General features: G+C 45.1%; 1 protein-coding gene and 3 long non-coding RNA genes across 5 annotated transcripts; 3 read left to right on the top strand and 1 right to left on the bottom strand.

Moving 5' to 3' along the window:
- The first annotated feature begins 6898 nt into the window (after window positions 1-6898).
- Window positions 6899-11675, top strand: LOC100487321. Its single transcript, XR_004223511.1, has 7 exons — window positions 6899-7280; window positions 7477-7619; window positions 7709-7996; window positions 8486-9248; window positions 9349-9772; window positions 9949-10003; window positions 11508-11675. It is a non-coding gene; the product is annotated as an uncharacterized LOC100487321 (long non-coding RNA).
- A 9378-nt stretch (window positions 11676-21053) lies between these two features.
- On the bottom strand, window positions 21054-37742 carry LOC101732535 (alpha-2-macroglobulin). Its single transcript, XM_031905755.1, has 14 exons — window positions 37303-37742; window positions 29785-29908; window positions 29451-29569; window positions 28139-28190; window positions 27712-27795; window positions 27047-27223; window positions 26067-26148; window positions 25625-25784; window positions 23664-23738; window positions 23104-23266; window positions 22463-22683; window positions 22106-22321; window positions 21720-21757; window positions 21054-21150 (listed from the first exon to the last, which is right to left on the bottom strand). Exons 1-14 carry the CDS (start codon window positions 37468-37470, stop codon window positions 21054-21056), a joined length of 1776 nt encoding a protein of 591 aa, XP_031761615.1. The 5' UTR covers window positions 37471-37742.
- A 7779-nt stretch (window positions 37743-45521) lies between these two features.
- LOC116412064 lies at window positions 45522-47236 on the top strand. Its single transcript, XR_004223519.1, has 2 exons — window positions 45522-45840; window positions 46220-47236. It is a non-coding gene; the product is annotated as an uncharacterized LOC116412064 (long non-coding RNA).
- A 3773-nt stretch (window positions 47237-51009) lies between these two features.
- Window positions 51010-62329, top strand: LOC101733476. 2 transcript variants are annotated; one of them, XR_004223508.1, is made up of 4 exons: window positions 51010-51097; window positions 53455-53589; window positions 60565-60650; window positions 62105-62329. It is a non-coding gene; the product is annotated as an uncharacterized LOC101733476 (long non-coding RNA). The 2 variants fall into 2 exon arrangements; XR_004223507.1 differs by lacking the exon at window positions 51010-51097 and adding an exon at window positions 51219-51440.
- Window positions 62330-66205: the final 3876 nt, after the last annotated feature.

The following is a 66205-nucleotide window of genomic DNA, read 5'->3' as shown; positions in this document are numbered from 1 at the left end:
AATGAGAGAGATATAGGGCCAAAATTAGACAGCCTGCCCAACTGATATCCAACAGGGGAATGGGCAGTCAGAGTTGCCAGTAGGTCATCGGCTCATAGGACCTGTTGATGCTAGTCCCATCTCTCAGAGGAATCTACACAAACCCTATATGAGCACCAAAACGCATTTTATAAGTTGCCCAGCATGGCTGTGATTGGCCCACTGCCACGGTATCCGAGTGCCAAGTGCAGTGCAAGTACAGATCAAGATCCCACTGGAGCAGTATTTAGGTTATCTGGGGAAAGTTTTTGTAGGAAGAGGGTGGCAACCATTATTTGAAGGTGACCGCTCCAACTTTCGTTACAACACGAGTCCTCACCTTATTATGTCCCCATAACAAAACAGGCTGGCAGATCCGTGTACTCCAGAGTGATTTAATTAAAGGATAAATCTTTTAAAACCTGGGCCCGATCGATATCTGGCCAATTTCAGGCAGATATCGTTTGAGCAATGCCCAGCTTTCCCTGCCCACATGGGCGATAAGCGCCGATCTGCTAAGGTACCATATCGGCAGCACAGATCGGCCCGTGTATGGGGACCTTTAGTTATATAAATGATCACAAACACCTGTTATTGATGTTTCTAATTCAGTTATTGCTGGGCCAAAGGCCTTTATGTTTTGAGAAGCTTAATTCCATATCGTGTTTAATTCAATCCATGCAAGCATTCTGCCATTTTGCTAAATTAGACAAAGATTCACCCCCAACCCAATCCACTTGCCTTATGTTATTTGTGTTTCATGTGAGTTGCTAACCACTAGCAGGTTCTAGAGCAGTCTAGAACATAAGGGCAACAGGTAGATTTTCATGGGTGGATCTTGGTTATCCATTGAGTTGCGACTGGGTTAGCATTCTGACACTATGTACAATACTTAGAGAGAGTTTAAATACCCAGAACATCAAATCATACTGGGCTGATTAACTGGGGATTTCTAGGCACGCATACAGGAGCAGAGAGTTGCATAACTCGTGTAGTGTGCAGTTAGTGATGAGGATATACCAATGTGGTTTGTCTTGAAGTTGCTGGGCTTAGATACTCCTCGGTGTTTGTTCCAAAGCAATTAGGCTTGTTCCTCTGGGTGGGACACAGACGCAGTGGTGAGGAAAAGAAGCTCAGCCTAAAGGACTGATTTGGAAATTAAAGCTTATCCTTTCTCCCCTAGATACCTAACAGCCCATTAGGGTAAGTATTGGACCGAACACTTGGGGCCTGATCCTTCAGACTCAAGCAGTTGTAAAGGGAACCCTGTGTGAGTTTGCTGGCTCTGGGTTGTGGGCAGATAAAGCTTGTCGGTTTCCATACAAAAGCCTGTTCGGGAAAAATAATGGAAATTGCAGAAATGTTTCTACGCGAAACCCAGTGTCGTCGCTGGGTTTCCTTTATGATTGCTGAAGCCTGAAGGTGGTTGGTGCTTTAAGAAGGAGGTCTTGAAGCAAATACATTTGAATTTATTCGCTTCGCCAATAAATTTGAATTGCCGAAAAAATTAGCGAAATGGCGAAAATGTTGCGTAGAAAAAAGTGTCACCCGTGACTATTCTGTTGACACCTGCGACAATTTTTGGACGCGCTTCAAATTTTTCCGCGAATCCATGCCTGGTGAAACATTTTGCCCATCACTAGTTATTATATTTCACTTGGCAAAGTTATGTGTAATTGCCCCAGCTACAGTAAGTGCACTCTGTGGTTGGGACTTGGCAGTTGTGAGGATAGAAACTCACTGGGAACATCAATTCACCCTTGGGAGTTACTACAGTTGGGCTCCAATATTACTTACCCAGGGGTTCGCTCATCACTAATAATAACCTTCCACAAAGTGTATCTGCTGCTGTAAACAGGGAGGAACCAAGAAGAGAGAGCCGTGCCAGCTACATGGGCATCGGAAAAGTCTATTCTTCAGCCAAGAAATAGTTGGTGAGTTTTCATTCATATTCATACAGTTTGTACAACGGGGATTGGATCAATGAATGAAATGAGGGTCTCACAATCCTTGATGAATACATATGTTTAACCCAATGGAATCCTGCTGAACACCCACCCTCTGTTTATTATTAATATTTGCTTTATACAGTCACAGCCAGAACTCCACGTCATTCCCATTTTAAACTCTTATTCGTGTCGGCCCATAATGAATGAGATGCTACAGTGTGCCAACGTTAATAACATCTTCCGTGAGAGCGCTTCAGGGGGAATGTGTTCCGTGCCGAGAGGGAACATTATGGAACAGAAGGATTGCAAAATGGGCTTTGAAATTAATTTTAGATACTCGTTACAGCAAAGTGTGACTTCTTGGAGAAATGACATTTCATGGGTGGTTATTGGTGTTGGCACTCCCAGATGTATTTGGGAGTTACAGTCGCACTCACGAAGATTAGTTCATTTGGTAAGGTCATCAAGGAACGGCACTATGCCCCATATGACCTCACTGTTGGTTAACTTTATTGGGACAACCTGATTGGTCAAGGAGGCCATCATTTTAACCCCATAGATGGGCTAAAAAGTTACAGACTCATTGGGGTAGTTGAGTTGGTAGCCAATGTCCAACTGGGTTTGGCTTTTTCAGTGTTCGTGCCCCTGTGCATAATAGTTGCTTCAATATATTAGGGGATCTGCCACGCTAAGGAAAAGGAACCTTCAATCGATGCAGCTTGAGATGCACCAGGCATGGAAGAGAGGTTCCTACTGGTTTAGGATTCATATCTCCCATAGTTCCCTTACATTAGAGCTTTGGCCAATGGCACAGATGATTCTCATTGAATTAAAGGAACAGTAACACCAAAAAATTCAAGTGTATAAAAGAAATTCCAATATAATGTACTGTGGCCCTGCACTGGTACAACTGGTGTGTTTGCCTCAGAAACACTACTATGGTTTATATAAAGAATGCAGCTGTGTAGCAATGGGGGCAGCCATTCAAAGGAGAAAAGGCACAGGCACTTAGCAGATAACAGATAAAACACTATTGTATTCTACAGAGCTTATCTGTTATCTGCTAGGTAACCTGTGCCTTTTCTCCTTTTTTCCAGCTTGAATGGCTGCCCCCATGGCTACACAGCAGGGTATTTATATAAACTATAGTAGGGTTCCTGAAGCAAACACACAACTTTTACCAGTGCAGGGCAACAGTACATAATATTTCATTTACTTTAAAAAGCTTTAATTTTTTTGGTGTTACTGTTCCTTTAATTCAGTAATGAATCTGCTCCTAGCAATGAGCGCAATGGCTCTTGTCTTCTGAGCAATGTAGTGCATTAGAAATAGCAACTACTTCTCTGCACCGAAGCACAAAAATAGCATTTCTTACAAAATGAACACATTTTTTGGAACCCAAAAAGGTTTTAAGTTAGAGTGATAAAATAGAAATTGTAACCGACCGACACACACTGAAGATGGAACACGAGGCGTTTGCTTTCTTAATTTTGTGCCTGGCACGTCGAAAGGTAGAGAGACACCATGGGATAATGCCAGGGAGGCGTTACCAGGATATTAAGGTAACAAAACCCAAGAGCCAAGCTGAAGGTACTCATTAAGGAGAACATGGGGAAGGGAGAAGAGAGGACTGACAATGGCGTAACTATAGGTTAATAGAGAGAATACCAATACAAATTGGTAGAGACCCCAAACCAGGGGGTGGGCAGGGAAAGGAACGGATGCCAGCAGATTATTATGGAAGAAAAGCCACAGAAGTCTCAGGTATAATACAGGAGCAGAGATTGCCCTGCAGCTTCCAGACATCTGTTTCTGGACTTCTCAGAAGATGTTCCTTCTGCTGCTCTTCTGCTCTCTGATTTGGAAAGTATTCGCACAGGCTGCAGCCCCGTAAGTAATCTGGGTTTCTTCTGGTTTCATGAGGGGGAGAAATTTGGTGAGTGAAGAATAGTTTGGCAATACAAAGAGCTTTAAATAACCTGTAAATATATCTTTATAAAGGGAGCTTAGTGATGGCATCAGTTATAACTGCTGTTTGTAACAAATACGGTGCCCTCTACCTTAAAATATAAGGGATTTAGTCATTCACTCTGCCCTACCTTGTATGGCCATGAAACTTCTTACTTATTTCTGTAACTCTTAGCATTTACAGTAGGGGGTACATTATCATAGTTCTCTAAACCTTGTGCCTTTATATAGTCACAGAACCCCTCAGTGACTGCTAATATGATAAGGATATTAGCAGTCACTGTAGGGGGTACATTACAGTAGGGGGTACATTATCCCTTATAATACATGAGTGATACTCAGAGTTCCCTGTATAACTCAGCCTGCAGCCTTGTGCCTTTATATGGGCACAGAACCCCTCAGTGACTGCTAATATCCTTATCATTTACAGTAGGGGGTACATTATCCCTTATAATACATGAGTGATACTCAGAGTTCCCTGTATAACTCAGCCTGCAGCCTTGTGCCTTTATATGGGCACAGAACCCCTCAGTGACTGCTAATATCCTTATCATTTACAGTAGGGGGTACATTATCCCTTATAATACATGAGTGATACTCAGAGTTCCCTGTATAACTCAGCCTGCAGCCTTGTGCCTTTATATGGGCACAGAACCCCTCAGTGACTGCTAATATCCTTATCAATTAGGTTTTTACTTATCTCTGACCCCCACCTAATGAAAGGTGTTATTTTTGCCCAGGAGCAGTAACCTATAGCAACCAATAAGATGTTTGCTTCTAAACAGGAGACCGCTATATTCTACCTGCTGTTTGGTTGCCATGGGTTACTGCTCCTGGGCAAACTTAGTGCCTTTTATTACATAACCCCCACAACTCTTCCACTTTTGCATTGAAGCCATCATATAAAGCTGTATAATAAAAGTCCTTTAAAAGTGAAACATGAAACCCAAATTCTTTTGTTAATTAAATCATCCATACCTGTTATAAATGTATATAAAAAACTGAGCTGTCAATCATATGTTACCTGCCCCGCCTCTATGCCGCAGGCAGGAAATATATGATTGACAGCTCTGATTTGTAATTGCGACTACTTTCACTTTCCATTCAGCGCTTCCTATACATCCCCTAGATATCAAATGCATAGGATTTGGGGGGGATACAAAGCTTTGCCTTAATAACAGTGTTCCCAAAATGGCGCCGGCCTGCTGGCTCTGACTGTAAACTCCAAGACTGAAGGGACAAAAATACAGAGTTTATATAAGTTAAGTTTATTTTGCTCAACTAACCTGATAGAAAAGGATCTGGGATCATTTGTTATGGCGACAGGTCCCCTTTAATGAAGAATTCCCCATTTAAACAACCTCTCATTTTAGGCCGATCCTAATGGCTGCATCTCGGATGTGGTGAACACCAAAGTCTTCCAGATGAGACGGGCAGGTTATGAGATGAAAATCATAGCTTCGGCCAAAATAACAGAGGACGGGACAGGTGAGAGATGTAGGATAGAGGAGCTCCCAGATAATTAGGGGTAGGTGAAGCTCTAGGCCAGGGGTCCCCAACCTTTCTTACTCGGGAGCCACTGTCAAGGGGTAACATCAAGAGCGACATCCAAGGGGTTGGGGAGCGACATGTTGCCCCTGAGCCACTGGTTGGGGATCACTGATCTAGGACATGTGGTGGAGATAATACTGGGACGGTGGGTACTAAGGATTCGGCCATGGGAATGGATCTCAATGGTTTTATTCAGAATAAGCAATGGATATGTTTTTCAGTGGATGTCTTAAAACAAGTCCATGGCCACTGGGGCCGTAAATGGAGCGGCTGCAGACTTAGTTAAGAAACTAAGAAGATCTCTGTCCCTGGCAGGTGTGGAACTGACCGGTGAAGGTTCTTCTGAGATCAAGAGCACCTTGGCTAAAGTAATTTTACTAAATTACTTTAGTTTTTTTATTTTCCACCAGAAGAAAAACGTGTAAAAAAATTATGCAGTTTTTTTCTGCAGCAAAAGGGCACAAGTTTTGTTGTTTTTTTTATGCCACATAATATATAGGGATAAGCGACTCTGTCTCTTTTCAATTTGCAAAACAGCGAAAATGTTGTGCGTCAAAAAGAAATGTCACGCACGTCATTTTTCGATGTGGCGAATTTTGTCGCCCATTTCGCAAAAAAATCCGCCAATGGCGAAACGCGGGAGTTCACTGCAAATCCATGGGAAATTATTTCACCCATCACTAATGATATATCTAACCTTTATGTCCATTGGCGCTGCGTAATTATATTATGACATTATATTTCTGACATTGATTTATAATATTATTTATAATGACGAATAATTATTAGTAATATTATTATTCTTAATATTATCATTAATAGTAATATAATTTATGATATTATTGTATGTATATTTCTGACATTCCCGGTTGCTTTAGGTTCCCTATGGCAGCCAGGAATGTTGTGTTGTTGGTCAGAGCTCAGAGCCTACATTTTTATTAGTCAGATATTTGGTTTGTAACCGGCGTCTTTGTTTCCTGTCCGTTCTCCGTCGCGGAACATGAGACAGAGATGAGGGATTTTTTCCCAGAAGCCTAATTTTATTCTCTATTTGTTGCAGTTCTACAACAATCCATCATTTTTTGGATTATTTTATTTCTAAAAAATTTAAATCAAAACCTATTGAAACACTTGAAGAAGAAAAGAATGAAACGAAGACGAAAATACCCCGTATCCTGAATTGGGGTGTGATGCTAATTATAACTGCAGTCATGGTGTTTGATAGATATTTTACAGAAGGTAAGGGGCAAGGCCAGCTAAACGACTTTAGTATTCTGTGTCCTGAGCATACAATTAGCAAGCAAATTCCCTTAGAAAAAGCAGATTTCTTCTCTCTCATCTGTTTATTGCCCCGACATAGTCTTTGGCTCTTCCACTATTTCCTATTCCTTTGCTGCTTTTCCCAAAGCTCTAATTTCAGATGGGTCATTTGAATCTCTCTGCTGGCATTTACCCCCACTCATTCAACTTTTCCCTCTGTTGTTGAACTGGATCATATGTGCTATAATATAGTAAAGCTATTATTAATGTGGACCCCAAACAAAGTCCTTTGCATAAAAGTACCATTTGTATGAGATGGACTTGCTGGGGGTGAGGGTACAATCAGTATATAAGCTGGGGGGCTATTCTTCTTCACAGAGTCCTTTATAGTTTTACTATTATCTCTATGTGTAATACCGCCATGTTACTAACTTCACTTCATTGTTTGTCCTTTTATTGTATTTATAGCTGTGATGCCATTAATTGAAGAAGAATACGGCATTGATATAAAGAAGACTGCACTTGTAGATGGACGTAAGGGCACATTTCCTTGTGTTACTCAAATATCTGTGTCTTTTATTGTCTATAATGTCTTTCTCTCTGCATCAATGGAAATATAATAATATTCCATATATTTCCTTCTGCGGCACTCTCCTCTCTTTCTACTGTTTGTTCCATCTCTGGCTCTTACTAGCTATGTCTCACAATCTCATTCTTTCTTCCCCTACAGTATTTGCTCTTGGCTTCACCATTCTGGCTATAGGTCCTGTCTTTAGATATTTTGGAGATTGGTTAAGCCAGAAGACTATAATGTGTATAGGGATGACAGTTTGGACCCTGCTCACTTTTACCTTCTGTTTTGTACCCAAGCAGGTAATATTCAGCTTTCTTTCTGCTCATATTCTGTGATATTCAGATACAATATGAAACAATTAATAAGGATTATGTCCCTTTTCTTGTAGTGGTTCTGGCTCATCCTACTCCTGCGAGGATTACTGGACATAATAGCAGATATTTTCTTAAGCTGTGCTTTACCACTGATTGGACACATGTTCTCAGTGTCCAATCGAAGACTCGCCATATTTAGATTTCAGCTGTGTAGCTTTCTTTTCAGTGTATATTGTTTTCTTCTGCTTGTGCTCATTCTTTTATATTAACCCTGAATTCTTTCCATTCTCCCCTTCAGGCTAATAGCGATCTGCATAGCAGCATTAGTGGCCAACCAATTCTCCTGGCACGTGGCACGACTGGTAAGTGATATATTCAGCTGAGCGCCATAAAGCTTAGAGTAAGATATCTGTTAGCATTTAGTTCATTGGATAGATATAACTCGTCTGGCATCTATAAAATACTGTATCGTATATCACAGCACATAAATATAACTTTCAGAAAAAAAAGCAACTAACTGAAAACAATCTTCAACGTGGGCATTATAGTGACCAACTGGCTAGATTATTTTTTTTTGGTTTAGGCCTTTGAAATGCAGCAGGAACAATAGTCCCCTTTAGACTGTTTCTGGTAATATAAGTGGTCCAGATTTAGAGGGAGCAGAGTATCTGCTCAGCCATTGGCCAGTTCTTGTACTTTTACATTCAGCCAGTGTTAATCATGCAGTCGCTAACTGTCAATTGTCTTTACTATTTTTATATTGATATTGCAAAGTAATGTCTTTTCATTTTTTTGATGAATGAGAAATAAAACTTATTCATGTGCCACTAATGTCACCTTTCCTCTTTCAGGTTTATTATGATAGGTTCCCTTAGTGTGGACTTTATTCACAGAACCAGGAATGAGACGGGGAAACAATGGCCCCTTTTCTTGTCTCAGAATTACTACAGTGACTTGTAAGTTTTATTTTCATATTCTCTTTGGATTTATCAAAACTTCTGTATATTATTAATTATAATACTACTAAATATGTGTTAATAAATCTTCAACATATTTGTAACTTATATTTATATTATATTATGCTATTAGTAACCTAGCACTGGTTTTCCTGGCAGTAGAACATACACAAGGAATCTAGATATAATATTGTGCAACACAGAAGTCTGCAGTTTGTACTCAACACCCTTGTCTTTCTTTCCCCTAGTATGATCTACTCAGCAATCAAATGTGCAGCGGATGTACTCGGCATGCTGTTAGGGATGGAAATCAGCAAGCTATTGAGCAAAGAGCCTCACAGTGCAGATCCATGGGTCTGCACCGTAGGACTCTTTGCCTTTACACCCGTCTTCAATTTATCTGTTCTGCTAATGATAATGTAATGCCATCACTGGCAGTCATCTATCAGGCTCCTTTGGTCCCTCAGTGACTAAGTAATGCAATTCCTGTAATATCTGCCTTTGTGCTGTTCCTTGTGAAGCAATCCCTACCCTCATGGACTCTTTTCTCTCCCCCCAGTCTGTAATACGGCCAAAATTCTACACAATTGCTGGACAGCTACAGGCCTTCCTGACGCGGTTGATTGCAGGTGTAGGTGCTCCATTTATTATTGAATATGTAAGTACAATCTGTTCTGATTTATTTTAGAAATTTAAAATGTGTCAGAACTCTATAAATAAAGAATAGTTATAATTACTCTATCTTTTCTATCTGACAGATATCTGTTAAGATCCAGGAGTCGAATTCTGAGAAGACTTCCTTTGAATGCATGCAATTTGCCCTAATGTTTTTACCAGTAGTGGCAGTGATTGGAGGAACCTGCTTCCTATATTTAAATTTGAGCTTCAAAAAGGATCGGGAATCAGTGGACAAGAACGCTACCCCAAGACAATCTGATATGGAGAAAAGCTTGTTAAAGATACAAGGGGGTATAGGGAGATACAGGGGACAGAGGGGGGGGAGCTGGGAGAGGGTGGATGGAGTGAGGGAGCTGTGAGAGGGATGTCTACCGTTGCTATCTTACCTTCTTTCTTTTCAGGTACAAAGAGAACCCATTTCTTTGCCAGTGAGTCTTGAGATGGGCAACAGAGTGCAGAATTTCCAGCCGCAGTCTATATATGTCTATGACTACTATGACCAAGGTAAAGCTACCTGTGGTTATACAGTTATGAATAGTTACAGTGTAGTTGAGGCTGAAAAGGGACATTTCTTTAGCTGTCTCTTGTTTGTGCTGTATAGAAAAAAAATGAGAGTAATGTGATGAAAAGCACTCACTCCCTTCAGGTCTTTTCATGTGTTTTTCTGATCTCTCTTACAGATGAGAATGCAGTTGTAGAAGTCAGACATCCATGCTCTCTCTAGTCACCTTGCAGGTAATGTTATGGCAGCCACTCTTGACTCAAACCATTGTCCCTATGAGGATAAGATCTCCCACCACAACAAATCTTACTAAATGCAATGACCTTATTTCTTTGGAGAAGAAGGCCTGAATGAAGCGATTTGAGTGTGTAGGCCCTAGACTGTAGGGCATCAGTGCCAGTGTAGAAGCTTTAAATAACTACTAATAATCACAGAGCAGATGGTCCTTGCAGTCCCAAAGTACCATGGCAGTATTTCTGCTCTCTGTGCTCATGAAAGAGCATTACAGGCTGTCTTATCGGCAATTTCTCTTGCTCCATAAGGCTAAATCTTCAACCATTAAAGAAACATCCACAATAACAGCAACGTTTCAGGTCACATAAGACCTTTTATCAAGCTTGATAAAAGGTCTTATGTGACCTGAAACGTTGCTGCTATTGTTGTTTGCCCCAAAAAATTTTGCAATAAAGGCATTTTAATCTACAAAGACAAGAGGTGCTGTTCCTGTTCTTCTGTACCAGGATATGCCGATGGAAAGTGGCCATTGGGGAACCTGCACTACTTCTAACTAATCACAAGGCTTGGTGCTGACTACTACTCTCCTCTTCCATTTAAACCCAGGGGTAAATAATACATGACTAACAATTTGGATTCATCAAAGTTGATCAGCTCCTTTAGTATTGGAATGATGTTTTATGAATCTTATAGTGATTGATCTTCAAAGAATCCTTTCATTTGATATACATCAAAATATTTATCAGGGCCTTCTATGGGATTCAAAATCCTACAGCCTTTTTCTAGTTTCAGATAACAAATCTTGAAGGTTCTGGCCATGATAAATTTCAGTTTAATCGATATTTATTGAATCAATAGAAATTGATTGCACCATTCCAGATAAATCTGCCCCAAGGTCCTAAGGTCATATTGGTCCATGACAGAATCAGACTGGGTTGTTTGGGGTACACCGGGTACCTGAGTCTAGAGCCCGCCACCTAAGGGCCCACTACCACCGCCATAATCGCTACTTATGACACTGTTAACAATTAAGATGGTCGTCGATTCTACTGTGGGGAGTGGTGGTGGCTGAGGGCAGCTGGCTTGCAGGCAGGTGGCATGGCCCAACAGGGTTGGAGCTTACCGGGATTTTTCCCAGTGTCCCGGGGGGCCAGTCCGACCCTGGTCCATGATATCAACTTTGTGACACTGTGTTGAGAAGCAGGATTAAATATGTTCTGGTATTTAGTCTGATGTGTCTTTACAAAGGGATGCAGAAACAATAAAAAAGTATGAGGAAGATGCGGTGCAGCAGTAGCAGTAATGCTTAGTAGAAGTGAGCCATAGAGGCAAAGATTAAAGCCCCGTAAAAGTTCCTTCAGAGCAGAAGAATCAGTCACAGGTCCCTGGAGTTGGGGCAGTTATAAATTACAGAACCAATAACCTTTACAAACAGATATATAGTGGCACATTAGTGACATAATGTTATCTTCTGACTCTAACACCCTGTTTGACTATTTACAGCAGTGGCTAGCGAATGCCTGGTCCGTCAATCATCAATGAAAGAAACATTGGTTTTTCTGCAGTTTACTTGCCGTGACACCACTACAGCACCTAGAACATTGCTCATCTACTCACCCTTTCAGCTTAAAGATTTTTTTAAGGAATAAATAACTGATATTTTCCTCTCTATTTTTTGTCTGAAATAAATATAACTAACTGTTTTGGGGGGAATGGAGATCTAAAGAATGGATATTGCTCTAGTAATGGGTGGGTCAAAAGAAATTAAAAAATACTATATCTAACCTTACCGTATATTTTAATGTCTCATTAAGTCTTGACACATGTCCGCCTTAGCCATTTAGGCAAGATATGTTTGTAGTCCAGTTACAGCCAACTAAAGGCTTGCTGGTCATGAGGTTTGTGGTCAACTGACTGGTCTGTATTATAAAAAGCACAAACATACTATTATATGGTCTCCTCAAGGACCACTTTGAAGAACTGGTGGGCCCAGAGCAAAGACGCACAGCTACCCTAAGAAATTAATGCCAATACTACCCACAAGCAGATGAGCTTGTGACAGATAATGAAGTAAGCAACCAGGAGATCTCCTCATTTGTCGTTATTAGTGGGAGCAAACAAGGAGAACCCACTTCTATATAAGACACCACTAGAAAGAAACATCTTAATTAAAGAAGGAAAGGCTGGATCACTAGGGGGTGCCAAATGTAAGGCACCCACAAGTCATTGTGACCTAAATTATGATTGTGAATGGAGCCATCAAGAAGCAGAACTAAAAGAAGTTATAGGAGAAAGGGCAAATATCCAGAGGGGTCGGTAGCCGCATAAGCAAAGTAGAAGTAATGTGACATCTTATAGATACCATGGAAGATTCACAGGGAACTATGATCTAGAGATTACATAGGAGGATACTGTACAATATTCCCTTGATTATCCTGTGGCTTATCCAGGCAGTTGTTACTATATTTTGATCACTGGTTTCCTTATTACAAAATTCTAAAGGTTTTGATGGGCTGCCATCATCATCCATTGAAACAACATTCCTTTAGGTAAACGGGAAAGAAGCAAGCCTAGTTGCAAGGGGAATTATTGATATCAGTATTTTCTAAACTTTTGCACTAGATATTCAGTGGGTGGGTGGCAAGGACTTGTGGGTCAGGGTGGTCATAACCCTTGGTTACACTGTTGTGGGTCTCACCACTACAGCACTGAGAACATTCCCCAATTGGACACCAACTTTTCCTGAAGGATCACCAGTCCTCTGAGATTTAGGTCAACTCACTCATCTGTAAAATAGGAAGATGAAGATTCTATTAACAGGTCTACTAGAAATAATTAAGGTGAAAAATGGGAGAACAGTGCAGGCTATATGAACAGCTTATGGATAGCACTGTTGTTATAGCTTGTAAATTGGGGAAATAATTTGCAGGGCATTATACAGACCAGTTGGGCAAAGCAATACATTATCTCTATGGCTTTTGTCCTAGAAAAGGGACTCTGTTTATTTTGTGGTCCACTGGATTGCACTTATGTTAGGATCGTACTTCGGAGTCTGTGGGAACAAGAGGAGCTGAATCGCGTGATGTTGAACCAAGAGGAACATTCAATCAGTCAAAGAAGGAAAAATCACACCTAGTGGTCAGAAGTGAGATTGCAGTTAAACAGGGAATGATATGTAATTTTCTGTATAACATATTCATTGCTCTCCAGTCTCTGTGTATTATAAATGTCAGCGCTGGGTTTTTAGCAGAAAGGTGGCACTTCAAAAGAACTTGTGGTTCAGAATCTTTTGGAATGGTCTCTCTCTATTTACTTTGCAAGGAGAGTATAACTTATAGTTAATAGAAATACAATGTTTGTTTTGTATAAATCACTCCCTTGAAGGTGCCAGCTACCTTCCCACTGACTCCCCGTCTCTTGCACCAGCAGCCTTTTCCCACAGCACTGGGTAACATGGTTACATATATATAGAAACAGTCACCCCACTATAGTTCCAGGGGTACCCAGGGCACAAATAAGCACTCACCCCAAATCCCCCCCTAACTGGCCTTCAGGCTGGGCCCCCTTAGCCCATAACAAGGTTACAGATATATAGAAACATTGGGGTAACAGTTACCCCGCTATAGTTCCAGGGGTACCCAGGGCACAAATAAGCACTCACCCCAAATCCCCCCCTAACTGGCCTTCAGGCTGGGCCCCCTTAGCCCATAACAAGGTTACAGATATATAGAAACATTGGGGTAACAGTTACCCCGCTATAGTTCCAGGGGTACCCAGGGCACAAATAAGCACTCACCCCAAATCCCCACCTAACTGGCCTTCAGGCTGGGCCCCCTTAGCCCATAACAAGGTTACAGATATATAGAAACATTGGGGTAACAGTCACCCCGCTATAGTTCCAGGGGTACCCAGGGCACAAATAAGCACTCACCCCAAATCCCCCCCTAACTGGCCTTCAGGCTGGGCCTCCTTAGCCCATAACAAGGTTACAGATATATAGAAACATTGGGGTAACAGTCACCCCGCTATAGTTCCAGGGGTACCCAGGGCACAAATAAGCACTCACCCCAAATCCCCCCCTAACTGGCCTTCAGGCTGGGCCTCCTTAGCCCATAACAAGGTTACAGATATATAGAAACATTGGGGTAACAGGCACCCGCTATAGTTCCAGGGGCCCCCTTAGCCCATACTCACAGGAGTCTATAGGAAACACTAGGCGCCTATTTATTATGCTGTGTAAACACATCGCCTGACGTAATTTCTTTACGTGTTTATCCCACCAGACCTTACGTAAAGTAATGGCATAAAACTTGGGGTTTGGATGGTGAAATTTGCCAATTGTTTTACACAGCTTTTTACACTTTTTGACAATTTTGTTTTACACAGACTAATAGGCCCCTAAGATGCAGAAACAATTCCTGGAATCTGCACGTTTGCTCCAAACGAACCCCCCAGTCCTGCTTTGCCCCCACAGAGGGACGGCTTTACATATTAGAAATCACATTTTTCTATGAGGCAGGTCTGGACTTCATGTCACAGAGACCTGCCCATGGTACAATAAATCTGTGTGACACAGCCCTAACAATGAGACTAATAAATATATCTGAGGGAAAATGTATTTCCAGCCCCCCCCCCCCATTGTCTCCAATGCTGCTGTATGCAACTTATAGTGATCTGTACAGTGTGAGGGGATATAAATCTTACAGAGTAAAGGACTCACCCAAACTCTGTACTTCAGTAGGGGGGGCAAGAGACATGCCAGGGGTGTAACTGGGTGGGTTATGAGGTATTTATTTTGGAGGTGCCTGACAAATTGGCACCCCCCCCCCTTCCACTAAGTGGTTTAGGCTTTTTATCACCTGTAACAATGCGCTACAGTTACGGTCCAATGCTCCAGTTCAGCCTGCCCTCCCATGCCAGGCAATATGATACAGGCTCACTGTTTAGTGGCGCTCATTGCTGGGTGATACCAAGTCACTCTCAGGTGTTTCATACAGACACTGACAGGGGGGGGGTCACCTGACTCCTATGCGCTAATCCCCATAAAGGTCACTGGATTTCTCCCTGTATCTCTCCCTGGCCATTTAGTTGGCACTGGAGGGAGCGGTTGGGTTTTGTTATCACTCGGAGCAGGATTTGGCTCCCGGCAGCTCCTGACTGACTGGCGGCCCCGCCCCCCCGGCAGGTGAATAAAGGCAGGAAGTGTGGGCAGGGCAGGTACAGTGTGTCAGGTACAGAGCTGAGGGGCAGCCGTGATGCACAGTGTCCCAGTGTCTCCCAGGGGGGGGCTCCTCCTGTGCCTTCTGGGCATCATCGCTGGAGGGGCAGCTAAGCAGTAAGTGCAACATTAATTACCCACAGTAATACAGCAACTCCTCAACTCTCACTATAAAGTGTATTCTCCATTTCCCTTCTGTACCCTCTGCTCTCTCCCATTTATATTATATATACCCACTGCTCTGTCCCATTTATATTATATATACCCACTGCTCTGTCCCATTTATATTATATATACCCACTGCTCTGTCCCATTTATATTATATATACCCACTGCTCAGTCCCATTTATATTATATATACCCACTGCTCTGTCCCATTTATATTATATACCCACTGCTCTGTCCCATTTATATTATATACCCACTGCTCTGTCCCATTTATATTATATATACCCACTGCTCTGTCCCATTTATATTATATATACCCACTGCTCTGTCCCATTTATATTATATACCCACTGCTCTGTCCCATTTATATTATATATACCCACTGCTCTGTCCCATTTATATTATATATACCCACTGCTCTGTCCCATTTATATTATATACCCACTGCTCTGTCCCATTTATATTATATATACTCACTGCTCTGTCCCATTTATATTATATACCCACTGCTCTGTCCCATTTATATTATATATACCCACTGCTCTGTCCCATTTAAATGATATACCCACTGCTCTGTCCCATTTATATTATATACCCACTACTCTGTCCCATGTATATTATATATACTCACTGCTCTGTCCCATTTATATTATATATACCCACTGCTCTGTCCCATTTATATTATATATACCCACTGCTCTGCCCCATTTATATTATATATACCCACTGCTCTGTCCCATTTATATTATATATACCCACTGCTCTGTCCCATTTATATTATATATACCCACTGCTCTGTCCCATTTATATTATATATACCCACTGCTCTGTCCCATTTATATTATATACCCACTGCTCTGTCCCATTTATATTATATACCCACTGCTCTGTCCCATTTATATTATATATACCCACTGCTCTCTCCCATTTATATTATATACCCACTGCTCTGTCCCATTTATATTATATATACCCACTGCTCTGTCCCATTTATATTATATACCCACTGCTCTGTCCCATTTATATTATATATACCCACTGCTCTGTCCCATTTATATTATATATACCCACTGCTCTGTCCCATTTATATTATATACCCACTGCTCTGTCCCATTTATATTATATACCTCATTAACCCTGCTCTGTCCCATTTATATTATATATACCCACTGCTCTGTCCCATTTATATTATAATATACCCACTGCTCTGTCCCATTTATATTATATATACCCACTGCTCTGTCCCATTTATATTATATATACCCACTGCTCTGTCCCATTTATATTAATATACCCACTGCTCTGTCCCATTTATATATATATACCCACTGCTCTGTCCCATTTATATTATATACCCACTGCTCTGTCCCATTTATATTATATATACCCACTGCTCTGTCCCATTTATATTATATACCCACTGCTCTGTCCCATTTATATTATATATACCCACTGCTCTGTCCCCATTTATATTATATACCCACTGCTCTGTCCCATTTATATTATATACCACTGCTCTGTCCCATTTATATTATATACCCACTGCTCTGTCCCATTTATATTATATATACCCACTGCTCTGTCCCATTTATATTATATACCCACTGCTCTGTCCCATTTATATTATATATACCCACTGCTCTGTCCCATTTATATTATATACCCACTGCTCTGTCCCATTTATATTATATATACCCACTGCTCTGTCCCATTTATATTATATACCCACTGCTCTGTCCCATTTATATTATATACCCACTGCTCTGTCCCATTTATATTATATACCCACTGCTCTGTCCCATTTATATTATATATACCCACTGCTCTGTCCCATTTATATTATATACCCACTGCTCTGTCCCATTTATATTATATATACCCACTGCTCTGTCCCATTTATATTATATATACCCACTGCTCTGTCCCATTTATATTATATATACCCACTGCTCTGTCCCATTTATATTATATACCCACTGCTCTGTCCCATTTATATTATATATACCCACTGCTCTGTCCCATTTATATTATATACCCACTGCTCTGTCCCATTTATATTATATATACCCACTGCTCTGTCCCATTTATATTATATACCCACTGCTCTGTCCCATTTATATTATATATACCCACTGCTCTGTCCCATTTATATTATATACCCACTGCTCTGTCCCATTTATATTATATACCCACTGCTCTGTCCCATTTATATTATATACCCACTGCTCTGTCCCATTTATATTATATATACCCACTGCTCTGTCCCATTTATATTATATATACCCACTGCTCTGTCCCATTTATATTATATATACCCACTGCTCTGTCCCATTTATATTATATACCCACTGCTCTGTCCCATTTATATTATATATACCCACTGCTCTGTCCCATTTATATATATACCCACTGCTCTGTCCCATTTATATTATATATACCCACTGCTCTGTCCCATTTATATTATATACCCACTGCTCTGTCCCATTTATATTATATATACCCACTGCTCTGTCCCATTTATATTATATATACCCACTGCTCTGTCCCATTTATATTATATATACCCACTGCTCTGTCCCATTTATATTATATACCCACTGCTCTGTCCCATTTATATTATATATACCCACTGCTCTGTCCCATTTATATTATATATATATATACCCACTGCTCTGTCCCATTTATATTATATATACCCACTGCTCTCTCCCATTTATATTATATATACCCACTGCTCTGTCCCATTTATATTATATACCCACTGCTCTGTCCCATTTATATTATATACCCACTGCTCTGTCCCATTTATATTATATATACCCACTGCTCTGTCCCATTTATATTATATATACCCACTGCTCTGTCCCATTTATATGATATACCCACTGCTCTGTCCCATTTATATTATATACCCACTACTCTGTCCCATTTATATTATATATACCCACTGCTCTGTCCCATTTATATTATATATACCCACTGCTCTGTCCCATTTATATTATATATACCCACTGCTCTGTCCCATTTATATTATATATACCCACTGCTCTGTCCCATTTATATTATATATACCCACTGCTCTGTCCCATTTATATTATATATACCCACTGCTCTGTCCCATTTATATTATATATACCCACTGCTCTGTCCCATTTATATTATATATACCCACTGCTCTGTCCCATTTATATTATATAACCCACTGCTCTGTCCCATTTATATTATATACCCACTGCTTGCCATTTATATATACCACTGCTCTGTCCCATTTATATTATATATAACCCACTGCTCTGTCCCATTTATATTATACCACTGCTGTCCATTATATATATACCCACTGCTCTGTCCCATTTATATTATATATACCCACTGCTCTGTCCCATTTATATTATATATACCCACTGCTCTGTCCCATTTATATTATATACCCACTGCTCTGTCCCATTTATATTATATATACCCACTGCTCTGTCCCATTTATATTATATACCCACTGCTCTGTCCCATTTATATTATATACCCACTGCTCTGTCCCATTTATATTATATACCCACTGCTCTGTCCCATTTATATTATATATACCCACTGCTCTGTCCCATTTATATTATATACCCACTGCTCTGTCCCATTATATTATATATACCCACTGCTCTGTCCCATTATATATATATACCCACTGCTCTGTCCCATTTATATTATATATACCCACTGCTCTGTCCCATTTATATTATATATACCCACTGCTCACTCCCATTTATATTATATACCCACTGCTCTGTCCCATTTATATTATATATACCCACTGCTCTGTCCCATTTATATTATATACCCACTGCTCTGTCCCATTTATATTATATACCCACTGCTCTGTCCCATTTATATTATATACCCACTGCTCTGTCCCATTTATATATACTTTATATATACCCACTGCTCTGTCCCATTTATATTATATACCCACTGCTCTGTCCCATTTATATTATATATACCCACTGCTCTGTCCCATTTATATTATATATACCCACTGCTCTGTCCCATTTATATTATATATACCCACTGCTCTGTCCCATTTATATTATATATACCCACTGCTCTGTCCCATTTATATTATATATACCCACTGCTCTGTCCCATTTATATTATATACCCACTGCTCTGTCCCATTTATATTATATATACCCACTGCTCTGTCCCATTTATATTATATACCCACTGCTCTGTCCCATTTATATTATATACCCACTGCTCTGTCCCATTTATATTATATACCCACTGCTCTGTCCCATTTATATTATATATACCCACTGCTCTGTCCCATTATATTTATATACCCACTGCTCTGTCCCATTTATATTATATATACCCACTGCTCTGTCCCATTTATATTATATACCCACTGCTCTGTCCCATTTATATTATATATACCCACTGCTCTGTCCCATTTATATTATATACCCACTGCTCTGTCCCATTTATATTATATATACCCACTGCTCTGTCCCATTTATATTATATACCCACTGCTCTGTCCCATTTATATTATATATACCCACTGCTCTGTCCCATTTATATTATATATACCCACTGCTCTGTCCCATTTATATTATATATACCCACTGCTCTGTCCCATTTATATTATTATACCACTGCTCTGTCCCATTATATTATATATACCCACTGCTCTGTCCCATTTATATTATATACCCACTGCTCTGTCCCATTTATATTATATATACCCACTGCTCTGTCCCATTTATATTATATACCCACTGCTTGTCCCATTTATATATATATACCACTGCTCTGTCCCATTTATATTATATATACCCACTGCTCTGTCCCATTTATATTATATATACCCACTGCTCTGTCCCATTTTTATACCCTTCCCATTTATATACCCACTGCTCTGTCCCATTTTTATATACCCTTTCCCATTATTATATACCCACTGCTCTGTCCCATTTATATTATATATACCCACTGCTCTGTCCCATTTATATTATATACCCACTGCTCTGTCCCATTTATATTATATACCCACTGCTCTGTCCCATTATATTATATACCCACTGCTCTGTCCCATTTATATTATATATACCCACTGCTCTGTCCCATTTATATTATATTACCCACTGCTCTGTCCCATTTATATTATATACCCACTGCTCTGTCCCATTTATATTATATATACCCACTGCTCTGTCCCATTTATATTATATATACCCACTGCTCTGTCCCATTTATATTATATACCCACTGCTCTGTCCCATTTATATTATATATACCCACTGCTCTGTCCCATTTATATTATATATACCCACTGCTCTGTCCCATTTATATTATATATACCCACTGCTCTGTCCCATTTATATTATATATACCCACTGCTCTGTCCCATTTATATTATATATACCCACTGCTCTGTCCCATTTATATTATATACCCACTGCTCTGTCCCATTTATATTATATATACCCACTGCTCTGTCCCATTTATATTATATATACCCACTGCTCTGTCCCATTTATATTATATATACCCACTGCTCTGTCCCATTTATATTATATATACCCACTGCTCTGTCCCATTCATACCCTTGATATTTGTTACTTATATCCCATAGGTTTGCCCCTAATGGCGTTGCCCTGGAGTTTATCTCATACCTGCAGAAGTGACTGGTATTGCACTGAATATCCTGACAACAACTTCATGTCTACAACCGCCATGTTGGACTGGTTCTTTTTTCCATTGTAACTGCAACAGAGACAAGAGGTCAGAGGCCGGTAGAATAGCAGGAAGGTAGCAGATACACCCTGTATTACACAGCACTTCACACTTTGTTTGTAAGTACATGAGTCTGCCATATAAGGTCCATGGGTGTCCACATACAGTACATGTCCTTTACTAGCATACTAGTATGTGGGTGCTACATAGAGGGCATGTAGGCATAAGCCCCTGTACTAACTGCCTGCTCAAGGGATATACTATCAAAGCTGCAACTGGCACAAAGAGTCATCCAACATTGGGTCAGTTAGCACCTATATCTCTTATATATAACTACATATACGCATATCTCATATATCTCACAAATATCTTATATATGTGTGTGTGTGTGTGTTTTCTACTGCAATAATGGCTTTTTTCTAAGCACAGGTTTTGTAAAATTAGCATCAATTTATTACTCTACAGAAATCACTGCTGTCCTTAGAAACTATAATATGAAATCCATATGGAGTCCCAATGTTGTTAGTGTATTTCCCTACAAGGCCAGGAAAATAACAAAATACAGAAGGAAGTCAATGAAGATGAAGGGTTACACTTACCTGAATGTGAGGTTGATGGGGATGATAGTTCTCCTAATCTTTTGTTTTTAATCACCTCAAATTGTGATTGTGCAGAATCAGTAACTTGTAACCCTACCCACCAGGGAATTCCTGCCCTAATGTGACGGTTATCGGCCACTGGGGATCCTGGTTCTAATGGCACACTATTGCCCTCAGCAGCAAGTTTCTGTTCTTATTGGATACTGTTGCCCCTATAAGAGGATTGCTGTTCTAACAGGACACTGTTGCCCTCAGGAGGAGGTTTCTATTCTAATGGGACACTGTTACCCCTAGTAGAGGGTTCCTATTCTAATGGGACACTGTTACCCCTAGTAAAGGGTTCCTATTCTAATGGGGCATTGTTAATTGCATGAGGGGGTCCCTACCTGTATCAGGCAGCAGCCATTCCCACTAACACCAAATGAGTAGTTTCCTTGTTGGCTCGGCAGCATGCGTCTCTGTACCAGAAGCCTGTTGCTTGGCTGCACATTAAAAGTGGCAATCACTTGTCTTGCCAGAGACACTGTGACACGATTGGTGGCCCCTTTCTTGTATACTAGGCAGCTGTATTCAGCGAGAGCCTGCAGGGCCACTACGGTGTCCTGGAATAAAGGGAGGGATTTACAAGGATAAAATATACTTAATAACAAGTTAACAATAAAACCAAACCATGTTCATCTGGTTTTCATATTATTTGATTTTAGTTCTCCTTGTTTGCCTCCTACAGAGGAATCATTACTTACTGCAGTTGATCGAAAGCCTCCTTGAGAATTCTGCTGCCGAACCAACCACACTGCAATCTGGGTCATATAGGACTTTTCCTCTTGCGATGGGGCGGGTCCCTTAGTGAACCCCAACAGGACATAACCTGTAATCTCTATATCAGCTGAAGGAGGTGGGGCATAGAAAAATGGGTACTTCTCTGCGATTGGCTTGTCAGTACGCTCCCAGTGGATGCCACCATCTGGTTGGATAGTGGGAAACAGATACACAAATGTTACCAAAACTACTCACTGCATGGAACTGCAAAGCATCTATAGGTCAGTCAAGAATTTTGGACTCCTAAAGGGGGTTTACAAGATGGTAAGAGGGGTTTTAGGTGGATGTGTGGGTTGATACGTATGAACGAGTTACCACCTAAGGATTACTCAGTTAAGGAGTAATTAAGTCCCATGAACAGGAGATTTATCCTACTCCAATTTATAAATTCTAACTTGCTTAGCTATAAAAAACTGCTTTTATTATCCATCCACCCATTGTCCTGGTCTTCACCAAGCCTACCCAGCCTACCCTAAAACCATTTTCTTGCCAAGAGGTTCTGCTCAATTTCACTGTGAATCTAAGAAAGACATCTGATAATCTAACGTCCCTGGGAAATTCTTACTTTCGTGAATTGCCAATTTCTTCAGTTTAGCCAATGTAGCATTCCTCCTCTCTTCATTCCCAGATAAACTGAATGCGTAGAAGAGCAAAGCCAGGTTATACAGCGTTTGCTCTCTCCTGGATGCTGCGTCCAGGCAGCCCAAGCCATTACGCAGAAGGGTTTGCTGGAGATAGAATGAGGTAGGCATTAGTGTTGGTCAACATATAGACTGGAGCTAAGATATATAGACATCTTTGAGGAGTTCCATGACCATGGAACCATGGTCTTTACCATGGAACTTGGAGGTGGCATTAGAGTTGGTCAACATATGGACTGGAGCTAAGATATATAGGTCTTTACCATGGAACTTGGAGGGGACTTCTAAACTTCTAATATCCTTACATTTTTACCTGAGAGGTATATGATTCAGAGTATTTAATACTGTAGTTTTAATGAGCCACGTGAGCCAAGCTACTTCTATAGTCAGTAGGGTGAACTAATGTGGGATGAGAGTAGGTCTCCTTGTGTGGCTGAACTGAATGTGAATTTCAGTTTGACTCTCAAATACACTGGGCACTTACCGCTCCTGGGTAGTTCGTCTCCATCAGAATTGCAACCACATAGGCCGTAAAGCTGATTTCATTTTCAGCGCCACCCTGTAGGATAAAATGTTACCTCTGTCATACTTCAGCATTTATATGGCAAACGGCTATACCTCCTCATTGTCCAAGTGGCTTATTGACAGATATAAACTACACATATCACAGAGGTGTTCAATAATGGTAAAAAAAAATTGCACCTCTACAAGACACCCAAGCTGTATGGAATCTACAGAATGAACTATGACAGCAGTTGTGCCTATCTAGTTAAGGAAAAATAAACCATAAATATAAAGACATAAATAAAATTAGGGTGGATTATACTGATTGGTTATTATAATGAAATGGACACACATTTAGCAACTATCTACACATAATTGGTGTGAAAGCGAGTCCCTAATATTTGGTTTTCTGGCGGCTCTCTCTCTCTTAAGCTAGCCATACAGGCACCGATAAAATCATATGAAACCTAGTTTTCGGACTGTGTTTGGGCTCAGAATTATTATCCCGATAATTTTCATACCATGGCAATTGGTTGTTCAGTCGATTGTCCAGGTTAGAAAATGTTGGTTGGAAAACAATAAAATCTGTGCATGTATTGTGTATCTGGCAGTATCCTTGGGGTTCCTACAATGGAAATCACTTCCATACGATTGGTGTCTGCCAACTTTTACATGTTCAGAACATCCTCCCATTTGTTATTTTTAGGGCTTTATCCTACAATTTCAGTATGAATGTGATTTTCAGATCGTTGCATTTAAATGTACAACTGATATCTGAACGTTTGTTGGAAGAAGACTAAAAGCTGAACGTGTAAGACCAGGTAAACTTCCATCTCAGTCCAGATGTATGAACAAGTCAAAAGGATTGAGGAGACCGCCTCATACGTATGTAAATAGTCAAAAGGGATTCTGGGAACAAATTCCTTAAGGCTCTTAAAAAAATTCCATTTACATGGGTTTACCCTATAGGCTAAAGCAATTTGTTCCCAGAGTCCAGATATATTAAACACTTGGATAGAACAATTGTTTCCTTCAGTCCATTTAGCCAATACACAAACCTACCCCAGCTCTACCTGCCTACTCCCTCTTACCTTGAAACAACCATTGACACCCTACTTTAAATCTTGCCCTACCTCTGTAAATAATCATTTTGTGCAAGATCCATGCAGCCCTTTCACCAAAAACCATCTCCTACTTCTACTTATTTTCTGACCCTCCTTTACTATTACTTTCTTTATGTAACCTTTTGAATCTTACTCTGCTCTTTCAAATACTCCCCTCCATAAATTAAACAAAGGCAGGACTATAATCTATTCACCAAACATATCCTTATCTTCTCTCTAAAAACCTATCACCCAAGTCTCTAGGAACGGCCCAATTCCATCTTCTCTAGGAATACTCCAACTACTTTCCCCTAAAACACTATTGAGCTTCTACAACAACCAAGTATGTTTTATCCTTAAGGTGGCCATACACGCGCCGATTGTAGCTGCCGATATTGGTCCCTTGTAGGCAGCTTATCAGCCTGTGTAGGGGCACAAACGACGGGCCTGCCTGATATCTGGCCTGAAATCGGGTTAAAAAATGTAGTCGGATCGGGGACCACATCGGCTCGTTGATGCGCCCCCCGAACCAACTGCACCTATTCCGGCATTCTAATTCGAATTAACCTAAATTCTCCCAATATCACCCACCCGTAGGTGGGGATATCGGGAGAAGATCTGCTCGCTTGGTGACCTCGCCAAGCAAGTGGATGTTAACGTGTATGGCCACCTTTATCCACACACTCCAACTGTCCAGTCTGTATTTGCATTTCTAAGTTGTTCATCTAGGAACACTAGACCTCTAGCAACCAGACATTCACTCCCACTTCCCCAGTGTCCATGTTCTAGTCCTAATCCTAGTCATGTCAGTATTCCTGGTTCTGACAAGAACACTTACCTTGAGTTCACTATTAAACAGAGTCCCAGAGACTTTAAAACATCCTGATTGAAGGTCCTGGCTTTTCTCAAGGGCAATCAGCGCCTGATTTATGACTGTTGGATCTACTAATGTATATTGCTTTATTTTCTGAAATGTGTATAAAGATAAAGCTGTCAACCTGGGGAAAAACACAAAGAGGAAAAAAATTCAGTAAAAACTTTAATGAGAATATTCAGGTCTTATTGTGGTCCCTAACGTACCCCAAGGAATGAGAAATCTTTAATGGTGGGCTTAGCTGGAGCTATAATTTGTATAAAGTACGATTGTACAGCTTATGTCCCTTGGTTAACCACAACTACAGTCTTTAAAGGGTGTTGAAATAATTTAATAAAAAGTGCAGTGCACATGTGCACACATTATTGTCTGAACCATTTCTTCACCATTCTTAATCTTTACTCACCATGAACTTCCCTCAGGATCTCTTTGTCCAAAAGCACTGAAAGTTCCATCGTAGCGTTTGAAACCAAGCTGCCTTACATACCCTAGGAAACATGGGAGCATAGAAACACCAATATAATGCTGAACCAAGTCCGTAACTATAGAGGAAGCAGACCCCATGGCCATGGGGGGCCAGGAAGGCCTGGAGCAGGGTCTGCTGCATAAACATTCCCCACCATAGCCACTTTAATACCGTAAATACCGAGTCGGCAGGCGTACACCTGTGTGGGAGGGGGGTGCTGGGTTGCGCCAGCCCCTCTGGAGTTTTCATTGCAGTGGGGCCCAGGGGCTGCTTGGTACACTACTGTGCTGAACTTTTATAAAAGTATTTAACAATTCACATTGGTCAGTGCACCAGTGGAGCTTACACTCTCCCTTCCACTGGCTCATAAATATCAATTTCCTAAGAAGCCAAATAACCAGAAATTTTATAGGACAGAATCCACAATAAAACAAGATATAGAAAGACATTTAAATCCTGTGATAATAATATTAGGGATGCATCCAGGATTCGGTTCGGGAATCCAAATCTGAAATGTAAATTTTTCATTACCCGATTTGGGGGTTCGGCTGGATCATAAAATAGTGGATTCGGTGCATCCCTGAATAACATCAACCAAAAGACTTCAATGTAACAAGTACCTCAATATGCTACTAATATGGGTGACACCATCCCATTACTGACAGCTTTGACAGCTTCATGGCATATTTTGCAAAATGTTGCATTATTTTGGAGTGGTGAAACAAGAAAAATTCTTTTGTAAAGTCGTATTTATGGTTATTAATGAGGGACACAATCCTAAAACGCAACCAGTAGCATCTTCATATCTAGGGTAGTTGGCACGTACCACTTTTACATTTATGGGGATGAGAATGAGCCTTTAGTCAATGCATTTTTAATACTGTTGGTGCCACAAGCATATATTATAGTGGAGTACTCACCAGTTGCCATGTACTGCACTGCTTTGTCTTGGATCTCCTTGGTTAGCTGCCCGCTGCAATTCAGATAAGCCAGCACCGCCGGTATTGGCAGCAACTTAACTAGATTCTGTTCCCCACAGCCCGTGGGCATCTGGATCAGAGAGTCCGGATTGTTAACAGCGTGGCCCAGTGGGTCCCCTATATGTGGGATAAGGTTTGCCAGTGTTTAACAAGAAACCTGAAGTTGTTATACCCACACAGATACAATGATAATACTGATATGACTTCTGCGCAGCTGCAACAGGGGCAACCCCACATGTGTCTATGGGCATCGATGGGACAACAGGGGGGCAGACCGTTTAACTGCTAGAAATAGTTAAGTCCTGGTTGATGTGCAAGTTTAAAGGGGACCTGTCACCCGAAGAAATAATTCAAAAGTATTTTCTACTTATTCAAAAGTATTTTCGACAGTCACTAGCCCACATCTTATATTGGATTGACAATACGTTCCTTATATTTCTATACTCAGTGATTCAGTGTAGAATCCCTAGAAGCACCCCAGGATGGTGCGAGGCTGTATAGAGGAACAATACTATATGGCAACCCAACGGCACAACTCTTATTTTATCCATTAGAGTGAGTTTGTGCCTATTTTCTGGGCTGCCCACACTCCATGTGTTACTCACCAATCACAGTGACAGAAGCCTTGGCGGATCCTTTCACCATGTTTGCGGGTGGGGTGATGCTGAATGGAATTTGTGCGTTGTTGCCTGTATAAAGATGGTGGAGAAAGAACATGAAGAGTATTCTGGAACTAACAACTTTATTAGATCTAGTTCAGCGTTAGAGGGAAAGTCAAGCAGTGGGACTGGATTTAGAGATGATGATGCCCAAAATGCAGGAATTATGTGCATTATACTCTGTATTAAATATCCACTCTATGGCCCTAATGACTCTCCCTATCCCACCATACGACTAGGCTGGGATTATGAGTATAACCAATAGCAGTCAGCAGAAAATAAAGGTAAGGGTAGATTTCCAATCTGGCCAACAGATGGGGCTGTTGCAGGATCCCCAGGCAAGAATGATTTTTCTTGGGGAGAAGGGACTTACCTTCCACACACACCAGGTTACTGTATGTCACTTCCTTCTCTATACCCTCGGCCTGTTAGGGAAGGACATACGGGACGTGTGAATTAAAAAATGCTTTTCTTATACACTTATTGGCAAGAGGCGATGGGTCACTGGTTGATACAGGTTATGATATTTGTTCAATGTTTGCATGACAACAATCCCCATTATGTTCTGTATTATATTTTGCCTCTTACAGAGCCCAAACCATCTGTTCCAGTGATTTAACCTTCAGCATTGTATTAGCCAAACTGCCACTTCAACGACAAGGTACATTAGTGTATATGTATGAACACTGGCATTCCCCTTCCATACCCTACCCTCTAGCAAGTCACACAAGTAACTAAGCACTGGTGGGTGCAGACTGCAACGAGGCCCTGATCTTATTGCCTGCCCTATGTCGGTCCAGACTTAAGGTGGCCATACAGCTTAGACCGATTCAGCAGCTAATTGGCCTGTGTAGGGGCAGCAACGAGGGCATGCCCGACCGATATCTGGCCTGAAATTGGGCAGATATCGATTGGGCAGGTTAAAAGATTTAGTCAGTCCCCAAACCGACTGTGCCCATTGCCGCTGTTAATTCGGGCTAAACGATCTAATTAGCCTACATTTGCCCGATAACGCCCACCCGTAGGAGGGAATATCGGGAGAAGATCTGCTTGCTTGGCGAACTCGCTAAACGAGTGGATCTTAACTTGTATGGCCGCCTTTAGATTCAAAATAAGCCCTGGCAGCCACGTTTCAGAACTTCTAGAAAATCCTAGAGCTTCGTAAAAGGCCTAGGAGGTCTGAAACGTTGCTATTGCTTGTGTTGCAGCCATTTTGGCTGCAATAAAGGCCTTTTTTTTAAAAAAATCACAGTGCTGTCTATATATGAAAGGATATCTAGTTTTCAGTTGAAGTGGCTACTGGGGACATGTACCAGACAGGAACACAGAGTCTCATGAAACAGAGCCAGAGTGGGCCACCAGTAGATCACTTTAGTGGGTCCTCTATGGAGTTTCACCTCCATGCCAGGACTGTGGTTTTCCTCATTTACCCTACAGCACTACAGAAACTCCAAAGCTGGACCTCCTGTCCATTCACAGTAGGGTATGGTCATGGGAGGAAGGCTGAAAGTTAGAACAGAAGCCAATATGGAGGGATGCCAGTCAAGAGGACTAGTCGATCTTATATACTTTTTTTTTGCATTCACACTAGTCTAGTTCCACAGAACTTCAGGTGGTCCCGGTTGCACAGTTTTAGAAGAGCTATTCTACATGGACAATCAATGGGAGTGTAACTGGATTTTCACCTCCACAATGACGGTCTTTATTACAGTATCACTGCGAGGTGGTTGGGTGGTGTTGGGAGGCCCTCCGCACGTTGCTCCAATAAAAGTCATCTGAACGGTCACATTAAAACTTATCACTCCTGTAGGGAGAAGCAGAGGCAGGCTTTGATATGCACCCGTATGCTTATACAATGTGTTTCAACTGTATATAGAGTTGCCAAAAGTATTAAAAAGGCAAAAAGATAACAAATATAGGAAGATAGAAAAGGTAGAAACCCTAACGCGTATTCACAAAAACGTAAGCTTTTAATTAGACATTCTGTTCAAAATGTTGGAAGTTTGCGAGAGCGCCTACCCAGCGAATTAGCAGTCACGTTCCAGGAGTAGGAGGCCCTGCCTTTGGGGCACACACACATGTCCTGTGTCCCTTCCTGCAGAATGGCTGTGTAGTCCTTGGATGGTTGCAGGGTCACACGTACCTAAATACACACAAGAATAGTCACTGCAGTATTTATGAAGACTTACATTATTCAGAACATCTCAATATTCAAAGTCCAACTTACCCTTTAGTGCAAACAAGTTTGAAGGCTTATTTGATGATGCAGTGGGGGTAATTATAGGAGCCTTTAGCTGAGGTGGTTGTGCTGTACGATCTCCCCATTCCCATCCTCCTGTATCTACTATGTGAGTTGGGGCTAAAGGGTGGCGTTGTGGGGCTGGTTTGAAGCTGGGCAGGGGTGCAAAGCCTGCAGGAATGGGTGGTGGTGGGGTCTCAGTGATATATAGGCACTTCCATACCTGAAGAGCCAAACTAAATGTAATCTGGTCATTCAGCAATCTCCCAAAGTATTGTATAGGGCAGTGGCCCCCAACCAGTGGTCCCCCTACCTTTCCCTCACAAAAGGGATTTGAAAAATCCAAGCCAGTATTAAATTGTCTTGAAAACCCCAATAAATAAGATAATCCGATGAGTAGAATGTGATGAAAATCTAAAGGCTGAGTTGGACAACTGATGGCGGTATTGTGGTTTGTGTAGAAGTGCAGTATAAATGGCGGTATTGGGGTTTGTGTAGAAGTGCAGTATAAATGGCGCTATTCTGGTTTGAGTAGAAGTGCAGTATAAATGGCGGTATTGTGGTTTGTGTAGAAGTGCAGTATAAATGGCGGTATTGTGGTTTGAGTAGAAGGGCAGTATAAATGGCGGTATTGTGGTTTGCGTAGAAGCGCAGTATAAATGGCGGTATTGTGGTTTGTGTAGAAGCGCAGTATAAATGGCGGTATTGTGGTTTGAGTAGAAGTGCAGTATAAATGGCGGTATTGGGGTTTGTGTAGAAGTGCGGTATAAATGGCGGTATTGTGGTTTGAGTAGAAGTGCGGTATAAATGGCGGTATTGTGGTTTGAGTAGAAGTGCAGTATAAATGGCGGTATTGTGGTTTGAGTAGAAGTGCAGTATAAATGGCGGTATTGTGGTTTGTGTAGAAGTGCAGTATAAATGGCGGTATTGTGGTTTAAGTAGAAGTGCAGTATAAATGGCGGTATTGTGGTTTGAGTAGAAGTGCGGTATAAATGGCGGTATTGTGGTTTGAGTAGAAGTGCAGTATAAATGGCGGTATTGTGGTTTGAGTAGAAGTGCAGTATAAATGGCGGTATTGTGGTTTGAGTAGAGTGCAGTATAATGGCGGTATTGGGGTTTGAGTAGAAGTGCAGTATAAATGGCGGTATTGTGGTTTGAGTAGAAGTGCAGTATAAATGGCGGTATTGTGGTTTGTGTAGAAGTGCAGTATAAATGGCGGTATTGTGGTTTGAGTAGAAGGGCAGTATAAATGGCGGTATTGTGGTTTGCGTAGAAGCGCAGTATAAATGGCGGTATTGTGGTTTGTGTAGAAGCGCAGTATAAATGGCGGTATTGTGGTTTGAGTAGAAGTGCAGTATAAATGGCGGTATTGGGGTTTGTGTAGAAGTGCGGTATAAATGGCGGTATTGTGGTTTGAGTAGAAGTGCGGTATAAATGGCGGTATTGTGGTTTGAGTAGAAGTGCAGTATAAATGGCGGTATTGTGGTTTGAGTAGAAGTGCAGTATAAATGGCGGTATTGTGGTTTGTGTAGAAGTGCAGTATAAATGGCGGTATTGTGGTTTGAGTAGAAGTGCAGTATAAATGGCGGTATTGTGGTTTGAGTAGAAGTGCGTATAAATGGCGGTATTGTGGTTTGAGTAGAAGTGCAGTATAAATGGCGGTATTGTGGTTTGAGTAGAAGTGCAGTATAAATGGCGGTATTGTGGTTTGAGTAGAAGTGCAGTATAAATGGCGGTATTGGGGTTTGTGTAGAAGTGCGGTATAAATGGCGGTATTGTGGTTTGAGTAGAAGTGCGGTATAAATGGCGGTATTGTGGTTTGAGTAGAAGTGCAGTATAAATGGCGGTATTGTGGTTTGAGTAGAAGTGCAGTATAAATGGCGGTATTGGGGTTTGTGTAGAAGTGCAGTATAAATGGCGGTATTGGGGTTTGTTTAGAAGTGCAGTATAAATGGCGGTATTGTGGTTTGTGTAGAAGTGCAGTATAAATGGCGGTATTGGGGTTTGTGTAGAAGTGCAGTATAAATGGCGGTATTGTGGTTTGAGTAGAAGTGCAGTATAAATGGCGCTATTGTGGTTTGTGTAGAAGTGCAGTATAAATGGTGGTATTGTGGTTTGAGTAGAAGTGCAGTATAAATGGCGGTATTGTGGTTTGAGTAGAAGTGCAGTATAAATGGCGCTATTGTGGTTTGTGTAGAAGTGCAGTATAAATGGCGGTATTGTGGTTTGTGTAGAAGTGCAGTATAAATGGCGGTATTGTGGTTTGTGTAGAAGTGCAGTATAAATGGTGGTATTGTGGTTTGAGTAGAAGTGCAGTATAAATGGCGGTATTGTGGTTTGTGTAGAAGTGCAGTATAAATGGCGGTATTGTGGTTTGTGTAGAAGTGCAGTATAAATGGTGGTATTGTGGTTTGAGTAGAAGTGCAGTATAAATGGCGGTATTGTGGTTTGTGTAGAAGTGCAGTATAAATGGTGCTATTGTGGTTGAGTAGAAGTGCAGTATAAATGGCGGTATTGTGGTTTGTGTAGAAGTGCAGTATAAATGGCGGTATTGGGGTTTGTGTAGAAGTGCAGTATAAATGGTGCTATTGTGGTTGAGTAGAAGTGCAGTATAAATGGCGGTATTGTGGTTTGTGTAGAAGTGCAGTATAAATGGTGGTATTGTGGTTTGAGTAGAAGTGCAGTATAAATGGCGGTATTGTGGTTTGTGTAGAAGTGCAGTATAAATGGTGGTATTGTGGTTTGAGTAGAAGCGCAGTATAAATGGCGGTATTGGGGTTTGTGTAGAAGTGCAGTATAAATGGCGGTATTGTGGTTTGTGTAGAAGTGCATTATAAATGGCGGTATTGTGGTTTGAGTAGAAGTGCAGTATAAATGGCGGTATTGTGGTTTGAGTAGAAGTGCAGTATAAATGGCGGTATTGGGGTTTGTGTAGAAGTGCAGTATAAATGGCGGTATTGGGGTTTGAGTAGAAGTGCAGTATAAATGGCGGTATTGGGGTTTGTGTAGAAGTGCAGTATAAATGGCGCTATTGTGGTTGAGTAGAAGTGCAGTATAAATGGCGGTATTGTGGTTGAGTAGAAGTGCAGTATAATGGCGGTATTGTGGTTTTGAGTAGAAGTGCTGTATAAATGGTGGTATTGTGGTTTGAGTAGAAGTGCTGTATAAATGGCGGTATTGTGGTTTGAGTAGAAGCGCAGTATAAATGGCGCTATTGTGGTTTGTGTAGAAGTGCAGTATAAATGGTGGTATTGTGGTTTGAGTAGAAGTGCAGTATAAATGGCGCTATTGTGGTTTGTGTAGAAGTGCAGTATAAATGGTGGTATTGTGGTTTGAGTAGAAGTGCAGTATAAATGGCGGTATTGTGGTTTGTGTAGAAGTGCAGTATAAATGGTGGTATTGTGGTTTGAGTAGAAGCGCAGTATAATGGCGGTATTGTGGTTTGTGTAGAAGTGCAGTATAAATGGCCGGTATTGGGGTTTGAGTAGAAGTGCAGTATAAATGGCGCTATTGTGGTTTGTTGTAGAAGTGCAGTATAAATGGCGGTATTGTGGTTTGAGTAGAAGTGCAGTATAAATGGTGGTATTGTGGTTTGAGTAGAAGCGCAGTATAAATGGCGGTATTGTGGTTTGAGTAGAAGTGCAGTATAAATGGTGGTATTGTGGTTTGAGTAGAAGCGCAGTATAAATGGCGGTATTGGGGTTTGAGTAGAAGTGCAGTATAAATGGTGGTATTGTGGTTTGAGTAGAAGCGCAGTATAAATGGCGGTATTGTGGTTTGAGTAGAAGTGCAGTATAAATGGCGGTATTGGGGTTTGAGTAGAAGTGCAGTATAAATGGTGGTATTGTGGTTTGAGTAGAAGCGCAGTATAAATGGCGGTATTGTGGTTTGAGTAGAAGCGCAGTATAAATGGCGGTATTGGGGTTTGAGTAGAAGTGCAGTATAAATGGGTTGGTATATGCGTTGGTTTGAGTAGAAGCGCAGTATAAATGGCGGTATTGTGGTTTGAGTAGAAGTGCAGTATAAATGGCGGTATTGTGGTTTGAGTAGAAGTGCAGTATAAATGGTGGTATTGTGGTTTGAGTAGAAGTGCAGTATAAATGGCGGTATTGTGGTTTGAGTAGAAGTGCAGTATAAATGGCGGTATTGTGGTTTGAGTAGAAGTGCAGTATAAATGGCGGTATTGTGGTTTGAGTAGAAGTGCAGTATAAATGGCGGTATTGTGGTTTGAGTAGAAGTGCAGTATAAATGGCGGTATTGGGGTTTGAGTAGAAGTGCAGTATAAATGGCGGTATTGGGGTTTGTGTAGAAGTGCAGTATAAATGGCGGTATTGTGGTTTGAGTAGAAGTGCAGTATAAATGGCGGTATTGTGGTTTGAGTAGAAGTGCAGTATAAATGGCGGTATTGGGGTTTGTGTAGAAGTGCAGTATAAATGGCGGTATTGTGGTTTGTGTAGAAGTGCAGTATAAATGGCTTTATTGTGGTTTGTGTAGAAGTGCAGTATAAATGGCGGTATTATGGTTTGTGTAGAAGTGCAGTATAAATGGCGGTATTGTGGTTTGTGTAGAAGTGCAGTATAAATGGCGGTATTGTGCAGAAGTGCAGTATAAATGGCGGTATTGTGGTTTGTGTAGAAGTGCAGTATAAATGGCGGTATTGTGGTTTGTGCAGAAGTGCAGTATAAATGGCGGTATTGTGGTTTGTGCAGAAGTGCAGTATAAATGGCGGCATTGTGGTTTGTGCAGAAGTGCAGTATAAATGGCGGCATTGTGGTTTGTGCAGAAGTGCAGTATAAATGGCGGCATTGTGGTTTGTGCAGAAGTGCAGTATAAATGGCGCATTGTGGTTTGTGCAGAAGTGCAGTATAAATGGCGCTATTGTGGTTGAGTAGAAGTGCAGTATAAATGGCGGCATTGTGGTTTGTGCAGAAGTGCAGTATAAATGGCGGCATTGTGGTTTGTGCAGAAGTGCAGTATAAATGGCGGTATTGTGGTTTGTGCAGAAGTGCAGTATAAATGGCGGCATTGTGGTTTGTGCAGAAGTGCAGTATAAATGGCGGTATTGTGGTTTGTGCAGAAGTGCAGTATAAATGGCGGCATTGTGGTTTGTGCAGAAAGTGCAGTATAAATGGCGGCATTGTGGTTTGTGCAGAAGTGCAGTATAAATGGCGGTATTGTGGTTTGTGCAGAAGTGCAGTATAAATGGCGGCATTGTGGTTTGTGCAGAAGTGCAGTATAAATGGCGGCATTGTGGTTTGTGCAGAAGTGCAGTATAAATGGCGCTATTGTGGTTGAGTAGAAGTGCAGTATAAATGGCGGCATTGTGGTTTGTGCAGAAGTGCAGTATAAATGGCGGCATTGTGGTTTGTGCAGAAGTGCAGTATAAATGGCGGCATTGTGGTTTGTGTAGAAGTGCAGTATAAATGGCGCTATTGTGGTTGAGTAGAAGTGCAGTATAAATGGCGGTATTGTGGTTTGTGTAGAAGTGCTGTATAAATGGCGGTATTGTGGTTGAGTAGAAGTGCAGTATAAATGGCGGTATTGTGGTTTGAGTACAAGTGCAGTATAAATGGCGGTATTGGGGTTTGTGTAGAAGTGCAGTATAAATGGCGGTATTGGGGTTTGAGTAGAAGTGCAGTATAAATGGCGGTATTGGGGTTTGAGTAGAAGTGCAGTATAAATGGCGGTATTGTGGTTTGTGTAGAAGTGCAGTATAAATGGCGGTATTGTGGTTTGTGTAGAAGTGCAGTATAAATGGCGGTATTGTGGTTTGAGTAGAAGTGCAGAATAAATGGCGGTATTGTGGTTTGTGTAGAAGTGCAGTATAAATGGCGGTATTGTGGTTTGTGTAGAAGTGCAGTATAAATGGCGGTATTGTGGTTTGAGTAGAAGTGCAGTATAAATGGCGGTATTGTGGTTTGAGTAGAAGTGCAGTATAAATGGCGGTATTGTGGTTTGTGTAGAAGTGCAGTATAAATGGCGGTATTGTGCAGAAGTGCAGTATAAATGGCGGTATTGTGGTTTGTGTAGAAGTGCAGTATAAATGGCGGTATTGTGGTTTGTGCAGAAGTGCAGTATAAATGGCGGTATTGTGGTTTGTGCAGAAGTGCAGTATAAATGGCGGCATTGTGGTTTGTGCAGAAGTGCAGTATAAATGGCGGCATTGTGGTTTGTGCAGAAGTGCAGTATAAATGGCGCTATTGTGGTTGAGTAGAAGTGCAGTATAAATGGCGGTATTGTGGTTTGTGTAGAAGTGCTGTATAAATGGCGGTATTGTGGTTTGAGTAGAAGTGCAGTATAAATGGCGGTATTGGGGTTTGTGTAGAAGTGCAGTATAAATGGCGGTATTGGGGTTTGTGTAGAAGTGCAGTATAAATGGCGGTATTGTGGTTTGTGTAGAAGTGCAGTATAAATGGCGGTATTGTGGTTTGAGTAGAAGTGCAGTATAAATGGCGGTATTGGGTTTGTGTAGAAGTGCAGTATAAATGGCGGTATTGTGGTTTGTGTAGAAGTGCAGTATAAATGGCGCTATTGTGGTTTGAGTAGAAGTGCAGTATAAATGGCGGTATTGTGGTTTGAGTAGAAGTGCAGTATAAATGGCGGTATTGTGGTTTGTGTAGAAGTGCAGTATAAATGGCGGTATTGGGTTTGTGTAGAAGTGCAGTATAAATGGCGGTATTGTGGTTTGAGTAGAAGTGCAGTATAAATGGCGGTATTGTGGTTGTGTAGAAGTGCAGTATAAATGGCGGTATTGTGGTTTGTGTAGAAGTGCAGTATAAATGGCGGTATTGTGGTTTGTGTAGAAGTGCAGTATAAATGGCGGTATTGGGGTTTGTGTAGAAGTGCAGTATAAATGGCGGTATTGTGGTTTGTGTAGAAGTGCAGTATAAATGGCGGTATTGGGGTTTGTGTAGAAGTGCAGTATAAATGGCGGTATTGGGGTTTGTGTAGAAGTGCAGTATAAATGGCGGTATTGGGGTTTGTGTAGAAGTGCAGTATAAATGGCGGTATTGGGGTTTGTGTAGAAGTGCAGTATAAATGGCGGTATTGTGGTTTGTGTAGAAGTGCAGTATAAATGGCGGTATTGTGGTTTGTGTAGAAGTGCAGTATAAATGGCGGTATTGTGGTTTGAGTAGAAGTGCAGTATAAATGGCGGTATTGGGGTTTGTGTAGAAGTGCAGTATAAATGGCGGTATTGGGGTTTGTGTAGAAGTGCAGTATAAATGGCGGTATTGGGGTTTGTGTAGAAGTGCAGTATAAATGGCGCTATTGTGGTTTGAGTAGAAGTGCAGTATTACCTTGATGCACTGATTCAGATAGTTGGACACAAAGGCTCTCAGGAGCAACATCTCCCCTCGAGTGAAGGAGAAGGGTACAGAGACCTCCACAAAGAACGGGAGGGAGGAGGTGAAGTTGGACGGATACTTGGTCACCCCCAATCCTTTCCCTTCTGACAGGCAGAACATGGAGGCTTGCCATTGGGTGATGGTATCTGGGGCTTTCAGTGCTGGGGAAGCGGAACCTGTGTCACTGGCGGAAAGAAGACAAGGAGAATGTGATTTACGTTCTTCCTGGGAGGAGCCTGAGGTTTTACCATAAAAATTGCTTAAAAATACCCCCCAGTCACCTGACTACAAAGTCCTGGGCAGTTTCAATTAGCGATGCACCAAAACGACGATTTGGGGATTTGGCTGAACCCCGAATCATTCATGAAAGATTCCCATTCCAATTGGCCCGGCAAATAGATTGAGCCGAATCCTGGATTTGGTGCCCCCCTAGTTGTAATTATGCCTTTTATTTTAATCTCATTTGAATATGCAATTAACCGGTCTTGGGCCCAATGTGAGGTGTGTCCCAGGCAGTACCACTTAGTAGGGTACCAGTACCACTTAGTAGGGTACCAGTACCAGTTAGTAGGGTACCAGTACCAGGGACAGTACCAGTTAGTAGGGTACCAGTACCAGTTAGTAGGGTACCAGTACCAGGGACAGTACCAGTTAGTAGGGTACCAGTACCAGGGACAGTGCCAGTTAGTAAGGTACCAGTACCAGGGACAGTACTAGTTAGTAGGGTACCAGTACCACGGGCAGTAGCAGTTAGTAGGGTACCAGTAACAGGGACAGTACAAGTTAGTAGGGTACCAGTACCAGGGACAGTACCAGTTAGTAGGGTACCAGTACCAGGGACAGTGCCAGTTAGTTGGGTACCAGTACCAGGGACAGTGCCAGTTAGTAGGGTACCAGTACCAGGGGCAGTACCAGTTAGTAGGGTACCAGTACCAGGGACAGTGCCAGTTAGTGGGGTACCAGAGACAGAACCAGCTAGTAGGGTACCAGGGACAGTACCAGTTAGTAGGGTACCAGTACCAGGGGCAGTACCAGTTAGTAGGGTACCAGTACCAGTTAGTAGGGTACCAGTACAGGGACAGTACCAGTTAGTAGGGTACCAGTACCAGGGACAGTGCCAGTTAGTAAGGTACCAGTACCAGGGACAGTACTAGTTAGTAGGGTACCAGTACCACGGGCAGTAGCAGTTAGTAGGGTACCAGTAACAGGGACAGTACAAGTTAGTAGGGTACCAGTACCAGGGGCAGTACCAGTTAGTAGGGTACCAGTACCAGGGACAGTGCCAGTTAGTGGGGGTACCAGAGACAGAACCAGCTAGTAGGGTACCAGGGACAGTAACCAGTTAGTAGGGGTACCAGTACAAGGGGCAGTACCAGTTAGTAGGGTACCAAGGACAGTACCAGTTAGTAGGGTACCAGTACCAGGGACAGTACCAGTTAGTAGGGTACCAAGGACAGTACCAGTTAGTAGGGTACCAAGGACAGTACCAGTTAGTAGGGTACCAAGGACAGTACCAGTTAGTAGGGTACCAAGGACAGTACCAGTTAGTAGGGTACCAATACCAGGGACAGTGCCAGTTAGTAGTGTACCAGTACCAGGAACATTACCAGTTAGTAGGGTACCAGTACCAGGGACAGTACCAGTTAGTAGGGTACCAGTACCAGGGGCAGTACCAGTTAGTAGGGTACCAGTACCAGGGGCAGTGCCAGTTAGTAGGGTACCAGTACCAGGGACAGTGCCAGTTAGTAGCGTACCAGGGACAGTGCCAGTTAGTAGGGTACCAGTACCAGGGGCAATACCAGTTAGTAGGGTACCAGGGACAGTACCAGTTAGTAGGGGACATGGGACAGTACAGTTAGTAGGGTACCAATACCAGGGACAGTGCCAGTTAGTAGTGTACCAGTACCAGGAACATTACCAGTTAGTAGGGTACCAGTACCAGGGACAGTACCAGTTAGTAGGGTACCAGTACCAGGGACAGTACCAGTTAGTAGGGTACCAGTACCAAGGGCAGTACCAGTTAGTAGGGTACCAGTACCAGGGGCAGTGCCAGTTAGTAGGGTACCAGTACCAGGGACAGTGCCAGTTAGTAGCGTACCAGTACCAGGGGCAGTGCCAGTTAGTAGGGTACCAGTACCAGGGGCAATACCAGTTAGTAGGGTACCAGTACCAGGGACAGTGCTAGTTAGTGGGGTACCAGTACCAGAGACAGAACCAGCTAGTAGGCTACAAGGGACAGTACCAGTTAGTAGGGGACATGGGACAGTACCAGTTAGTAGGGTACCAGTACCAGTTGGTAGGGTACCAGTACCAGGGACAGTACCAGTTAGTAGCGTACCAGTACCTGTTAGTAGGGTACCAGTACCAGGGACAGTACCAGTTAGTAGGGTACCAGTACCACGGGCAGTAGCAGTTAGTAGGGTACCAGTACCAGGGACAGTACCAGTTAGTAGGGTACCAGTACCACGGGCAGTAGCAGTTAGTAGGGTACCAGTACCAGGGGCAGTACCAGTTAGTAGGGTACCAGGGACAGTACCAGTTAGTAGGGTACCAGTACCAGTTAGTAGGGTACCAGTAACAGGGACAGTGCCAGTTAGTAGGGTACCAGTACTAGGGACAGTGCCAGTTAGTAGGGTACCAGTACCAGGGATAGTGCCAGTTAGTAGGGTACCAGTACCAGGGACAGTGCCAGTTAGTGGGGTACCAGTACCAGAGACAGAACCAGCTAGTAGGGTACAAGGGACAGTACCAGTTAGTAGGGGACATGGGACAGTACAAGTTAGTAGGGTACCAGTACCAGGGGCAGTGCCAGTTAGTAGGGTACCAGTACCAGGGGCAGTACCAGTTAGTAGGGTACCAGTACCAGGGACAGTGCCAGTTAGTGGGGTACCAGAGACAGAACCAGCTAGTAGGGTACCAGGGACAGTACCAGTTAGTAGGGTACCAGTACAAGGGGCAGTACCAGTTAGTAGGGTACCAAGGACAGTACCAGTTAGTAGGGTACCAGTACCAGGGAGTACCAGTTAGTAGGGTACCAAGGACAGTACCAGTTAGTAGGGTACCAAGGACAGTACCAGTTAGTAGGGTACCAAGGACAGTACCAGTTAGTAGGGTACCAAGGACAGTACCAGTTAGTAGGGTACCAAGGACAGTACCAGTTAGTAGGGTACCAAGGACAGTACCAGTTAGTAGGGTACCAGTACCAGGGACAGTACCAGTTAGTAGGGTACCAGTACCCAGGGACAGTACCAGTTAGTAGGGTACCAAGAACAGTACCAGTTAGTAGGGGACATGGGACAGTACAGTTAGTAGGGTACCAATACCAGGGACAGTGCCAGTTAGTAGTGTACCAGTACCAGGAACATTACCAGTTAGTAGGGTACCAGTACCAGAGACAGAACCAGCTAGTAGGGTACCAGGGACAGTACCAGTTAGTAGGGGACATGGGACAGTACAGTTAGTAGGGTACCAATACCAGGGACAGTGCCAGTTAGTAGTGTACCAGTACCAGGAACATTACCAGTTAGTAGGGTACCAGTACCAGGGACAGTACCAGTTAGTAGGGTACCAGTACCAGGGGCAGTACCAGTTAGTAGGGGTACCAGTACCAGGGGCAGTGCCAGTTAGTAGGGTACCAGTACCAGGGACAGTGCCAGTTAGTAGCGTACCAGGGGCAGTGCCAGTTAGTAGGGTACCAGTACCAGGGGCAATACCAGTTAGTAGGGTACCAGGGACAGTACCAGTTAGTAGGGGACATGGGACAGTACAGTTAGTAGGGTACCAGTACAAGGGACAGTGCCAGTTAGTAGGGTACCAGTACCAGGGACAGTACCAGTTAGTAGGGTACCAGTACCAGGGACAGTACCAGTTAGTAGGGTACCAGTACCAGGGACAGTGCCAGTTAGTAGGGTACCAGTACCAGGGATAGTGCCAGTTAGTAGGGTACCAGTACCAGGGACAGTGCCAGTTAGTAGGGTACCAGTACCAGGGACAGTGCCAGTTAGTAGGGTACCAGTACCAGGGACAGTGCCAGTTAGTAGGGTACCAGTACCAGGGATAGTGCCAGTTAGTAGGGTACCAGTACCAGTACCAGTTAGTAGGGTACCAGTACCAGGGATAGTGCCAGTTAGTAGGGTACCAGTAACAGGGACAGTACAAGTTAGTGGGGTACCAGTACCAGAGACAGAACCAGCTAGTAGGGTACCAGGGACAGTACCAGTTAGTAGGGGACATGGGACAGTACCAGTTAGTAGGGTACCAGTACCAGGGGCAGTACCAGTTAGTAGGGTACCAGTACCAGGGACAGTACCAGTTAGTAGGGTACCAGTACCAGGGGCAGTACCAGTTAGTAGGGTACCAGTACCAGGGACAGTACCAGTTAGTAGGGTACCAGTACCAGGGACAGTACCAGTTAGTAGGGTACCAGTACCAGGGACAGTGCCAGTTAGTAGGGTACCAGTACCAGGGACAGTACCAGTTAGTAGGGTACCAGTACCAGGGGCAGTGTCAGTTAGTAGGGTACCAGTACCAGGGGCAGTACCAGTTAGTAGGGTACCAGGAACAGTGCCAGTTAGTAGGGTACAAGTACCAGGGACAGTGCCAGTTAGTAGGGTACCAGTACCAGGGGCAGTGCCAGTAAGTAGGGTACCAGTACCAGGGGCAGTGCCAGTTAGTAGGGTACCAGTAACAGGGACAGTACAAGTTAGTGGGGTACCAGTACCAGAGACAGAACCAGCTAGTAGGGTACAAGGGACAGTACCAGTTCGTAGGGGACATGGGACAGTACCAGTTAGTAGGGTACCAGTACCAGTTAGTAGGGTACCAGTACCAGGGACAGTACCAGTTAGTAGCGTACCAGTAAGTAGGGTACCAGTACCAGGGACAGTACCAGTTAGTAGCGTACCAGTAAGTAGGGTACCAGTACCAGGGACAGTACCAGTTAGTAGGGTACCAGTTCCACGGGCAGTAGCAGTTAGTAGGGTACCGGTACAAGGGGCAGTGCCAGTTAGTGGGGTACCAGAGACAGAACCAGCTAGTAGGGTACCAGGGACAGTACCAGTTAGTAGGGTACCAGTACCAGGGACAGTACCAGTTAGTAGGGTACCAGTACCAGGGACAGTGCCAGTTAGTGGGGTACCAGAGACAGAACCAGCTAGTAGGGTACCAGGGACAGTACCAGTTAGTAGGGTACCAGTACAAGGGGCAGTACCAGTAAGTAGGGTACCAGTACCAGGGACAGTACCAGTTAGTAGGGTACCAAGGACAGTACCAGTTAGTAGGGTACCAAGGACAGTACCAGTTAGTAGGGTACCAAGGACAGTACCAGTTAGTAGGGTACCAAGGACAGTACCAGTTAGTAGGGTACCAAGGACAGTACCAGTTAGTAGGGTACCAGTACCAGGGACAGTACCAGTTAGTAGGGTACCAGTACCAGGGACAGTATCAGTTAGTAGGGTACCAGTACCAGTTAGTAGGGTACCAGTACCAGGGACAGTACCAGTTAGTAGGGTACCAGTACCAGGGACAGTGCCAGTTAGTAGGGTACCAGTACCAGGGGCAGTACCAGTTAGTAGGGTACCAGTACCAGTTAGTAGGGTACCAGTACCAGGGACAGTACCAGTTAGTAGGGTACCAGTACCAGGGACAGTACCAGTTAGTATGGTACCAGTACCAGGGACAGTGCCAGTTAGTAGGGTACCAGTACCAGGGACAGTGCCAGTTAGTAGGGTACAAGTACCAGGGACAGTGCCAGTTAGTAGGGTACCAGTACCAGGGACAGTGCCAGTTAGTAGGGTACCAGTACCAGGGGCAGTACCAGTTAGTAGGGTACCAGTACCAGGGACAGTGCCAGTTAGTAGGGTACCAGTACCAGGGACAGTACTAGTTAGTAGAGTACCAGTACCAGGGACAGTACCAGTTAGTAGGGTACCAGTACCAGGGACAGTGCCAGTTAGTAGGGTACCAGTACCAGGGACAGTGCCAGTTAGTAGGGTACCAGTACCAGGGACAGTACCAGTTAGTAGGGTACCAGTACCAGTGCCAGTTAGTAGGGTACCAGTACCAGGGACAGTAGTGCCAGTTAGTAGGGTACCAGTACCAGGGGCAGTACCAGTTAGTAGGGTACCAGTACCAGTTAGTAGGGTACCAGTACCAGGGACAGTGCCAGTTAGTAGGGTACCAGTACCAGGGACAGTACTAGTTAGTAGAGTACCAGTACCAGGGACAGTACCAGTTAGTAGGGTACCAGTACCAGGGACAGTGCCAGTTAGTAGGGTACCAGTACCAGGGACAGTGCCAGTTAGTAGGGTACAAGTACCAGGGACAGTGCCAGTTAGTAGGGTACCAGTACCAGGGACAGTGCCAGTTAGTAGGGTACCAGTACCAGGGACAGTGCCAGTTAGTAGGGTACCAGTACCAGGGGCAGTACCAGTTAGTAGGGTACCAGTACCAGGAGTGCCAGTTAGTAGGGTACCAGTACCAGGGACAGTACCAGTTAGTAGGGTACCAGTACCAGGGACAGTGCCAGTTAGTAGGGTACCAGTACCAGTGCCAGTTAGTAGGGTACAAGTACCAGGGACAGTGCCAGTTAGTAGGGTACCAGTACCAGGGACAGTGCCAGTTAGTAGGGTACCAGTACCAGGGGCAGTACCAGTTAGTAGGGTACAGGTACCAGGGACAGTGCCAGTTAGTAGGGTACCAGTACCAGGGACAGTACTAGTTAGTAGAGTACCAGGGACAGTACCAGTTAGTAGGGTACCAGTACCAGGGACAGTGCCAGTTAGTAGGGTACCAGTACCAGGGACAGTGCCAGTTAGTAGGGTACCAGTACCAGGGGCAGTACCAGTTAGTAGGGTACCAGTACCAGTTAGTAGGGTACCAGTACCAGGGGCAGTACCAGTTAGTAGGGTACCAGTACCAGTACCAGTTAGTAGGGTACCAGTACCAGTGCCAGTTAGTAGGGTACCAGTACCAGGGACAGTGCCAGTTAGTAGGGTACCAGTACCAGGGACAGTGCCAGTTAGTAGGGTACCAGTAATGGCTGGGGGATATTATTGCTGGGTAAATGCCCTGGAGGAATGGGTGTTGAAGCAGTGTATGGGGGGGTCACTGAAGGGCAATTAATAGAAAAGGAATTTTACCCTAGAGGGGCCCCACAGGCACCAAACTGAGTATCTGTATTGTACTATGTAATCAGTATGGCAGCGCTGCCCACAGTGCCTTTTGAGCCCTGAGCCAATCAGATTTCAGCTCTTAGCTCAAAATCTGGTTGGCTGATGACCCCCATCAGTACGTACCCCCATAAGCCCCTGTGTGACCCAGGATGGGCCACTATTCTACTGGGATCCAAGTCATTAGCCCAGGGCTGCTGTATGTGGGAACTGGCACTCAGTTATATATATATATATCAGTTATAATAACTGCACCAGTCGCCCTAGCAACGCAAAGATCTCATAAAAACCAAACCAACTGCAAATACAGAGCCGGTCTCTCCGTACGGCCCCCAGCCGCCCCCTGCTGGCAACAAGGGGAACTATTCTGGAAGGAAAAATCATAATCATCATAATGCGGGATTCCAAGTGTCTTACATGTATGAAATGTGTCTTTTGGGGGGTTCCAGACCCAGATTGTTATAGTTAATAGTTTTCCACAGCTTGGCAGGGGTAGGCAAATGCTTACAGACACGCTTTTTCCAAACAGTTTTGGATTTTCACAATGCTTTTTATTTTCTTATAACTAAAATGCCTATTATATCGCCATCTAGTGGCTAGCAAAATATTTACATATAACTACGAGATATAAATAAAATATCTATATATAACTAAAGTTTGTATTATGTCGCCATCTAGTGGCCTAATAAAATATCTACATATAACTAAAATACGTAGTATGTCTCCATCTAGTGGTCAATAATACATATACTTAATATACGTAGTATATCCATCTAGTGGTCAATAAAAAAATCTACATATAATTATTATACATACTGTGTCGCCATCTAGTGGCCAAAACAATATCCGCATAGGTATAAAATTCTTATTAAGGAGCTAATGGGTTATTTTTAGTTATACAGTAAAGGAACAGTGTGAGTCCAACTCATAGCCCCCTGTGAAGCCGGTCAGGGAGGCTTAGGCAGTGTGGGGCCCCTTCACCCTCAAGTCCGGTAGAGCAATGAATGCAAGAATTTGGTTGCCGTGGGTTACTGCCCATTGCCGTATTTGCCCGGTGAGCCCCACTGACAGCTTTTGGCACAATGAACTGAATTTCCCTTATACCCTAAAGAGGCCGAATGCTTCTCCCAATAGTCACGCAAAGGTTGCTGGGAGTTGTAGGGATAAACGCCATTTCTCCGTGTAACATCTCACTCCCCGGACAGATTATTTCTACTGCTGGAACACCTTTGTGGGGAGCCGGGAGCGGCGCTTTGAAGCTTGGGACGGACTGCACGAGAACTTGGTCCGGCTGGCGCGGAAACTCCGGCGCATATTGCAGGTAACGCACGGGGGGGGCCCATATAGATATATCTAATATAATGTAAATATATCTAATATAAAGCACAAGGAATCATGGGAAAGGAACAGGGGTACAATGGTGGATCCCCTGGGTGCTGGGGGCCCTGAAGCTATAAGGAGCCCTATGAGCCCTATATATATATATGTATATTATATATATTCCCTAAGTGTAATGGGGCCCTACAGGGATTTAGCTGGGGGCCCTACAGGGATTTAGCTGGGGGCCCTACAGGGATTTAGCTGGGGGCCCAGGAGCTACAAGGGATCAAACTAAAAGGAAACCAGTTTCATTCATTCCTCTCCCCTTCGTTTGGGTGGAATTCAGTATAATTTGGTAAAGGCCACACTTTCTATTGCAGCCGCCGTACGACATGGAGGATCTACGGGACGTGTTTGAGCTCCTTGGGCTCTGAAGGTTCCGGTCCCAGACGCCACGAGAGCCAATCAGACTCACCCAGGGTCCCGCTGTTTATTCCCTGTTCTACCCTTACGGGTTCCCTGGGTCGGTACCGGTCCGACTGTACATTTGCCCCACAAACTGTATATAATCCCTTGTGTGTATTTGTGCCGTTGGCGCAGGATTTGTACATTTTTATTTGCGCCACTTAGTCTGACGCTTTAGGGTTCCAGCTAATATGGCGGCCAAGTTCCAATTCCGCCCTTGGGTCCTGGCATTCCTGGGAATGGAACCCCCCCCCTGACTAGCAGTTTTCAGCCTAGAAACACTAAAATGTGCATTTTGGGCAAAGTGCCTGCCCCAAGCTGTGATGGGAGGGTTCCTTTTATATTAATGCCAGGAGAAATGGGGGGTATCAGGTACAGGAAGCCATACAGGTAGCCATACAGGAAGCCATACAGGAAGCCATACAGGAAGCCATACAGGTAGCCATACAGGTAGCGCATATGTATGTATTATTTATGTGTTCATATTACAATACAGTAACAGTAGGGAAATACAGCAATCAGTAAATCTATAGCGTTCCAAGGGTTAAGTGGCACAGGCTGAGAGACGCAGGGGGTTCTGGGAAGCCCGGGGAGGCGCAAGTGGAACTGCACGGTGGGTCATTAAGGGGTTAAACTTTTGCACCTGATACCCCAGTGCATGCCCATTGGAGCAGAGCTCTGTAAAGTCCCATTTCTCCATTCAGAGCACAGACTGTGAGCATTAACCCCTACCCCACCCAAGAGTCGGTTCTTGTGTCATTGTCCCCATCCCAGAAGCAGTCCCTGTCAGTATGTGTTTATATAATCAGTACCGGCCCGGTACCCTGAGCCCAAACACCCCCCGGGGGCTCTATGGATGGGGGGGTTGGGGGATGATACTGATATGACTGGGCTGCACAGAGGGATGTTGCTAATAAAGACATTTAATACAAGGTAAAGGAGTGTTTGTATGTTTATGGCAGACTCGGTACCATGGGAATTGGGGCACAGAACTCTGTGGGACTTTATTTAGCCGGTGCTGCAGGCCCACGTCTGACACCCTAAGGGGCTCTGGGGTGTTTGTGCCCACACTTGGGGGTACAGAGGGGCAAATGGATCTCAAGAGAATCACACAATTGCCCAGCAGGTCTGGGGTGCCTGGGGCAGGGCACTGGGGGGCACTGGGATACATTGCTAAGGTACAGATACTGGGTGCTGTGTACTGTCTGTCTGTTTATTAAACTATCTGTCTGTATCTATCTGTCTGTCTGTCTGTCTGTCTGTATGTATGTATGTAGTGGGTACAAGATCAGAGCACACACTCATCCCATTCTGCCAGCACCCATGTATCCTTCTGCCAGCACCCATTATATATGTCTCTCCCCATTATACCCCCATGTCTCTCCCCATTATACCCCCCGCCTGTCTCTCCCCATTATACCCCCTGCCCGTCTCTCCCCATTATACCCCCTGCCCGTCTCTCCCCATTATACCCCCTGCCCGTCTCTCCCCATTATACCCCCTGCCCGTCTCTCCCCATTATACCCCCTGCCCGTCTCTCCCCATTATATCCCATGCCCGTCTCTCCCCATTATACCCCATGCCCGTCTCTCCCCATTATACCCCTGCCCGTCTCTCCCCATTATACCCCCTGCCCGTCTCTCCCCATTATACCCCCTGCCCGTCTCTCCCCATTATACCCCCTGCCCGTCTCTCCCCATTATACCCCCTGCCCGTCTCTCCCCATTATACCCCATGCCCGTCTCTCCCCATTATACCCCCTGCCCGTCTCTCCCCATTATACCCCCCATGTCTCTCCCCATTATACCACAAGTATAGACGAAAGACTTTACTTGACAAAGGGGTTATGTTGCCCCCGAAACGTTGCATTTCCGCAATAAAGTATTTAGAGGGGCTAGTCCCGCTTGTAGCTCTTGAGTGCCATTGCTTTTTTCGATTTCTCCCCATTATACCCCCCGCCTGTCTCTCCCCATTATACCCCCCGCCCGTCTCTCCCATTATACCCCCCGCCCGTCTCTCCCCATTATACCCCCTGCCCGTCTCTCCCCATTATACCCCCTGCCCGTCTCTCCCCATTATATCCCATGCCCGTCTCTCCCCATTATACCCCATGCCCGTCTCTCCCCATTATACCCCATGCCCGTCTCTCCCCATTATACCCCCTGCCCGTCTCTCCCCATTATACCCCCTGCCCGTCTCTCCCCATTATACCCCTGCCCGTCTCTCCCCATTATACCCCCCATGTCTCTCCCCATTATACCCCCTGCCCGTCTCTCCCCATTATATCCATGCCCGTCTCTCCCCATTATACCCCCGCCTGTCTCTCCCCATTATACCGCCCATGTCTCTCCCCATTATACCCCCTGCCTGTCTCTCCCCATTATACCCCATTATACCCCCCCATGTCTCTCCCCATTATACCCCCCATGTCTCTCCCCATTATACCCCTGCCTGTCTCTCCCCATTATACCCCCTGCCCGTCTCTCCCCATTATACCCCCTGCCCGTCTCTCCCCATTATAACCCCTGCCTGTCTCTCCCCATTATACCCCCTGCCTGTCTCTCCCCATTATACCCCCCATGTCTCTCCCCATTATACCCCCTGCCTGTCTCTCCCCATTATACCCCCTGCCTGTATCTCCCCATTAAACCCCCTGCCCGTCTCTCCCCATTAAACCCCCTGCCCGTCTCTCCCCATTATACCCCCTGCCCGTCTCTCCCCATTATAACCCCTGCCCGTCTCTCCCCATTATACCCCTGCCCGTCTCTCCCCATTATACCTCCTGCCCGTCTCTCCCCATTATACCTCCTGCCCGTCTCTCCCCATTATACCCCCTGCCCGTCTCTCCCCATTATACCTCCTGCCCGTCTCTCCCCATTATACCTCCTGCCCGTCTCTCCCCATTATACCCCCTGCCCGTCTCTCCCCATTATACCCCCCATGTCTCTCCCCATTATACCCCCTGCCCGTCTCTCCCCATTATACCCCCCATGTCTCTCCCCATTATACCCCCTGCCCGTCTCTCCCCATTATACCCCCCATGTCTCTCCCCATTATACCCCCATGTCTCTCCCCATTATACCCCCTGCCTGTCTCTCCCCATTATACCCCTGCCTGTCTCTCCCCATTATACCCCCTGCCTGTCTCTCCCCATTATACCCCCTGTCTCTCCCCATTATCCCCATTCTCCCCATTATACCCCCCATGTCTCTCCCCCATTATACCCCCTGCCTGTCTCTCCCCATTATACCCCCTGCCTGTCTCTCCCCATTATACCCCCCATGTCTCTCCCCATTATACCCCCGCCTGTCTCTCCCCATTATACCCCCCATGTCTCTCCCCATTATACCCCTGCCTGTCTCTCCCCATTATACCCCCTGCCCGTCTCTCCCCATTATACCCCCTGCCCGTCTCTCCCCATTATACCCCCTGCCCGTCTCTCCCCATTATACCCCCTGCCCGTCTCTCCCCATTATACCCCCTGCCTGTCTCCCCCATTATACCCCCATGTCTCTCCCCATTATACCCCCTGCCCGTCTCTCCCCATTATACCCCCTGCCCGTCTCTCCCCATTATACCCCCTGCCGGTCTCTCCCCATTATACCCCCTGCCCGTCTCTCCCCATTATACCCCCTGCCCGTCTCTCCCCATTATACCCCCTGCCCGTCTCTCCCCATTATAACCCCTGCCTGTCTCTCCCCATTATACCCCCTGCCCGTCTCTCCCATTATACCCCCTGCCTGTCTCTCCCCATTATACCCCCTGCCCGTCTCTCCCCATTATACCCCCTGCCCGTCTCTCCCCATTATACCCCCTGCCTGTCTCTCCCCATTATACCCCTGCCCGTCTCTCCCCATTATACCCCCTGCCCGTCTCTCCCCATTATAACCCCTGCCCGTCTCTCCCCATTATACCCCCTGCCTGTCTCTCCCCATTATACCCCCTGCCTGTCTCTCCCCATTATACCCCCTGCCTGTCTCTCCCCATTATACCCCCCATGTCTCTCCCCATTATACCCCCTGCCCGTCTCTCCCCATTATACCCCCTGCCCGTCTCTCCCCATTATACCCCCTGCCCGTCTCTCCCCATTATAACCCCTGCCCGTCTCTCCCCATTATACCCCCTGCCTGTCTCTCCCCATTATACCCCCTGCCTGTCTCTCCCCATTATACCCCCTGCCTGTCTCTCCCCATTATACCCCCCATGTCTCTCCCCATTATACCCCCTGCCCGTCTCTCCCCATTATACCCCCTGCCCGTCTCTCCCCATTATACCCCCTGCCTGTCTCTCCCCATTATACCCCCTGCCTGTCTCTCCCCATTATACCCCTCCCCTGCCTGTCTCTCCCCATTATACCCCCTGCCCGTCTCTCCCCATTATACCCCCCATGTCTCTCCCCCAATATAACTTGTGCGCCCCCCACCTGTCTCCCAAACTTCCCTCCCAGACTCCTCCCCACGCTGCTCCCTATGCCCCACACTCCTTTCCTCTCCCCCCCGTACCAAGGAATATGGACAGAATTAGTCTCAAAGCCGGCTCCTCCGCCACTAGATACAACACTGAATCCCCGGTCGCCGCCATCTTCCCTCTCCCTGCCAGGCCTGCCTCGGACCCGGAGCCCCCTCACACAGGCCACGCCCAGCCAGGATGGCTCCCGCATAACCACGCCCAGCTCCCCGCTGGTTGGCTTGGCGAAAATGTGGAGCACGGATGGGCGTGGCGCTATCCTAAACAGCTTGATCCTGAGAGCCGCTCTGATTGGCTGCTGTGCGCTGGGGTTACAAGCGGTCGGTGTGAGTGGCAAGCTGGATTTGGGGAGAGACCTGGGCGCTGCGGCTGTTATTTGTTTGGGGGGGGGGGGGGGGGGGGGGGGACAGCGGCATCAAATAATTATATAAAATCTTGCCCGGCCGCGTCTACTTCCTTGTGCCTGACGTCATCACGCACGTCGTTACGTGTCAGTGGGCGCGGTCTCGCAAAACTTGTTATTGGGAGTGGCGTACAGAAAATAGAAACTGCGCCATCAGGAGCAATGCGCGTTCATGTGGATTTGGCGGGCTGCCTGGCTGCAGCGGGCACTCTCACAGCGCTGGGCCCACACTGCTCCCCTGGGTACTTTATCCCTCAGTTCAGTCGGTAGGTTACATTCAGTATAATAATAATGCTACTGAGCTGCCAGCCAATGGAATGACAGGAACCGAACTGATTTTAAACAAAAACTTAAAAAAAGAAAAAATAATTGTGGGGGTTTATTTGATATTATGTAACGGTACAGTCACACACGGACCCGGGCTTCTGGCTGCTGATATAAAGCTGTTGCTGAACTTGAACAACACGCACAGCCCTATGCCGTAATGGTAACTCCTCTCCCCGTATGTGGCCAGTGGCTGTAATGTTCTAACCAGCTGCCTGTTAGTAACTGGGTGGCACCCTGGGGGTGAGGGTGAGGGTGCCAGTCTGTAAGCGGCTCCCCCCCCCCCCCAGTGAGTTTTGATTTTCCTTCTCCTTTAAGGACATTCAGTTACACTAAAGGGGAGCTGTGAGTGTATCCTCTTTAGAGATATGTGGGGAAATTATACAGATATACAGTAACATAATACTTTAGGTTTAAAAAGACATAAATCCATCAGGTTCAGCCATAATGCCTGTATAACCTGCCTAACTGTTACTGTTGTATCAGCCAGTACCACTGATTCAGGGGGGGGTATCCCACAACTTCCCAGCTCCCCCTGTAACTCCCCTTCCTTGTACCTATCTAATGTATCAGCCAGTACCACTGATTCAGGGGGGGATCCCACAACTTCCCAGCCCCCCTGTAACTCCCCTTCCTTGTACCTATCTAATGTATCAGCCAGTACCACTGATTCAGGGGGGGATCCCACAACTTCCCAGCTCCCCCTGTAACTCCCCTTCCTTGTACCTATCTAATGTATCAGCCAGTACCACTGATTCAGGGGGGATCCCACAACTTCCCAGCCCCCCTGTAACTCCCCTTCCTTGTACCTATCTAATGTATCAGCCAGTACCACTGATTCAGGGGGGATCCCACAACTTCCCAGCTGCCCCTGTAACTCCCCTTCCTTGTACCTATCTAATGTATCAGCCAGTACCACTGATTCACGGGGGGGATCCCACAACTTCCCAGCTCCCCCTGTAACTCCCCTTCCTTGTACCTATCTAATGTATCAGCCAGTTACCACTGATTCAGGGGGGGATCCCACAACTTCCCAGCTCCCCCTGTAACTCCCCTTCCTTGTACCTATCTAATGTATCAGCCAGTACCACTGATTCAGGGGGGGATCCCACAACTTCCCAGCTCCCCCTGTAACTCCCCTTCCTTGTACCTATCTAATGTATCAGCCAGTACCACTGATTCAGGGGGGGGAATCCCACAACTTCCCAGCTGCCCCTGTAACTCCCCTTCCTTGTACCTATCTAATGTATCAGCCAGTACCACTGATTCAGGGGGGGATCCCACAACTTCCCAGCTCCCCCTGTAACTCCCCTTCCTTGTACCTATCTAATGTATCAGCCAGTACCACTGATTCAGGGGGGGATCCCACAACTTCCCAGCTCTCCCTGTAACTCCCCTTCCTTGTACCTATCTAATGTATCAGCCAATACCACTGATTCAGGGGGGGGATCCCACAACTTCCCAGCTCCCCCTGTAACTCCCCTTCCTTGTACCTATCTAATGTATCAGCCAGTACCACTGATTCAGGGGGGATCCCACAACTTCCCAGCTCTCCCTGTAACTCCCCTTCCTTGTAGCTATCTAATGTTTTATTAGGCAAACATTATTTTTTGGGTGTACTTGTCCTTTAATCCCATGATATCCTTTGCTCAGATCATGCTGAAACAATCCTTTTGCTTTATAGCTGTACTGGTTCATAGAGAAGGTACTAATGTGGCTGCACCCAGAGCCATGGCGCTGCTGCATACCGGCACATATTGTAGCAGTTTTGCCCTGAAATCTGCTCCGTGTGCCTGCGCCTCCCCCCACGGCTCCGGGAACAGAAGGGATTTTGCGCATAGGGGTGCGGTTCCGCTCATAGTAACCCCTCGTGTCCATTGTGTAGCTGCACGGGTTTAATGTTAATCATTATATTAACTCTCTATATTTAACCCTATGTGTATTTGTGCCCCTCAGGATGCTGGGAGGGATGCACCACAAAGATGCGCTGCAGCGGCTGCCGGTTACTCTGCTTCATGATATGATCATCGAGGGACTGAACATCTCGTGCCCAGTGGCATTCTGACTCCCATCATGCACAGTACCATCATGGTGAGAGGGGCTGCAGGCTAAAGCACACAATATACGGCTCATCCCAATATGCACTGTACCCCCTTTATGCCTCTCATCCCTCCTAATAACGAGCAACTGGATCCACATGGAACAGACCCCCCAAGTGAGCATTTTGCCACCAAAGTCTGTCTGTCTGAATCCCTATGTGCCATAGTTTTATTGTATCTCTCTGTACAGGCTATGAGCAAACTTAGGGGGCTGTTCCTGCTGAATTGTGCTTAGTACAGGGGAATCCCTATGTGCCATAGTTTTATGGTATATCTCTGTACAGGCTATGAGCAAACTTAGGGGGCGGTTCCTGCTGAATTGTGCTTAGTACAGGGGAATTCCTTTGCTTCCATAATTATATGGTATCTCTCTGTACAGGCTATGAGTAAACTTAGGGGGCTGTTCCTGCTGAATTGTGCTTAGTACAGGGGAATCCCTATGTGCCATAGTTATATGGTATCTCTCTATACAGGCTATGAGCAAACTTAGGGGGCTGTTCCTGCTTAATTGTGCTCAGTACAGAGACTGGGTGGGTATCACGGATGGGCATGTATATATATATATAGGGTCAGTGTTTATAGATGGGGGGGAGGGAGTGTGGGGCATAGGGAGCAGCGTGGGGAGGAGTCTGGGAGGGAAGTTTGGGAGATGTTGGGGGGCGCACAAGTTATATTGGGGGAGAGACAGGCAGGGGGTATAATGGGGAGAGACAGGCAGGGGGTATAATGGGGAGAGACAGGCAGGGGGTATAATGGGGAGAGACAGGCAGGGGTTATAATGGGGAGAGACAGGCAGGGGTTATAATGGGGAGAGACAGGCAGGGGGTATAATGGGGAGAGACAGGCGGGGGGTATAATGGGGAGAGACAGGGCGGGGGGGTATAATGGGGAGAGACGGGCAGGGGTATAATGGGGGAGAGACGGGCAGGGGGTATAATGGGGAGAGACGGGCAGGGGGTATAATGGGGAGAGACGGGCAGGGGTATAATGGGGAGAGACGGGCAGGGGGTATAATGGGGAGAGACGGGCAGGGGGTATAATGGGGAGAGACGGGTAGGGGTATAATGGGGAGAGACGGGTCAGGGGGTATAATGGGAGAGACACGAGGGGTATAATGGGGAGAGACGGGCAGGGGTATAATGGGGAGAGACGGGCAGGGGGTATAATGGGGAGAGACGGGCAGGGGGTATAATGGGGAGAGACGGCAGGGGGTATAATGGGGAGAGACGGGCAGGGGGTATAATGGGAGAGACGGGCAGGGGTATAATGGGGAGAGACATGGGGGTATAATGGGGAGAGACATGGGGGTATTAATGGGGAGAGACGGGCAGGGGTATAATGGGGGAGACGGGCAGGGGTATAATGGGGAGATACATGGGGGTATAATGGGGAGAGACATGGGGGTATAATGGGGAGAGACGGGCAGGGGTATAATGGGGAGAGACATGGGGGTATAATGGGGAGAGACGGGCAGGGGGTATAATGGGGAGAGACAGGCAGGGGGTATAATGGGGAGAGACAGGCAGGGGTATAATGGGGAGAGACATGGGGGGTATAATGGGGAGAGACGGGCAGGGGGTATAATGGGGAGAGACAGGTAGGGGGTATAATGGGGAGAGACGGGCAGGGGTATAATGGGGAGAGACAGGTAGGGGGTATAATGGGGAGAGACGGGCAGGGGGTATAATGGGGAGAGACACGAGGGGTATAATGGGGAGAGACGGGCAGGGGGTATAATGGGGAAGAGACGGGCAGGGGGTATAATGGGAGAGACGGGCAGGGGGGGTATAATGGGGAGAGACATGGGGAGTATAATGGGGAGAGACGGGCAGGGGGTATAATGGGGAGAGACGGGCAGGGGGTATAATGGGGGAGAGACGGGGCAGGGGGTATAATGGGGAGAGACATAAGCGCTGTATATAAAGTGGGAGAGAGATGGGGGCTTAGAGAGGGAACATGGAGTTGGGAGATATATAGAGTTGGGGGAAAGAGAGTGGGGAAAGTCAAAAGATATAATAGGGATATACAGTACATGAGTGATATGTATAGGTTTGGGGAGAAATATAGGAAATATAGGTGCTGTTAGAATAGGAACATAATGGGGAGAGACAAGAGTGACACAGAAGGAAAAGATATAATGGGTGCCGGCAGAAGGATACATGGGTGCCGCAGAAGGATACATGGTGCCGGCAGAAGGATACATGGGTGCCGGCAGAAGGATACAGGGTGCGGCAGAAGGATACATGGGTGCCGGCAGAAGGATACATGGGTGCCGGCAGAAGGATACATGGTGCCGGCAGAAGGATACATGGGTGCCGGCAGAAGGATACATGGGTGCTGGCAGAATGGTGAGGATTTAATAGATTTGATGAGGAGCAGAATAAGATTGTTGGAGATGCTTGAGGGTCGGGGGGTGGTACTGGGAATGCCGGGGGGCTGTAAGGTGCCACAGACAGTTACTATTTATTGGGCTGGGGGGGGCGTGTTTTTGCCTCTGCGGTACTGGGAATGCCAGGGGGGGCTGTAAGGTGCCACAGACAGTCACTATTTATTGGGCTGGGCGGGGGGCTGTTTTGTGCCTCTGGGTACTGGAATGCCAGGGGGGCTGTAGGTGCCACAGACAGTCACTATTTATTGGGTGGGGGGGCTGTTTGTGCCTCTGGTACTGGGAATGCCAGGGGGGCTGTAAGGTGCACAGACAGTCACTATTTATTGGGGCTGGGGGGCTGTTTGTGCCTCTGGGTATCTGGGAATGCCAGGGGGGCTGTAAGGTGCCCACAGGACAGTTACTATTTATTGGCGGGGGGGGGGCTGTTTGTGCCTCTGGGTACTGGGAATGCCAGGGGGCTGTAAGGTGCCACAGACACTCACTATTATTGGGCTGGGGGGCTGTTTGTGCCTCTGGGTACTGGGAATGCCCGGGGGGGCTGTAAGGTGCCACAGGACAGTCACTATTTATTGGGCTGGGGGGGGGCTATTTGTGCCTCTGGGTACTGGGAATGCCAGGGGGCTGTAAGGTGCCACAGGACAGTCACTATTTATTGGGCTGGGGGGGGGGCTGTTTGTGCCCTCTGGGTACTGGGAATGCCCGGGGGGCTGTAAGCGGTGCCACAGACAGTCACTATTTTATTGGGCTGGGGGGGGGGGGCTATTTGTGCCTCTGGGTACTGGGAATGCCAGGGGGGCTGTAAGGTGCCACAGACAGTCACATTTATTGGGCTGGGGGGGGGGCTGTTTGTGCCTCTGGGTACTGGAATGCCAGGGGGGCTGTAAGGTGCCACAGACAGTCACTATTTATTGGGCTGGGGGGGCTGTTTGTGCCTCTGGGTATTGGGAATGCCAGGGGGGCTGTAAGGTGCCACAGTCACTATTTATTGGGGCTGGGGGGGGCTGTTGTGTGCCTCTGGGTACTGGGAATGCCTGGGGGCTGTAAGGTGCCACAGACAGTCACTATTTATTGGGCTGGGGGGGGCTATTTGTGCCTCTGGGTACTGGGAATGCCAGGGGGGCTGTAGAGGTGCCACAGACAGTCACTATTTATTGGGCTGGGGGGGGGCTGTTTGTGCCTCTGGGTACTGGGAATGCCAGGGGGCTGTAAGGTGCCACAGACAGTCACTATTTATTGGGCTGGGGGGGGCTGTTTGTGCCTCTGGGTATTGGGGAATGCAGGGGGGCTGTAAGGTGCCACAGTCCACTATTTATTGGGCTGGGGGGGCTGTTGTGGCCTCTGGGTACTGGGAATGCCTGGGGGCTGTAAGGTGCCACAGACAGTCACTATTTATTGGGCTGGGGGGGGCTATTTGTGCCTCTGGGTACTGGGAATGCCAGGGGGGCTGTAAGGTGCCACAGACAGTCACTATTATTGGGCTGGGGGGGGCTTTTTGTGCCTCTGGGTACTGGGAATGGCCAGGGGGCTGTAAGGTGCCTCTGGGGTACTGGGAATGCCAGGGGGCTGTAAGGTTCCACATTTATTGGGCTGGGGGGTAATGTCAGGTGATGTCTCTGGGAGGGTCGGTGGCTCCCGTGTGTGCGCCATGGAGAGTTTAGTGCCATATTTGCTGCTTATGGGAAAAGGGGTGGGAAGAGCGGTCCGGCTTGTGTGTGTTTGTGTGGTGGGGGCCTGTGTGTGTAGGAGCAGGACATTGTTATTAACTTGTAATTAAAAAGCACAAGAGAACAAATCTTCACTTTTAAAAGTTGGGTACTGGGGTGTGTATCCTGCCCCCTGTATGCGGGAGGAAGGGTTCAGTATAGTGTTGGGGGGCGGGGGGGTTGGTTACTCTGTGAATTGCCCCTGTCCTGTCGGTGGCAGAGTTGTGGTTTGTACTCTGTATGAGGGCGGGGAAGAGGCCTATATTCTGGAGGGGGTGTGGCCTCTCCCACCTATAGGGGTAAGGGAGAGTGTCTATTCTAATTGGAGGGAGGGTCCCTGTCTCATGTTGGGCAGGGTAAGGGGTGTGCATGTAGCTAGAGGTGTGTCCTACATGTGGGGGTTAGGGCGAGTGTCCTGCTTTTGGGGGTGTATGGGGGGCAGAGTGTCTTTCTCCATTGGATAAGGAGGGGGAGTGTCCTACCCTGTGCATGGGTGGGGGAGGGCTGGGGATGTGCCATATTTCTATGTGGCAGTGGATTTGGGGGTTCCTGGCCATGTCTCCTGCATGTTGGGTGACATTAAGGACCAATCCTGATTCAATGTTGTTGGGGGGCGCGTATTCTTCTACAAGTCATGGGGCTAGGGTGCTGTGTCTCCTTAGGGTGCAACTGGGCTACCAGAGTGCCATTGCCTCCTCCTATACCATTAGCACTCTGTATGGAATTGCTGTGAGAGTGGGCCTAGGTAAAAAAATAAATACCGGCCTTCCTATATGTTAATCTAATTTTTCTATTAATCCCATTGGGGTAAAGCATTGCTTTTACTGGTCAAGCCAGTAATTACTCTCCAGGCGGCAACCCTCGCCCTAGGGGCCCATTCCCCCATCCTCTGTATGAGGGTGACAGTAGGGGGCTTTTGTTGGGTGAGGGGGGGACATGTCTCCTGTGTTGGAAGGGGGGCAGTGGGGTATGTATGTGGGGGGCAGGGGGAATGGGCAGTTTGCAAGCCTTTAATAGGCACAACATTGTTATATTGTTATAACATTCATACAAATTGCACCGGTGGTTTCATCTTTCTTTTTCCCATGTTTTATTCAATTTGCTCATAGATTGAGATATGTGTTTTATGAACTTAACATTAATTTCCTGCCGCGAACATGCTGTGTCAGTAGCACCTTCCAGATCACTGGCTCGTGTTTAAAGGGAATATTGTCATGGGAAGCCATGTATGTTACAAACCCATCAGTTTATAGAGCTGCCTGGCTTAGAAATATAAGCTTTATGTAGTATTTCCGTATGTGATACACTGCATGTTTCCTCCCTGCCTTTTATATTGTGTGTGAAATAGTTTCAGCCGTGTCTCTGTTGTGCATCACTCATTGTACAGATGCTTGGGATACGTTGGCGCCGGTGTGTAGCCGCTCTAGCATGGGCTAAAGTAATGTAGTGTTGATGGTTTGATGTAGTGAGGCGGCAGGGAAAGGGATATCTAAAGGTCCCATACACGGGCCGATAGTAGCCTCCGATATGGGTCCTTGGAGCGATTGGGCAGCTAATGGGCCAGTGTATGGGCACTTCCGACCCCCATCGGGCTCGTTGGTGCGGCCCCCGGACTGACTTTACCTATGCCCGTCATTATAATTGGGCCAAACAATCGAATGACCTTGGATTCTCCCAATATCGCCCACCCGTAAGTGGGATCTCATGGTGTATGGGGACCTTAAGAGAGCAGCTGCATTGTGTGATTGCCGCCATGTTATGTTTGCCTTTGTGTTTGTCACAGCAGCAAAATAAAACAACAAATACCTGATGTTCCTTTGCACTTACCTGTTACAAAGTGTAAGTTATGATACATGAACGTACATTCAAAATGATGGATCTTCTTAAAAAGATAAACTGGGAACCCATGGGGTGCCCCCGTGTCCAGCAACAGCTTAAAGGGGATGCCCACCTTTGAGTTAACTTTTAGTGTGATGTAGAGAGTGACATTCTGAGACAATTTGCAATTGGTCTTTATTTTTTATTATTTGTAATATTTTTTTTTTTTTTCATTTTCAGTTCAGCAGCTCTCCAGTTTGGAGTTTCAGCAGCTATTTGGTTGCTAGGGTCCAAGTTACCTTAGCAGCCAGGAATTGGTTTGGAAGAGAGGCTGAAATATGAATAGGGGAGGGGCTGATAGCAAAGAAAGTTACAACAAGTAATAATAACAAAACTGGAGCCTCACAGAGCAATAGTTTTTTGCTGCCGGGGTCAGTGACCCCCATTTGAAAATTGCAAAGACTTGGAAGAAGAAGGCGACAAATAATTAAAAAACTATAACAAACAAATAAATAATGAAGACCAATTGAAAAGTTCCTTGGAATTTCCATTCTATAATATAATGAAAGTTTACTTGTTGCTTTGGGAGTCTGGTTTTTTTTTTGGTCTTGCAGCTTTAAAGAAACTCCCAAGGGCCAAGTTACACTGGTCAAAATCCAGTTGTACCAGGGCAGGGAACTGTTAGCGCTGAACTCTTACAATTCAGTTTTGATGGGGCCGGCGGCACTGTAGGACAGGAACCAATCCGCTGCTAGACTGACCTGATAGGGAACTGAAGTCTGTCTGTGTGACTTCAGTGCTATGATTCTGGCAGGAGCCGTTAGGACACGCCCACCCCTCATTTGAAACACAGACACACATTTCATTTTTAGCCTAAAATGCAACCAGCATCATATATTATTCATTGTTGCCTACAAGGCTGGGGAAGTTCTCACTGGCTAAATGCTTTACAGTATTCCTGTACGTGTAAGAATCCTTCTTTGTATAAATTATGGAACCTTTCACCTCATTGTAACATTTCTTCTCTTCTTCCCTTCTCTCTCGGCTGAATCTCAAGGAGAACACATTTATATCCCACGGGTGTATCAAACACAATGGGAATAGAGACACCAAGTGACAGAAATGCTAATGTAGCTAATGTAGGTAAGTATTTATACAATTAGCCCGTTAAAGGGCAAGTTCAGTGTTATGTTTATTCTGGAGGCCTAACCATTGCAACCAGATTCTTTGTGGCTGGCTGATCAGAACTCATTTATTCATGGTTGCATTGGCTTCCTACACCATTGTGACATTATAGCTGTTAGGTGAGCACCCCCTAAAGGGCCCCTATATTTTATTTTCTGTTTAAGCTGCTTTGTTTAGAGACAGGATTTTATATAGGCAATTCACCAGCCCTCAGCAAGGGAAATTAGCACTGGTGGCACGCATAGTACTGGCTTTTGCCTGTGGGCAAGAATAACGTTTGCTGTGGCTAAACTTGGAAATACATCTGGGTACACCAAGAATGTGTCCTGATAGAATTGGTTACACTAGTCTGAATACTGGTGAGGCAGGCTGCACTAGCATGCGTTCCACTGGTCCTGGGTACACTGGCAGCTCAACCATTCATATTGTTGGATGGGGGTGCATTTACCATGCATACTACTGCATTTGGATAAGGTAAATGGGCATATTGATGGTGCACTGGGCTTATATACTACACATACTGTTGGCTCTGGGTACCCTGGGCATATATACTACACATACTGTTGGCTCTGGGTACCCTGGGCATATATACTACACATACTGTTGGCTCTGGGTTCACTGGGCATATATACTACACATACTGTTGGCTCTGGGTGCACTGGGCTTATATACTACACATACTGTTGGCTCTGGGTGCACTGGGCATATATACTACACATACTGTTGGCTCTGGGTGCACTGGGCTTATATACTACACATACTGTTGGCTCTGGGTGCACTGGGCATATATACTACACATACTGTTGGCTCTGGGTGCACATATACTACACATACTGTTGGCTCTGGGTACCCTGGGCTTATATACTACACATACTGTTGGCTCTGGGTGCACTGGGCATATATACTACACATACTGTTGGCTCTGGGTGCACTGGGCTTATATACTACACATACTGTTGGCTCTGGGTGCACTGGGCATATATAGTACACATACTGTTGGCTCTGGGTGCACTTGGCTTATATACTACACATACTGTTGGCTCTGGGTACCCTGGGCATATATACTACACATACTGTTGGCTCTGGGTGCACTGGGCATATATACTACACATACTGATGGCTCTGGTTGCACGGGTAGGTATGCCGGCTATGCATATTGTTGGATATAAGGTCAGTGGGCAGGCATACTGATGGATGTGTGTACCTTAAGCTGAATAGCGCTAGTTGGTGTATGCTGTTAGTTTTGGGAGGCATATATACAATAGGCTTTGCTTGCAGTGCAGATTCATGACAATGAGTCTGGCCCATTCATACTGGCTACACAAGGGAAACACTATGAACTCCACTGTTTGCTGGCTTAGGGCACTAAAATAACTAAATAACCATATAAAACCCTTTTATTTTTTTAATAGAGTCTGATTCTGAACTAAGTGGAGCAGAGCAAAACAAATATGAAGAAAATGGAAATGTGGCAGAATCTTCTATTACTGAAGCCAGACTTCACTCCAAAGCAAAGCGCCGCCTGAGGAAGAATTCCCCCCGGGACTCGGGGAGAGGCGAGTTCGGGGGAGTTCCAGAAATCTGTCTTGCCCTGCCCCCGCCTTTCCCTGGTAGGGAGCAGAAGTTTTCTCTGGAGCCTCTGGGGTAAAGAAGGGCCAGAACTAGGGTAACTAGGCAGAAAGGGTTTGTGTTGTGCCCCCCAAGTGTTGCCCCTAGGCACGTGCCCCTTGTGCCTTCCCCTAGTTCCGGCCCTGCCCATAGGCTTCTTTTCCCCCTGGTTCTCCCCTTTGTGGGTGGGAGAGATAGACAGACTGCAGCCCTGTTCAACATGAGCCAATGAATGGGGCTTGTACTGAACATTCCTTTTGCCTATATGAAGCCGCTTTCACTTTAGCACTTCCTTGATAAACCTATGTACAGTGGGCATGGAACTGTTCAGTAGCCTCTGGGGTTCATATTTAGGGGGTTTATATGGCTGCCTAACGGCCTGTAGGAGATAAGATGCTGCATAAGGGAAGTTTTGAGGTGATTTTTGGAAAAGTCATAAAACTTCCCCTCTGCCCCTCAACTTCTCCTCCACCCCTCAACCACATGAGCAGATAAACTGCCCGTTATGGGTTTGTGCCAATAACAAATGGCAGATCTATAGTGCAGCCAATTTTGCCATTATTATACCATTGCGCACCATATAATATTTATCCCATGGGAAATTCCGTAGGGCACATCTGTAACAGGCAGTGTAATACAGCAACTGAATTGATGACCTTTTTGGAGAAGCCCCTCCATTTTTTTCCACATTTGGGTTAGGGGGAATTTGTAGTTTTTGCAGATAAACAATAACTGTAGTGTTTTACTTATATGCTATATATCGGCTGTGTAAAATCCTGCCTGGAATTGAACCGGAGACCTGCAGGCTGCTGGGCAGTATCATTACCACTGCTCTATATGAGCTGACAGATCCTGGTTCCCTGCTGTGTAACCCGTGTATATACATGTAGGTAGGGTTAGTTGTGTATTTGGGTCTGACCCCTGCCTGTATCCTGACTCCGAGTGAACTCCGCCTGGACTGACCCCTTGCCTGTGTGACTTCTGGATCCTGATTCTGTACTGCGCTCCTGTTCCGGTTCTGACCCGGCCTGCCTGACACCGACCCAGTAATCTCCTCCAGTCCTTCTCTAACGATCTGGTACCCTTGCTTGCCCAGAACCTTTGCCTTGGTCCTCTCACTGTAAGACCTGGCGGCACCCGAGTAGCGGAGGGCTCCACCCGAAGCCAAAGGTGGCTGTTATAGGCAGAAGCGTGAGCCGTGACCGGGCCCTTGGCGATTGTTCTGGGTTTTGGGTTACCGATCGTGACAGCAGCTCACACACAAAATAGTAGATTTTTCTTTGTCATTAAGCAAGACGCACTGGTATCCAATCTACATCCGGCTAATGTCATTGTTTACAACTGCTGTATATTTAGATAATTCGGACATGGTCACTAAGACACACGCACACAGGTATTGGACAATAGTAATAAAACATATATTCATAGATAGATAACAGAGGAATATTATACAGCGGATAAAGCTAAAAGGCGGTTTAATATCAGACGAAAGTCCAAGATTTTCGTTAAGTCCACGTGGGGACACTGCCCAGATGGTATAACCTGCAGGCTTCCGGTTCATGTAAGGCAGGGTCACTATTATATATAATAAATATCACCATGTCCAGCTCAAACATCAACTCACCAAAAGTAGAACGCGCTCCAGGTCCATTTACTTGTTTTAAGCAACTTATCTATTGCCTTATGGTCTTGGAGCACAAAACGCGTAAGGCAATAGAGATGTTGCTTAAATAAAGTAAATTGTTTTTAAATTATTATTACGGTGACCTTTGTGGGTTTTCTCCTGTTTTGATGTTGAGGGACAAGGCCACGATTGCTTCATTTTGGGAAAATTGGAATTCTTTCGCCATACAGTGAAATGCGAGTAAACCATAGCCGGTATTCTAAAGTTTCTTGCCCTATTTTGGCCCAGTTTCCAAACGAGAATCTTTCACCTGAGATATGAGATTCATCTGATTGGATCATGTTGATGGGATGCGGCCATTGCGCCATGGACTGGATGAACAAGGCAATGCACTCTTTGCCCCGATAGGATCTTTAAACTTTCCTAATCCACATCTGCTCATGTATGTGGAGCCCCATACACAGACCAATAATCTGCTGATGCAGTCCGTTGGCAGATTTTATCAGCACTTTAAGGGCAGATCTGTGGCTCCCAATCCTTTCATTCAAGGAGTAGTAGTCTTGCCCACATATTACATGCCACATGGGCATGGCACAATATACACCACGTATGTGGCGGTGCATGTAAGTTTGTGTTGGATGTTACACAGTTTGCCTGTGTGGGGGAGATGGACAGTCTGTCCCTATGAGCATGGGCCTACAGATACCCTTCAGGCAGCTACAGCACGTCAGTTTTCATTATGCTGTAAGCCGATTGGCCTGTCCCCTATTGTAAAATCTCATGTTTTCCTCCATTGTACTGGAGTTTTATCTGGTCACTGTTAATACATGGGCTGAAACATTGGGAGTAGGCGATACCTCTGATAGTGGCTGGGCACCGGCAGCATGTTGATATTATGATCCATGGGTTTCCCAAATAAGTTTCGCTCACCCCCATCTGCATTTTAAAATTTTGAAAGGTCAGGAAACTCAATACAAACCCTTCCAAATAGCAGTCTGTGCACTGAAGGTATAAGATATATTATCAGAAGCCTTGCTAACAATATTTTCTTTCTCATACTGCAATATAATTAAGTTGGCAAAGAGGGCAGCGGGACAAATTGGGACTGATGAATAATATAAATATATATATTTATATTCTGACGTATGGGATTAGGTACAATAAATGTTACTAGCCGTGGGTCCATATTGGCCTAAGGCTAATGTCACACCAGGTACAGTATATATATTTATTTATTTTTTTTATTTTTAAAAAACTTTTTCATAACAATCATCAAAGTTGCTTATTACATATGGAAGTTGACATGTAATTATAACAGAATAATGATTATGTCTATTAAGATTCTCATTCATCCAGGCCATGATATACAGTTTCTAGTAGAATTAAGTCTAAAACAACTGGACTTTTCTGAGTTTTTCTTGAAAACGTTTCACCACTCATCCGAGTGGCTTCTTCAGTTCAAATGACTGGTAGGGAATTCCCTGGTATTTAAACCCTTGAGGGTAGTACAGACACGAACATCCAATCACAACAGTTCCATTGAACTTATTCAGTTAGGTGTTGGCTGGAACTGACAGGTGTAAGAAGGCATGATCCAGTCACAATGGTACCATGATTCTCAATGATGCATTGGTTAATCCTTCAAAGTACATGACGAAGTGTGAACTGTTGTAAAAACCGCCGGGGTAAGGATGTCAAAGCGGCATTGTGTGTTGATGACAAGCGGTGTCGCAGGCCCCCTCCTCTGTTCACGGATGGTTTTTCCAGGCTGGCATAAATGGCCTCTTTCAAACTATCTGTCCTTTTGGTCCAAAATATGCACGTTACTGTCCTCAAAAAAGTGTCCTTCTTCTTTCTTCTCTCTTGTTCTTCTTTGAGGTGTAGATAGACTGCTGAGTCTTGTCCTGAGGAGTTACCCCCCTTACGTTGTGCCAAGTCAGAGCACTCTTCACTACACTGGTCAGCATAGACCACATTACTTTTCATGAGCTAAAACAGAGCTCATGGTCTTCCCGCCCAAACCTGGCCCTCCTCCTCCTTTCACCATTACTATTGATGGCATGACCATCAACCCTGTAAATTCTGCACGCTGCCTTGGGGTTATCTTTGACCAGTCCCTCTCCTTCTCTAACCATATTAATAACACTGCCAAAACCTGCCGCTTTTTGCTCCGCAATATTGCCAAGATACGCCCCTTTCTTTCACAAGCAACAGCTAAAACACTAATTTATGCCCTTATCCTTTCCTGCTTAGATTACTGCAATCTCCTACTAACCGGCCT

This window comes from Xenopus tropicalis, chromosome 7, assembly GCF_000004195.4.
Source record: "Xenopus tropicalis strain Nigerian chromosome 7, UCB_Xtro_10.0, whole genome shotgun sequence".
Lineage (NCBI taxonomy): Eukaryota > Metazoa > Chordata > Amphibia > Anura > Pipidae > Xenopus > Xenopus tropicalis.
The sequence above is the reverse complement of the archived record's forward strand: the minus strand, read 5'-3'. Positions and strand labels throughout refer to the sequence as shown.

Bases quoted from the DNA above. Each gene is read 5' to 3' on its own strand.
- LOC101732535 (XM_031905755.1), bottom strand. From the start codon at position 37,470: ATGTTCTGCCTGTCAGAAGGGAAAGGATTGGGGGTGACCAAGTATCCG. The intron at 25,785-26,066 runs GTGAGTAAAGAT...GTTTTTCCCCAG, and splicing joins GATCCTGAGGGAAGTTCATG to GTTGACAGCTTTATCTTTAT. The intron at 21,758-22,105 runs GTAGGGACCCCC...TAAAAACAAAAG, and splicing joins ATGGCTGCTGCCTGATACAG to ATTAGGAGAACTATCATCCC.